General features: G+C 45.9%; 1 pseudogene; it reads right to left on the reverse strand.

The window, feature by feature from the left end:
• Positions 1 to 10,312: 10,312 nt before the first annotated feature.
• Positions 10,313 to 47,508, reverse strand: LOC119854796 (annotated as a pseudogene).
• Positions 47,509 to 72,089: the final 24,581 nt, after the last annotated feature.

A 72,089-nucleotide genomic window follows, 5' to 3' on the forward strand; every position in this document is an offset into this window, starting at 1 on the left:
AGCCCCCAAGCCTGGTGTTAAGGGGTGCTGTGCTCTGTACCATACACAGCCTCAGCCCCCCTACCCAGCATCAGGGGTGCTGTGCTCTGTACCCTACATGGCCCCATCTCCCTGCCCCCTGTCCAACTTAGGGGGTGCTGCGCTCCATACCTTGCACATCTCCAGCCCCCATGCCCAGCATTAGGGGTGCTGTGCTCTGTATCCTATGCATCTCCCGTCCTCCTGCCCATCGTTAGGGACGCTGTGCTCTGTACCCTACACATCTCCAGCCTGGTGTTAGGCAGTTTCTAGTGTCTGTGAACTTACTGGATGTTCCAGAGTCATCAGCGCATGCTGGGTGCAACACGCTGTGGGTATAGACAGGGCCCGACACTGGAACCTGACCTGAAGGTGGGATTGGCCATTGTCCTGGTTGTTAGGACACAGGCAGGTAGTAGAGAGGCTCTGCGTGGGGACCCGATTCTGCCTGTCTGGCCGCATCCCCCTCTAATGAGGCTGAACGCACCCATCTCCCCAGCCTTGGCATAGCACAGGACTTGGGGGGCACCTGCTGGAAAGTGGCCTCAATCCCCACCGTACATGCGGGGTCATTCAGTCAGCGATAGCCCTTCTCTCGAGCCCCAAGTGCCTGAGTGTCATGGCTGCCTGCAGGAGTTCAGGGCCAGCAACTGCCTGGGGGGAGGGAACAGGGCCTGGCTAGGCAGGGGCTCAAACTGGTGAGTGTCAGTTTGGATCCCCAGCTAGCCGTAGGGGTGCAACACAGTGAGGAATCGACTCCAGCCAGTTCCTCATAAACCTTGTCCCTGAGGCCTCAGTAGAAATGGGGATGTTCACCTGGCAGCATGCAGGTGCGAAGGACTTGAGAGGGAGGTGGCAGATGTGCCCTTTTCATGCCCGTGCCCGAGCACACAGGGAGAACAGGGGCATAGGCACCACTCCATGGTACTGTTGGCAAACATCTGTGACTCATGTGCCCTGGGTGCACACGCCCCTACAGTGGAACGTGTACAGGCACAGCACAGCCTGAAGAAGGCCACTTCCTGTGTAAGGGAAGTCACCTTTTTTTTACAAGAGCTGGAAACTGACACTGGATAAGCCAGGAACTCTGATTGGCACTTTTGTCCCGCCAGGAGACCGGCCCATCTTGCGCAGAGAACGGGGGGACACAAAGCCTGAGCTGAAGCTAGATTCCTGCTCTCCAGGTTGCTGGGCACCCTCATGCTCTAGCTGAAGACGGTGTGGGAGTTCCCAGCATTGGCCTCCTGCTGTTTCTCTCTGGGAGCCTCACCCTGCACCCTGGCCTGTCTGTTCTCAGGAGGCTGCGTGCTGCCAGGTGCACATCCCCAGCGCGGAGTTCCTGGTTGAATGCCAGGGGACGGCAACTGGGAAGAAAGACTGGGAACGGGCTGGTGTTAATGCCCTGGGGTGCCTGGCATTTCAGTACCCAGCTAGGCCAGGAGCCAAGCACCCCCTGGAGCCACAGGCCCTGAGTCTGTCCTGTGCTGGGCTCCAGCCAATCCACAAGCCAGAGACTTGGACCAGTGACTCCCAGAGCAGGTATATCAATTTCATAGCAGCAGCTCAGTCTGCTCAACATGACTCCAGGGCCAGGAACTCGCTCCTGTCTGACATTGGCAACGGTCTTAGCCTGCTCCAGCCCTGCTCCTAGTCCTACTCCAGCCCTGGTCTCTCTCCAGCCTTGCTCCACCCACGCCCTGGCCTCCTGAGTCCAGCTCCAACCACTGGGCCTGACTACCTCCATCACCTTTGCTGACACCATTCCTTCCATAGGGAATGGCACGGAGGTTGCTGGGGAAGAGGCATTCTCGGGTTGCCAGGAGCCATTGTTCTATTTACCAGGGCAGACTGATGCCAGGACAGTCCCCCTGAGCTCGGACGGGGACTAGAGCTGCATTAGGACACCTGAAGTGCAGCTGCTGGAGAGTCGGCAGAATCACCCAGTGACAGCCACGCTTGCCTCCCAGCCCGGGAAGCACAGAGCGTAGATGTCTCTCAGAGCATCTCTGCTAGCAGAAGACACTGGGTGAGAAATGGAGTCCCTCCTGCCCAGGAGACCCAGCGTGGGGGGAATCGGGCTGTGTCTGTACAATGTCTAGCACCGCAGGGCCCTGATCTGGGACTGAGGCCTCTGGGTACTACAGAAATACAAAGGAGAACAGCAGGGCTGGAGGATTTACAGGCTCATTTTAGGAGGGCTGATTGGTTTGAACCAGCAGTGAGTCCCATGTAACACAGAGCTGCAGTAGTGATGGAAGATCTGTTTTGTCTTCCCTACCTAGCACAGGTCACAGCTTAGCACTAACAGCCTGCAAGGATCCTGGCGGGCCCTGGTATGGTTGTAGCAGCAGACTCAATGTCTGGGAAAAGCGAGATCTGTGCATTAGGCAACGTAGTTCCATCTGGGTACCAGCCAGCTCCTGTGCCCCAGAGAGCTCTCTCAGCCCACACTGAACCAGGGACGAAGGGGGCAGGAGGTCGGAAGAGAAGGTGCCAGCCTGGGACCCACGAGACCCATGGTCATTTCCCAGCTCTGCCACAGATGCTCTGCGTGGCCTCGGGCAAGTCCCTCATTCCCTCTGTGCCGCGGTTCCCTGTCTGTACAGTGGGGGTAGCAGCCAGGGCCTGCCCTGCAGGGGGTGGTTAGAATAAATGCAATAGAGGTTGGGCAGTGCTTGGATGCAAGGGGGATGAGGACCAGGATGGTGCCTAAGACAGGCCGAAAGCAAGGGGGAGCTACAGAACCAGTGGTGACAGGGGTTTGGCCTTTGACAATCTGCTCTGGGTTCCTGGGCTGTCAGACCCCAGCCAGCCACTGGCATTGCCAGACCTCCCTGATCTATGGTGGTGCTGCTCTCCCTGCATCTAGAAGTTACTGCCTCCCCCGGGCTGAGACCCCCCCGCAGCAATCATCTCCTGGGGCTGCCAAGGCACTGAGCAGTTAGCAAGGCCTGAGACTCAGTTGTGCGGGGGGGCTGCTATTAAAGCAGCTCCTGTGTAGATGCAGCGGTGGGAGAGGAAGCAGAGACGGGACCGTTATACATCCCACGGCCAAGGCACCCAGCAGCTTGTGCAGGTGCAAAGAGCTGCCCGCATGGGCTGGGAGCTGGGGTGGGGAGAGTTTGTGAATCCCCGTTCTGTGCTGTCACGAGAAGGAGGAGCCTGGATGGACCTTCTTCTCCCATTTGGGGGTCTGGAGACCCCCTGGCTACCCCGAGTTCTAATCCTGGCTCATACCCAGGAAGCTGGGAGTGTGAGTCGTGGAGCTGCCAGCTCTGGGAATCTTCCTTCCCAGCATGAGACTGCCTTGGCGGGGAAAGCCCACCCCAGGAGCTGGTGTTTGTTGGCCTCTTCCACAGAGGGCTGGAGTCTCAGCTGCTCCAGATCTGGGAGAGGGACCAGCTGTGAATTTGGAGCCAGAGACGGGTTTGGTTCTGAATCCACTGGCACCGGCGAGCGTACGGATGTGGGGAGCTAGGTCCTGCCTGTACCAATCACACAGTGCTGCTCCTGCCACACCAATCTCCTCCCTGGCGCTGCACCTCGCCCCCTGCACCTGGCATGTCAGTACCCAGTGGGGCCAGGAGCCAAGCACCCCCTGGAGCCATCTGTAAGGCGCTGAGTCCCTTCTGTGCTTGGCTCCAACCTATTCACAAGCAAGGAACTGGCCCCGTGACTCCCAGAGCAGGTATATGAGTCTCACAACAGCAGTTCAGTCTGCTCAACATGACTCCAGGGCCAGGAACTTGCTCCTGTCTGACATTGGCAACAGCCTTAGCCTGCTCCTAGTCCTACTCCAGCCCTGGTCTCCCTCCAGCCTTGCTCCACCCACGCCCTGGCCTCCTGAGTCCAGCTCCAACCACTGGGCCTGACTACCTCCATCACCTTTGCTGACACCATTCCTTCCATAGGGAATGGCACGGAGGTTGCTGGGGAAGAGGCATTCTCGGGTTGCCAGGAGCCATTGTTCTATTTACCAGGGCAGACTGATGCCAGGACAGTCCCCCTGAGCTCGGACGGGGACTGAGAGACGTCTGAGAGACGTCTGCATGGAGGGCGGGGGGTGGATGGGCGCGGGATCTGCCGTGATCTCCACTGAGCCCCCATCCAACCATGGCATTCATGCCCTGTCCTTGGCTGTGCGCAGGGCCTTGCCTCCAGAGCCCATCAACAACACAGCTGAGCTGCCTGGGGGCAGGGTAGAGTTGCAAAGTGACGGCAAATCTCTTGAAGCCCTTCTCAGCAATCACACTGGGATCACTGGGCTGTGGGCCTGGAGCATCATTCATGGGCCCACCCACCTGGCCAGAGCCCAGAGCTAGATTTCCCCCAACGTTGTAGTTCTGGGGCCACAGGAAGTAGATTCTGTGGGTGGTTTGTGGCCCAAAAAGAGGGAAATGTCCTTGGCAGAGACTCGGTCTCCTTCATCCTGGAGCCTGGGAAGAGGGAATCCCAGAAGGCCAGGGCTGGAAGGGATCCCAAGAGGTCATCTACTCCACCCCCTGCACTGAGGCAGGGCCAAGCATTCCTAGACCGTCCATGAGGAGCGTTTGTCAGCCTGTTTTTTTTTAAAAACCTCCACGATGAGGAGTCCACCACTTCCCCCACTGATTTAGTTGAGGATTGGTCCTGCTTTGAATCGGGGGTTGGACTACATGATTTCCTGAGGTCCCTTCCAACCCTGAGATTCTATGATTCTATGATTCCCTTGCATCCGATGAAGTGAGCTGTAGCTCACGAAAGCTTATGCTCTAATAAATTTGTTAGTCTCTAAGGTGCCACAAGTACTCCTTTTCTTTTTGCGAATACAGACTAACACGGCTGCTACTCTGAAACCTATGATTCCCTAGGTCACCTGTTCCAGTGCTCAGCTACCCTTCGAGTTTTTCCTAATATCTAACCTAAATCTCCCTTGCTGTAGATTAAGCCCGTTACTTTTTGTCCTACCTTCAGTGGACATGGAGAACAATTGGTCACCATCCTCTGTATAACAGCCGTTAGCATATTTGAAGACTGTTACAGGTGCCCCCTCCATCTTCTCAAGAGGAAACATGCCCAATTCATTCAACCTTTCTTCATAGGTCAGGTTTTCTAAACCACTGATCATTTTTGCTACTCTCCTCTGAACTGGCTCCCATTTGTTCACATCTTTCTTAAAGCGTGGTGCCCAGAATTGGACACAGTGCTCCAAGCTAATACACCTCAGAATGACATTTCCCTTTTTCACAACAGCAACACACTGTTGATTCCTATTCAGTGTGAGACCCATGATACTTTTCTGTAGTACTGCCACCTAGCCGGTTATCCCCCACTCTGTTTCTATGCATTTGACTTTTTCCTTCCTACATGCGTTACGTCACATTTGTTTTGGCTGAAGTTCATCTTGTTGACTTCAGACCAACTCTCCAATTTAGCAAGCTCATTTTGAATTCTAATCTGTCCTCCAAAGTGCTTGCAACCTCTCCCAGCTTGGTGTCATCCGCAAACTTTAAAAACATACTCTCCTCTCTGTTAACCAAGTTGTTAATGAAAATATTGACTAGTACTGGATCTGGCACACCCCTGGGGGAGCCCACTTGAGACACCCTCCCAGGTTGCAAGCAAGTCAGTGATAACTCCTCTTTAAGTACGGTCTTCCAATACGTTGTGCGCCCACCATATAATAATCTCATCTGGATCATATTGGCTTAGTTTGCTTATGAGAATGTCTTGTGGAACTGTGTTAAAAGCCTTACTAAACTTCATATCCATCATCATATACTGCCTCCCTGCATCCATTAGGCAAGTAGCCCTGTCAAAGAAGGAAATTAGATTTGTTTGGCACGGTTTGTTCTGGACAAATCCTTCGTGGCTATTCCTTATCACCCTATTATCTCCTCTAGGTTCTTACAAACTGTTTAATAATTGGTTCAGTATCTTTCTGGGTACCAAAGTTAGGCTGACTGGTCTATAATTCCTTGGGGCCTCCTTTCTGAAGATATTCCCCTTTCTGAAGATAGGTTCTGGGTCTCCCTTTTCCTGTCCTCTGGGACCTCAGCCCTCTTAAAGGTTCAGAGATTACTTAGCCTAGCTACATCTAGGGTGAATATCATGAGCCTCTGCCAACTTAAATACATCTAACTGACCTAAATTGTCTTTTACCTGTTCTAGCCTTAGTCTGGCCTGTATTTCTTCCCCCTTCTTGTTAATATTGTGTTAAGCATCTTGTCGCCATTAACCGTTTTAGCGAAAACTGAAGCAAAAAAGGCATTAAACACCTTGGCTTTGTCTGTGTCATCCATTATTTGCTCTCCTTCCCTGCTGAGTAGTGGCCCCACACTTTCCTTTGTCTTTCTCTTGCTCCTAATGCATTTATAGAGCTGCTTCTGATTGCCTTTTATGTCCCTTGCCAGATAGAACTCATTTTTGCTTTAGCCTTTCTGATTTTCACCCTATGTGCTTGTGCTATTTTTTGGTACTTCTCCTTAGCAATTTGTCCCAATTTGTTTCTCTCAGTTCCTGCTCCCCTGGACCATGTCCAAAGAGGTGCATGGGCAGCTGAGGGGAGTGGTAAGGATCAGCTAGCTGATCAAACTCATCGCTCGTCATCACAAATTCAAGGTGAGCAGCCTTTGACCCTGGCCACCTCCTAACTGCATTGAGCAGCCTCATGGTGCAGCGCTCCCTGGCAGGGAAAACCCGGGTCTAGAATAGTGACTCAGCAAGATCCTCGGTAGGAGTCCAGTCTAATGAGCACTGATGTCGACAGGTCTGCCCTCTGACTCCAGTGGGCTTTTGGTTGAGCCCCATAATTCTATCTCCTAGTACTCTCTCCGCTGTTCCCCTAGGACCAAAGTCTGCTCCACAGGGTCAGTACATTGACACAGGATTGCCCTGAGAGCACCCTCTGAAACCAGGTGTCTGTTCACCCCCCTTGTCAGTTGTCCCCAGGATACTTTGGCATCAGCTCCTGCCAGGCTGCCAGATGAATGCCCCCTGCTCTGGGTGCTCAGGGCCATTTAGCTGCTCCAGCTGCTCCATCCCCTCTGTGGCAGGGCCTCCCCTCTAGCAGCTGGAAGGGGGCGCTTGGATGATGTGCCCCCAGAGGCTGGGGCAGCAGAACAGAAGGAGGGAGGTGGGAGGGGACACAGTGAAAGGGATGGGAGGGGCCAAAGGAGCCAGAGCAGTGGGGAGTGGGTGTGGGGAGGCTGTGCAGACAGCAAGAGAGGAGCGCAAGGGGCTTGGTGCGATGTGGGGAAGAGCACGGAGCCAGAGCAGGGGCTGCAGGAGGGCCAAGGGAAGGTCTGGCAGGAGGGGGAGATGAGAGGACAACGCTTCAGGAGAAAGCCAGCAGGAGAGAGCCTGCAGGCTGGGCATGGTGCAGAAAGTGTGTGTTTTGGGGAGCTTCAGGATGGAGTGAGAGAGGCGGGATGCAGAGCAGAGGAGTCCAAGGTAACCCCAAGCTCCTGGGCCTGAGGTCAGTGGAGGGAGGGGAATGGCAGAAGGGGCTGGGAGGAGGAGCTTGCCCTTGAGATGGAGACTGGATGTTAGTTCATTCGTTACCAGGGTTCTCACTTGGGGGCAACATTTGCTGACTTTGCTACCTAAATTTCCCATCCCTGCTGAACTTTCCTCAGCCCCTGGTGATGGGTCCCATGGCTCCTCCTGCTCTCATTGTCCCCAGTCTCTCTACGCTGGGCTCTGCCTCCCCTGCTTCTAACCTATTGCTAGTGCAATGCCAGGGGGACACACTGCACCGGGCTTACAGGAGCGAGTGACTCCCTTTGCTCCCTCTCTCCTTCAGGGAGTGGAGGAGTTCAGAGTCCTGGGCCAGCTGGTGGGGTGTCCCACTCCTGCAGGAGTAGGAGATCTTCCGATGAGGTGGTGAAGTCCATCCACAACCCTACTCCTTCATGCTGCAGCAAAAATGTAAGAGCACTGGAAACCCTTGTCCTTTCTAAATACACTGACATGGGCTTTCCAAAGAGAGAAAACATATTAATGGAACACTTCAGCCTTTACTGCATCCTTTTAAACAGTCTCCATCTAGTAATGAGCCTACACCATTGCTAGGATTTATTTTGTTCCTAATACACTTAAAAAAACCTCCTCCTTATTATCTTTAGTCCTGCAAGCCATGGAGTTTCCCCTGATGTCTTTAGCTTCCCTTATCCATATTCTACTCTTCATAACTTGCATAAGAATGGACATACTGAGTCAGACCAATGGTTCATCTAGCCCAGTATTGTGTCTTCTGATAGTGGCCAGTGTGCCTCATGCTTCAGAGGAAAAGAACTGAACAGGAAAATTTTGTATGATCCATCCCCTGTCATCCAGTCCTAGCTTCTGTTAGTTGGAGGTTTGGGGACATACAGAGTATGGGGTTGCAGGCCCTGATCATCTTGGCGATATAAAACTTGGTAGCTGTAAATTTTTAAAAAATCTATTGAAAAGGGCTTTTTGATTATCTATGTTTCTGTTAGAAGGTCTCAGTGGCCCTTAAGTGAGCTAAAAGTTTTAAAGGAGCATCTTGGTTTGTTTTCAAGGAGCTGTATGTCTGTTAATAAAAAAAGTCTGTGAGAACCTAGCTCTTGTGTCTTTGTTTAAAAGAGACCCATTTACAGCAAAAAACTGAAATGTATGTTGTAGAATCATGTAGGGGAAAAACGCCCTAAAAATGCGTTTACTATTAAAAAAAACAAAACAGGGATGGTTCAGACATGTGTTTGAGTACAATAAAGCTGACCCATCCTGTAGAACTGATTGGTTTTAACCACACCCCCACTGAATAGCCAGGGTGACTGACATTACCCACCCTTGTTGCCATAACGGTTAATCGTATTAGTAATCCGAAATTAAATTTGACAGGGGTACACCCACAGTAAGGGAGGTGGGTGGGTGAGGATGGCGAGATTTTGATTAATATGAAATGAAATAAAACCTCAGGAGTTGGCAGACACTAATAGACAGTTAAAAATATGACCCCAGGAATTGGTAGAATTCTGTTGGACAGTTTAAATATAACCCAGGAGTTGGTTGAATGCTATTGGACAGTTTAAATATGACCCCGGGAGTTGGTTGAACGCTATGGGTTACTCTTTCTAGCAACTTAAAGTCATTAAAATAATATATTTACAAAACTAAAAAATGGGTCTAACCCAAAACTGAAATGTTTCAAGGGTTCACAAACCTCCACCATACTTTAGAACAAGCGTTTGAGCTAAAGACAATCAAACATTTAAAAACTATGGGTATTTGTAGGGTGCTTACTATGGTTGAGATACACCCATTTTATTTCAAAAACAACCCCCAGACTTTAAGCATGAAAGAAACATTTAAAAAAAAAAACAAGCCCCAGGATATTCATTGATATCTGTAAGGGGTCCCACACTTGAGAATGGATACAGTAACCTTAAGGATTGTTGTGTATGGTGATTTACTGCTTAATACTGTAAGAAGTCCCCAAAGAAAAATGTATTTTAACTATAAAAAAAAAATTAGCCAAAAGCAGCCCACTTGTGCAGACAACTTAATTTCCTCACCCCAGATCACAAAAGGGAATGTTGGGGGGGGGCCCTAAAATGGTTTTTAAAAGTTGGTTTTTAAAAGCAGTTTGGTTTTTGTTCTGCAAAAAAAAAAAAAAGATTATTTTTTTTAAATGGAATTGTTTGTCTTCTTAAAAGAGTTGGCTTTAAAGATTAAATTGTTAGTGATTCAGGGGCCTAAGCAAGAGATAACTGTGGGTGTTTTAAAAAAGTATTTTGTTGCAAACTGTTGTTTTGATGTTTTAAACTGCTGAGGTGTGTGTGTGTGTGCAAAACATAGGTGTGTTTTTTTAAAAAAGTATATGGCTGCAAACTATTGGTTTGGTGCGTTTCAAACTAAAATGGATTTTAAAAGTTGTTTTTAAAGCAGTTTGGTTTTTATTATTTTCTATAAAATTCATTTATTGTCCTAGCAGAAATATTCATCCTCCACATGTATTGCTAATGGGGAATTCTTTTCACTCTTTGTTTAATTTCAGGTGTGAATAATGAGGGAGAATTTCTCATTTATCTCCTTGGATTCAATGAAGGCTACAAATCTGAATTAGGTTTAGGAACAACCTTGTTGCTCATCTCAGAATGTTCTCTTGCTGGTTTTCCGCTTTTACCACATGCCTGATAGAACATTCAGTGTAAACCCCCCCACCATCAAACAGCCGGCCACACCCAAAGGTGGCCCACCCTTGGTTTGTTGTATTGCAGCCTTTCCCCATGATGTACTCTGGAAACTGCACAATTCAACTGGCAAGAAAAACTTCCACTATGGGGAAGAGTTTCAGAAAGGATTTAATATGAAAAAGGCAAAATTCAAGATGAAGAAATTATAGGCATAAAAAAGCAGGAAACTTCCAGCCCCCTTCAAACGATGGAAAATTATACAAAGAAAGTTTATGAACCATTTCCAACTCCCACTAGTATTTCCTGCAGCTTCACACAAATCTTATTAAAAGACCTGCTTTGTCTGTCTACCAGACAGGGACTCTCTCTAGGCCATCATAGCAGAGAGAGCATTTCTGAGAGGAAAAAGGCAAAGCATTTATATCATCACAAGGTTATTTTTTTCCCAATAAAATCGTTCTGATATTGATCCCCCAGAGTCACCATGTTCCACATCATCATAACCTGTGTCTCCAGGAAGCGGGAATGGGGTTTCCCTGTCCATCCCAGAGACAACTTCACTCCTTAGCGAGTGCGGACTCCCACCTGAAAATACCAAGGGAGACACATAGTCAGTGGATCCATTCTATGGTGATGGACAGCAGCAGAGCAAGGCGGAGTTTACAGCAGTGGTTCTCTAACTTATTTGATCACCCCCTTTCTTTGTGTCCATTATAGTTGATGCCCCCAACCCCCGCCACACAAGTACATACACTGATTAAAAAAACATCAACATGCAACTCTCACTAAATATGAAAAGCAGAAGGGCATTGAGTCAAAAAAAGCCATTTAAGTATATAGCTCTCCATCCACCCAGCTCTGAAGGCAGCACTACCACCAGCAGCAGTGGAGAAGTAAGAGTGGCGACACCATACTCTGCCATCCTTACTTCTGCACCGCTGCTGGTGGCAGCGCTGCCTTCAAAGCTGGGTGCCCGCAAAGGAGCCACCTGCTCTCTGCTCTGGCTTCTCATGCCGTCCCAGAATATATTTCATGCACCACAGCTGAGAATCTCTGCTCTACTGTAATGGTTAGGAATTGTTCCCCCTTCAGTCTTCTGGCGGGTCTATGACAAGTTCTAATCCATCATCTCTGTAAATAGTCTGGAAATTAAAACCTTTGGTTTCCAGACCAGCTAACACTGCCAAGTGAGAACTCTATTTACCTGTTACTTCATGTAGAAAACCTAAGCACTTATCAGCCAGGAGCGCTTAGTTAAGAAGATCATAACTTTCACTCTGCTCTAACAATGAACATAAGCACATTCTTCTTATCAAGTCCTAAGCAATGCACATTTCATCACCACTGCCCCTCTTCTGGGGTGGCCGATGATCTCTCTGCTCATGGAAAAATCGGGAGGTGAGGGGAGATTTACACCAAGGACAATAGGCAAAGCCCAACTTTTACAGGAGGTGACACGGGCTCTTTAACATTTGCGCAGCAGTAACAGGACTTTGGATCATAGGATTCTGCCCAAAAGATACACATGCAGTGAACTGGTGGGAATCCAACACATCCAGGGCGTGGCAGCCACACAAGGATTGGAACCTAGAGGCAGAAGGATCCTAGGTATCTTGCTGGTTTGACCACAAAGTACCACCCAACAGGGACCCTGCTGTTCCACCCCCCATGGGAGGCACTGAAGCCTCTGCTTTCAGGGAATGGAGAGACGAGAGAGGAGAGATTTTCTCACAGGCATTGATTTCTCCAGAGCTGTTCCCTTGCTGTGTATCCCACATTTCCAGCCCTCCCACTCTGCAGAGACAGTGTGAAGTGTAAATAGTTTTCCACTCACCTGTCTGTGAATCCCTGTGTCTGTCACTCGCCCAAGTGCCTTGCTCATCATTCTGCCCTGAAGCAGGGTCACCTTCAGAGTCAGACGCTTCTCTGGCATCATCATAACCATCCCCTGGGACATCTCCAGGCAGGGCAGGGGCATCTGACGTGAAGATGTGAAGTAATTAAGAGAATAGTCACAGTGGAGATAGAGTTAAACTACAAGCTGCAGATGCACTAGCCTCACTGGTCCCTGGGGATCTCTCAGGGCAATAAGAGGAGCCCTCTCTGGAACCCTCCGACGGGGCATTTCACATATCACATTGATTTGATACATTTCAATAGCCAATTGAGAGGATCCTAGAGCTCCCAGATGAGGAGGGGGAGTTCTAGAGGTGACTGGGATCTAGCCTAGAGGGATTGCTCCACAAAGGCATTTTGTTACAATAATTACGTGTTCTCCTGATAAAGTTTACCCCATAAACTGCCATCAGTCTCCAACATACTGACACCGCTGGGAGCTGAGCCAGCTAATAAGGGTGGGACATGGGCCTTTGCATGTAAAATCTGCGTGTCCCACCCATCCCCCTGTCACAGTCAAGGCTGGCCTTACCATGAGGCCAACTGAGGATTCAGGTGCCAGACTGTGGGGGGACGCCACTAGGACCCAGAGTGTCTGCTGCTGGTGCCTACGTATTCTCTCTGCTCTAGATGCACAGAGATGGTGGAGTGCTGTGCTGGAGGAAGGAGAGCACAAGAGACATAACAGGCAGGCAGGAGAAAAGGTGAGAGGGAATAACAGAAAGCAGCAGGAGCTGCAGGGAGAGAAAAGAGGAGGAGCCTCTTATGTACCTCTCTAGCACCCCCAGGAGCCTGGACTGATTAACACCAGCTTCTCGGGGAGCTTCCTGTTTCCTGCTGCTCCCTGAACCCACTTGAGGAGAACAGGCAGTCAACTGAAGTAGTAGGAGCCAGTTAGGCCCTAACACGCTGATATCTTCCCTCACTCAGACCCTGCTACCAGCCTGCTTATTTGTCCCCTTCAACTGAGTGCTGAGAGCCACTATAGCTGGCACAGAACAGCAGTCATGTGTGAAAGAAGAAAACACCCCTCTGGGGCAGCATTCAGAAAAAGAAAGAAAGCAAAGGAAGCTTTTCTATCTAAGCCGGAAGGAGCTCTCCTGGGATACATAGACACAAATGTTCATGGTGAGTCTTCCGGCCCCAGTGAGGAAGTGAGTGGTGAGGAGATGCCTGATCTTCCAGTTAGTCAGAGTGCAGGTGACCTGGCAGCTACTGCAGCACCCATATCTCCATCTCAAATGGATGTAACCATGCACATTCCTGAGAAAAGTGTAGATGAGAGAAGAGGGTGGTGGAGGCACAAGAAACAGCTGCTGCTGTGTTTAGTTCCTTTAGTCTAGATGATCCAGGACTGTGGACCCATTTGAGCAGTAGCATGAGGGACTTCCTTGTACTGCATGGGCCACAGCAAGTGAAAAATTTCATGTTCTCCAAAGACGGTGAAAATAGAAGTTTCCATCCAACACATTACTAGCGTGAAATCCCCAATGGTGACAAAGTGGAGAGGCCATGGCTTATGTACTCAAAAACCCAGAATGCTGCATGCTGTTTTTGTTGCAAATGCTTCCAGTCTAATGTTACAGCCACATTGGGTTTTACAGGAACAAAGGACTGGAAAAATCTGGCTAGAAATCTGGCATGCCATGAAAAGGCAGCAAATCACCAGAGAGCATTCCACAGGTGGAAAGAGCTTGAGATGAGACTAAGATTAAAAGCCACCATAGATGATATAGCCATATAAATAAGAAGAAAACTAAGAAAGAAGAAGTGGGGCCACTTAACACTGAGGATGGAGTGGAGGTTAAAGATAATCTAGGCATGGCCCAATATCTAAACAAATACTTTGCCTCAGTCTTTAATAAGGCTAAAGAGGATCTTGGAGATAATGGTAGCATGACAAATGGGAAGGAGGATATAGAGGTAGATATTACCGTATTTTAGGTAGAAACAAAACTGAAACAGCTTAATGGGACTAAATCGGGGGGCCCAGATAATCTTCATCCAAGAATATTAAAGGAATTGGCACCTGAAATTGCAAGCCCATTAGCAAGAATTTTTAATGAATCTGTAAACTCAGGAGTAGTACCGAATGATTGGAGAATTGCTAATATAGTTCCTATTTTTAAGAAACGAAAAAAAAGTGATCCGGGTAACTAGAGGCCAGTTAGTTTGACATCTGTAGTATGCAAGGTCCTGGAAAAAATTTTGAAGGAGAAATTAGTTAAGGACATCGAAGTCAATGGTAAATGGGACAAAATACAACATGGTTTTACAAAAGGTAGATCGTGCCAAACCAACCTAATCTCCTTTTTTGAAAAAGTAACAGATTTTTTAGATAAAGGAAATGCAGTGGATCTAATTTACCTAGATTTCAGTAAGGCATTTGATACCGTGCCACATGGGGAATTATTAGTTAAATTGGAGAAGATGGGGATCAATATGAACATCAAAAGGTGGATAAGGAATTGGTTAAAGGGGAGACTGCAACGGGTCCTACTGAAAGGCGAACTGTCAAACTGGAGGGAGGTTACCAGTGGAGTTCCTCAGGGATCGGTTTTGGGACCAATCTTATTTAATCTTTTTATTACTGACCTTGGCACAAAAAGTGGGAGTGTGCTAATAAAGTTTGCAGACGATACAAAGCTGGGAGGTATTGCCAATTCGGAGAAGGATTGGGATATTATACAGGAGGATCTGGATGACCTTGTAAACTGGAGTAATAGTAATAGGATGAAATTTAATAGTGAGAAGTGTAAGGTTATGCATTTAGGGATTAATAACAAGAATTTTAGTTATAGCTGGGGACGCATCAATTAGAAGTAACGGAAGAGGAGAAGGACCTTGGAGTATTGGTTGATCATAGGATGACTATGAGCTGCCAATGTGATATGGCTGTGAAAAAAGCTAATGCGGTTTTGGGATGCATCAGGAGAGGCATTTCCAGTAGGGAGAAGGAGGTTTTAGTACCGTTATACAAGGCACTGGTGAGACCTCACCTAGAATACTGTGTGCAGTTCTGGTCTCCCATGTTTAAAAAGGATGAATTCAAGCTGGAGCAGGTACAGAGAAGGGCTACTAGGATGATCCGAGGAATGGAAAACTTGTCTTATGAAAGGAGACTCAAGGAGCTTGGCTTGTTTAGCCTAACTAAAAGAAGGTTGAGGGGAGATATGATTGCTCTCTATAAATATATCAGAGGGATAAATACAGGAGAGGGAGAGGAATTATTTCAGCTCAGCACCAATGTGGACACAAGAACAAATGGGTATAAACTGGCCACCAGGAAGTTTAGACTTGAAATCAGATGAAGGTTTTTAACCATCAGAGGAGTGAAGTTTTGGAATAGCCTTCCAAGGGAAGCAGTGGGGGCAAAAGATCTATCTGGTTTTAAGATTCTACTTGATAAGTTTATGGAGGAGATGGTATGATGGGATAATGGGATTTTGGTAAGTAATTGATCTTTAAATATTCAGGGTAAATAGGTCAAATCCCCTGAGATGGGATATTAGATGGATGGGATCTGAGTTACCCAGGAAAGAATTTTTTGCAGTATGTGGCTGGTGAATCTTGCCCATATGCTCAGGGTTTAGCTGATCACCATATTTGGGGTCGGGAAGGAATTTTCCTCCAGGGCAGATTGGAGTGGTCCTGGAGGTTTTTCGCCTTCCTCTGTAGCATGGGGTATGGTTGACTTGAGGGAGGCTTCTCTGCTCCTTGAAGTCTTTAAACCATGATTTAAGGACTTCAATAGCTCAGACATGGGTGAGGTTTTTCATAGGAGTGGGTGGGTGAGATTCTGTGGCCTGCACTGTGCAGGAGGTCGGACAAGATGATCAGAATGGTCCCTTCTGACCTTAGTATCTATGAATCTATGAATCTATGATCAGCATCAAGAGAAGATTTCATCAGAGACTCTTTACTGGCAAAATGTTCTGAAAAGGCTCATTGCCATTGTGAGAATGTTTGCTACCCAAATCCTAGCACTGTGTGGCACTTCAGATCAGCTGTATGTGCCAAACAATTGAAACTTCCTTCAAATTGTAGAGCTGATGGCTGAGTTTGATGCTGTACTCCAGAAGCATCGAAGAAGAGTCACCACCCAAGAAATGTACACACACTACTACCTTGGAAAAACTATTCAAAATGAGATCATACAGTTACTGGCAACAAAAGTCAAACAGAAGATCGTGGCAGATCTGAAGTCAGCAAGATATGACTCTGTTATTCTGGACTGCACAGCTGACATCAGCCATACGGAACAAATGATTTTAATGGTGCATTTTGTAACAACAATAGAACCTAGTGAAAATGTCCTTGCAATGGTGACTGTCAGAGAGCATTTTCTAGAATTTATTGACATTGATGATACTACAGGAGCTGGTATGACAAATGTACTTCTTAAAAAGCTGGAAGATACAGGAATTGAGATAGCCCTGACCTCTCATGTCAGTTACGATAATGGTTCCAACATGAGAGGAAGGAACAGAGGCGTGCAGACACGGATCCGAGAGTTAAACTCTCAAGCTTTTTTTGTCCCATGCAGTTCTCATTCATTGAACTTGGTGGTCAGTGATGCAGCATCAGCTTCTCATGAGGCTACTGAATTTTTTAATGTAATTCAAGCATCAGTGTATTTTTCTCTGCATCAACTCATCGATGGCAAATTTTGAAGCATTCAAAAGCATCTGGGAACATCCTCTCTGACACTGAAACCACTGAGTGCCACATGATGGGAAAGTCAAATGGAGGTGATAAAGCCTATCAAACACCAGATTGGGAATATAGATGATGCCAGAGTTGCCATTATGGAAGATAATGCTATGACAGGAACTGTTCATGGGAGAACAGTGGCAGAGGGAAATGGAATCACCAGAAACATATATAACTTCAAATTTCTGTGTGGCTTAGTGTTGTGGCATGACAAACTGCTTGAAATAAATGTTGTAAGTAAGAGACTCCAAGGTGTTGACCTTGATATAGCTGGAGCAATGGAACAACTGGACAAAGCAATGTCATTCTACAGTCTTACTGGTCAGATGAGGGATTTCAAAACATTCTGAAGAGTGCACAGAAGTTGGCAGAGGAACTTCACACTGAAGCTATTTTCCCAACCATTCAAGGATGCAAGAGTCACCAAAGAAGAAGACATTCTGATTACGAGGCACGGGATAATCCCCTAAGAGACCCCAAATAACAATTCAAAGCTGAATTCTTTAACCAGGTGCTAGATTGTGCAATACAGTAAGTTGAAGAATGTTTTATGCAGCTCAAGGAACACAGCAGTATATTTGGGATGTTGTATGGTATTCCAAAACTCCTCACTATACCTGAAGAAGACCTACACCAGCAATACAGGGTACTAGAGACACTGTTGACACATGATGACATGCATGATAGTGATTTAGGTGATGAACTGAAAGCCCTTTCAAGATACAGTTCAGCAGGATCAACTCCAAAGGCTGTTCTGGAATATATGTGCACAAATAAGATGACCACCCTCTTTCCAAATGCTTTTGTTGCTCTGCACATACTTCTAACACTTCCAGTGACAGTTGCCAGTGGAGAATGCAGCTTCTCCAAGCTGAAGTTAATAAAAAACACATCTACACTCCACAATGACACAGGAGAGGCTGGTCAGCCTTGCAACCATCTCAATAGAGCATGAGCTGGCCCAGACTGTGGACCTTTGGGAAGCAGTTCACATCTTTGCAACCAAGAAGACACAGAAAGCACCACTTTGATTATTTGAACAGAGAAAAATGCCAGTGTTTACTATGCAGAGAAGAAAAGTTACATTTGCTGTTCAGGCGTTTGAAAGTTAAATGTTACTTAAAATTTTTGAACAAGGCATTTTAAGTTGTTAGTTCTCCTTTATTGGGGTAGGTAGCAGAGCAGTACTGTGAGAGGAGTAGAACAGGAAGAAGGCAGAACTTAGACCTTTCAAAGTTTTGGCCCAAGCCAGGGGGCCATCATTTGAGCTCCCTGCCTCAGGTGCCAAAATGTTGTTGGCCGGCCCTGGTCACAGTGTATATAAGTTGCTGTAGCAGAATCCCAGGAAAGGTGGTCAGGGAACATTGCAGCATTGATGATGTCTCTGCTTCGACGTGCCCTCTTTACAGATGGTAAGTAACCCTAGTGATCATGTCAGTGAGGGTCACAGGGCAGTGACCTGAAGCAAGTACCGTGTGGGCAGCTCCTGAGCGAACTGCTCCTTCCATCCCTGCAATGAGCTTCTGTTATGACTTAGGGCATCACACATTTCCCTACCCATGTGCCTCCACACAGCTTTTGTAGTGCACCTGGTCAGTGCCCCCAGCATTACGCCAATAGAAAGTACTGGTGGGGAACTTTGTGGTTTTCTTAACAAACCACTATTGTCCCTATTGGAAAACACATGTAGATTTTGTCAGTGTGACGTTGCTTCCAGAAGGCAGATTCACTGCTCACCTCGGCCATCTGGAGTCTGGGGGACGTCGTTCAAGGCAGGCTCCTCCACATTATCGTAATCCAACTGAGACTCTCCTGGGGAAGCTCCCTCTGGAACAGCAAACAGCACATTCAGCCCAGGACACCAGCAACATCTCTTCAGTGCAAGTAGCCCTTATAACTAGAGCTGTATATCGTGGCATGTGTAAGGGGAAATCAGAGGGGCCCAGGGTGAGAAGGGCACAAGTCAGAGAACTACTGTGAAACAGGAGTCCCAGAAATAACAAGGGGCCAATCCTGTCCCTGCAGAATCCAACAGCAGCTCTTTTACATGTTTCCGTGGGAGCAGGATCTGGGTTGTGCTGAGATAACAGGTTGGAACACGGGTGCTGCCAGGCCAGAGCCGGCCGGTGTGAACCCAGCTGATCTCTGCAGACAGGTGTGAATTTTCCTGTTACACTGGGGAGGGGGAACCTCCCCTCTGCAGGAATTAAAACTCCCGCCAGGAGGTCGCTGGCCTGATCCTTTGTGAGCTCCTGCTCTCCACTAGCCTCTCAGGCAGCCCAGGGCTCAGCTTGGCAGCGCTCCTGCTTCCCAGCAGAACTGGCTCATCTGCTCAGTGCCTCCTCCCCAGCCACAGGCTAAACTCCCACAGGGCCCAAATCATGGACTCCCTTGAGAGCAGCTGGGGTAGAAATGCCGTGCCGTTTACAATTAGAGATGGGCCCAGGCCAAGAAGTTCATATCCAGTGGTTTGTTTCAGCTTTTTATAGCGACAGGTGCCAGCCCCAAAACAGAGATCTGGAGCTGGGGTCAGAATCTGCAAATCCCCCCTCCCACAAACTTCTGGTGGGTTCAGATCTGTGAGTTGGACTCAGCTTATCTGTAATTATAACACAGGACAATCTTCCCTCTCTCTCAGAAATGAGAGTTGAGCTCCACTGAGCTCTGACACCTTCATCCAAAGAGACTGACCCATCTCCTCCAGCTCCACACCTGGGGAGGTCACTGAGAGCCACTCCCAGAGATGTGTGCTCAGGAGATGGTCACATGTTCCCATCCTGAGTTTCTGACAGAAATCCTGTTCAATGGGATTAGACCCCACAGTGTAAAATGGGGATCGTGTGAGGGGAAATGGCTGTGATTGCAGCAAGTGTCATAGAAATTCTGTTCTCTGCCCAGATTTGGGTCTTTCGGCCTGAGTCTGCCCCTCCCCCGTTACCTTGTTCTGATCCAGGATCGTTTTCCCCCTCGCTGTCCCCGGTGTAATACTGCAGCTTCGTCACTGAGTCATCTGAATAGGAAGCTGGAGAAATGAGAGCCAGAAATTCATCACAGTGACAGCAGCTGAACTGTGGGACTGGGAACACATCTGGGGCCGGGGCAAAATTTCTGGTCTCAGTTTGGTCCTCCTTCCAGAAAAGATGCTGAATCACAGCAACTCTGAGCAGTGAAAAAGAAAAGGAGTGAAGTGAGCTGTAGCTCACGAAAACTTATGCTCAAATAAATTTGTTAGTCTCTAAGGTGCCACAAGTACTCCTTTTCTTTTTTGCGAATACAGACTAACACAGCTGCTACTCTGAAATCTGAGCAGTGAGAGGCTGATGCAGACTCCCGAAGAGAAATCTCCATTTCATTATGGAAAATGTGACTGAGAGTATGATACAATCTGACCTGAAGGATGCTGGTAATTCACATACTCTGTGGGGTGAGTGAAGGGCACATCTTTGGCTACGGGTCCAGGGAAGTTCTACAATGGTCCTGGCCACCTCAGTCACAGAGAAGACTCCTCCTTCGTAAGGACAAACACCCACCTCCCCCATTAATCATAGAATCATAGAAGATTAGGGTTGGAAGAGACCTCGGTAGGTCATCTAGTCCAACCCCCTGCTCAAAGCAGGACCAACAGCAACTAAATCATGCCAGTCAGGACTTTGTCAAGCCAGGTGTTAAAAACCTCTAAGGATGGATATTCCACCACCTCCCTAGTTAACCCATTCCAGTGCTTCACCACCCTCCCAGTGAAATAGTATTTACTAATATCCAACCTAGACCTCCCTCACTGCAACTTGAGACCACTTCTCCTTGTTATGTCATCTGCCACCACTGAGAACAGCTGACAATCTAGCCAGCTTTCTATCCACCTTATAGTCCATTCATCCAGTCTGTACTTTTTTAACTTGCTGGCAGAATATCATGGGAGACCATATCAAAAGCTTTGCTAAAGTCAAGGTATATCATGTCCACCACTTTCCCCATATCCACAGAGCCAGTTATCTCATCATAGAAGGCAATCAAGTTGGTCAGGCATGACTTGCACTTGGTGAATCCATGTTGACTGTTCCTGATCACCTTCCTCTCCTCCAAATGCTTCAAAATGGATTCTTCGAGGTCCTGCTCCATGATTTTTCCAGGGACTGAGGTGAAACTGACTGGTCTGTAGTTCCCCAGATTCTCCTTCTTCCCTTTTTTAAAGATGGGTACTGTATTTGCGTTTTTCCAATCGTCCGGGATCTTCCCCAATCGCCACGTTTTCAAAGATAATGGCCAATGGCTCTGCAATCACATCAGCCAATTCCCTCAGCACCCTCGGCTGCATTAGATCTAGACCTATGGATTTGTGCATGTCCAGTTTTTCTAAATAGTCCTTATCCTGTTCTTTCACCAGTGAAGGCTGCTCCTTCCTCCCCATACTGTGTTGCCCAGGACAGCAGTATGCGAGCTGACCTTGTCTGTGAAGACCGAGGCAAAAAAAGCATTGAGTATTTCAGCTTTTTCCACATCATCAATCAGTCAATCGGCTCTCCTTGTTGTTTCCAGATTAGGCTTATACGCTTGCAGACCAGGTGCCAGATCATGCCAAGGCTGGTAGGCCTCAATTGAACACTGACAAATACAGAGGTGGAACCAGTTTGGCTCACCTGTGTTACTGTTAAAATAGTTGTTAGGGTTATTAACATGTACTAAGTGTTTAGACTTTATGGAATGCTTGTAAATTGCTGCAGGCATTCATAGCACTTCTAATATCCGTATCCCATATTATAAGGTAATATTTACGTGTTTGCTCTGTAACTGTGAATCACCAGACCGGAGAGAATCATTAACAAGCGTAAAATACCAGTTTGCCACAGGAGCTGTTACCTCCTGCCCAAGCAAAGAAGGCCAATCATCACTAGACAAAACACCATTTCTTGATTGTTCCTCCCGCCCCAATGAAGAGGAGACATGCAACTGAATTCCTCCCAACCGCTGATTTTGCAACTTGAAGCAGAATGGGGGAAGGAATAAAATGTCCCAACAAGGAGGAACTGTATCTCTCTTGCTGCTTGGACTCCGAGGAGCAAGGATTACTAAGCATAAGCAAAACTTTCACAGTGCTTGACCTTGACCTAAAGAAGATATAGAACTTGGTTATTACAGAAGCTTCGATTACTTTTTGAAACTTATTTGTGTGTGTGTATTTACCTGCCTTAACTTTGTAAATAACTCATTTCTTCTCCTAGTTAATAAATCCGTAGATAGTTTATTACAGGATTGGCTACAAGCATCTTTGGTGTGAGTTCTAAGGTGCAATTGACCTGGGATAAGTGGCTGGTCCTTTGGGACTGGAAATAACCTGAATGCTGTTGTGATTTTTGATGTAAGGGACCATCTAGGGCAAAGGTCAGTTCACCTAGCTGACAAGATAGACCGGAGTACCCCAGGGGACTCTCTGTGACTCCATGATTAGGCTGTGTATAATGCCTGTGGAGTTTACACTTGTTACTTGGTTGGTGAAATCTAAGTGTAGAATTCACAGCCAATTTGGGGTTTGTGCCCTGCTTCCTAACAGTCTGCCCTGAACCTGGTACTCACACACTTGAGCCACAGCAGGACAGCTGGACACAGGCCAGCAGAGGCCAAGAGCAGAGTCTGTGATTCACTCTAGCCATCTTGGCTGTGGTGCTGGGGGATGCCCTGAGCACAGCACAGCCCTTGGGCAGGATGTTCCCATCTGACATTGAGACAAAATGGCACAAAGGATAAAAGGGCCAGGACTCAAAGTCATGAGAATCTCCTGGACTGATCTCTTTGTTCCAGGGGCAGGAAGGAGCGCACCTAACAGCAGTGGCTGTGGTGGGAGGGGGCCACAGAACATCCCCTGCCCCAGTGCTCCAAAGCAGTTTTCAAATGATAGTTTAGCCTGGCCCCAGACAGTCGCTTTCTTGACCCATAGCTGGTTACACTCCAAGGCTGAAGTAACATTAACCGTCCCTACAATTGGGACTTGAAGAGTAAGGTGAGAAGGAAGCCGATCTTCATCTGTCTACATGAGTAACTGCTGCTCTCCCCACAGCATTCACAGCTAGGGCTGGGAGAGAAACAGAATTTTAGTTTGCTGGCCATTGTAAAAGAAATTTAATAAATGATTTGGGGTTGAGCCAAAAAGGTGTTTTTTGGAAAATTTTGGCTAAGTTAAAAGTTAAAAAAAAGAGAGAGAAAAATTCATATTGAATGAAACAATTTTGGTTTTTTGACATTTTCAAAAAATTTTTATGAATACAATAAAGGAAATTTGTAACTGAAAAGTAATTGCAAATTGAAAAAAACAAAATATTCTGTGTAGAAAATATTGAAACAAAATTTATTATGTGTCTCTGTGTTTGGAACAGCTTGCTGAAATTGATGTGAATTTTAAAATGTTTCGGTATCTCCGAATCTGTATTTTTCACTGTTGTATTTGTGTGATGAGGAACATGTGTAATCTCTCACAGTCAGCAGCAACATTGAACTCTTTTATTTTGTTTGTCAGGAACTGCAAAACTAGAGACAAACTGCCAATTAGCAAGGAGGAAACTGAGCAAAATCTCTTCCTTCTAGACAACAACTGGTGGATACTAACAGCCGTGTTCCTGGTGAGTGCCTTCCCCTTCATAAAACTATAGTGCCCTCATACATACATAACACTCCTCCCCTCTTTGGCAACACAATCATCCAGCCATCGTGAGTGCTCTCACCTGCCCTGCGGTCTCTCTACAGCACTCAGCAGGGCCGGTGACTGCAATTTAGCATGAAGCCCGGCAAGACAGGAGCGTTGTCCCCTTTGAGTAGCAACTTCAATGAGCTCAGAGTGTCAGAGGCTGCAGGCTGTACCGATAATGAAGAATGGCTCTAGAGGAGACACATCTGAAGGCTCCTCCTAGAGTAATGTTGCTTGGAGATGAGCAGCTTTTCAGCTGGTCAATGAGGTGATGCCAAACTTGTCCACTGGCAATCTGGACCTTATATGAGATGGAACCAGTGACCTCAATGACTGCTGAAGGAACCTATCTCCATAACTTCTACAAATACACTTTCTTGTCAAGTGAAGGAACCGCAGGGTAGATGATAGGAAGGAATCCAGAACATGATCCTGCTTGTGTTCCAATTCCTCAGATAGGTTCTGGTTGAGATGGTGAAACCCATGTCTTAAGACATTGTTCCAAGAATAGCTCAGCTGGGCTAACTCTGGTACTTGGGCATGGAGTGACATGTTGTGTAATGAGGAATCTGGCAAGCCTTGTCAGCCAGTCTCCCTTGATGATCCTCATTATAGCATCTTTGGTTGTCTGCACCATCTGTTCAGATGGATCATTTGCTTGGTGATGGCATGGGGCAATGGTGACAGCTCGAATGAGGTTGCTTTTGGTGAAGTCCTTGGACTCATCAGAGGGAAAAGCAGTTCCGTTATCAGATACAATAGTATCTGGTGACAAATGAGTCATGAACAATTGACGCAGAGCATGATCATTGCAGTAGTACTTAGCATGACACTCCACCGTTGCATTTGTGGTGACATGACTGAAGGTGCTGGCTTGTTATCGGAGAGAATTCCTAGATGTGTCTTGCAGTCAGTACGCATCTCAAACAGACTGTAAATGTAATTGTGGAATTTCTTGTCTTCAGCAATGGCAGTGAGATCATCTTTATCAATTTGTGCATAGTTTCTCTTGGAGTATGTAGTTGATACGTGCCTCTTTTCTCTTTGGAAAGTGATGGCTGAGAACAGCTCCAATGCCATAATGTAATAAATCATAGTTAATGATCAATGGCCTCTGTTTGTCATAGTGAATGAGGATCATCAGACATCGGTAACTTCTAGACATTCCTGAAGGCTTCTGCATGCTGACAAGTCCATTTCCTTGGAGCTCCCTTGTCAAGAAGGCAATGAAGAGGTTCAGTAATTGTTGTCTTTTTTGGAAAAAAATAGTGGTGGAAGTGTTGCCTGGATGTGAGGGGTGTATGTATCCCAGAATGTGATCAAGCTAATTGCTACCATATCATGTGCATTCAGCCACTATGACTTAATAAAATAGAACACCACATAGTTAAGGGTTAATTTGAATAAGCAGGCTTCTGAAGGCAAGGTCAAATGCTAGCTGTACGCTGGCAGTTTCTGCTAATCAGAATGGGAGGAGGGGAGAGAAAGTCAAAAATTGAGACTGAAAGCAAATAAGTGGAAGAGAACCGTGAATCTGGGCGCCTTTGATATAGAATCTTATTATGATTAAGATTGTTAGGAATGTTTGTTGATAAATAGTTTATTGACGTTAGGAGAAAGCGATGACTCAGTAGGGGTCACTATGAGCTATGTGTTTTGTAAAAGTTAGTTATAAAAATGACTAGATATAGAATGTACTTTGGAGCAGTCCTCTGCAGGTGTCTGTAACAGGGTTGGCACCCACTTCTCATGAGTGCCCCCTTATGGTTGAGCGTGTCTGTGTTCTTTAGTTCTGGTGACTCCTTTCAGTAATTCTTAGGTGGGTTTGTCAGTGACACAGCGCTCCAGCTGAGTCACACTGTCTGCCTGTTAACCAGCATAAACCCCTCTTAGGAATAGGGTCCACCGAAGCCTATTTCAGTACTCCTCTGCTAGTGTCTCTCTCTATCCCTCCCTGGACTTTGGTCTTTAAGTACTCCAGCCCTGGTATGGGGCTGTATCCCCAGGGCTTCCTCCCTGGAGACACTATCTTCCTGCAGCCCTCCCCAGGCTCAGTTCCTACTTAGTCCTAGCAATCAGCCTGGAGCTCCCTCAATGCTCCCCAGTCCCTGCTAGCAAACCATTAATGGCACTGCTGGTCTTCCAGGCAGCTAGGACTGCAGTCCTTTCTTCTGCTCCAAGCAGCAACTAACTACTGCTCTGCTGTGTACCTCCTTTTATATGGCACTCGTAGGCCCTGATTGGCTGCTTCATCTGCAGCCACTCTAGCCTACTTGGAGGACCACTCCACTGCTCTTTCCCTAGGATGGGTGTGGCAGAACCCTGAGGCCTCCATCAGGAGGCCTTTGGGCCTAGTCCATCTGTGATGCAACAGGGATGGGGGAAGTGTTGACCTGGGAATGTGGCAGGGGAGTTTCACTGGGGATGGGAGACCTGAGTGCCTGAAACCTGAGCCAGGAGGGGGAGGTAACACCTCTACCCGGGAAACTGGGCAAAGGCTGCAGGCTCTGGGTTTTGATTTCAGTTTGGTGCTGGGTGGTGGAACACAGGGAACCCCAGAGCTGGAGTCTAAGCTTCCTGTCCCCCCGAAGGACTTGACTGAGGGGTCCTGGTTGTACCCACAAGCTCTGTTTTAGACTGTGTTCCTATTGTCCAATAAACCTTCCATTTTACTGGCTGGCTGAGAGTCACAGTGAATCCCAGGAAGAGGGGTGCAGGCCCTGGACTCCTCCACACTCCGTGACACCATCCCATCACAGAGTCCTAAGAGAGACATTTTTCCCGACACCTTTTCTCCCCAGCAGGAAAGGAACTGGCCACTGCGGACTGGCTGTCAATTACTCAATACCTGCCCAGAATTTAGGTAAATGTTTGGGATGTTCTATTCCTATTCCTTATGTCTCTGTGTGCTTCAATTGAATAAACTGTAGTTTTAAATAAGAGCATGCTTACTTGTAACAATTTTCATCAGCTGGAGCGCTATGTTCCCATTGAGTTATTCCTGACACTGCCTGGAGTGAAAAAGTTAAATTACCACTGCTGTGGGTTCTGAAAACCCTGGGTAACAGAAGTTGAGCAACCCAAGAAAAGTTTGAAGTTCCTGTTTGGCTTTTGGATCATGGATTGCCTATACCTTGTTTTCTGTTGGGTGGCTACCAGATGCATTGATAGCTCAAGAAGATGACAATTGTAGCTCCAAATTCACATTTTTCCTTCTTGATTCAAATACTTGACTTTGTGAATCAGCACAAGACTTCTCAAAGTTGTTTGGCAAGCTCATCCTTGGTTGATACCATAATCAGGATGTCGTCAAAATATACTTATAGCACCTGGAATTCTCAAAAGTAGAGTTCCCATGAACCATTGGAAAATTCCCAGTGCAATGGAAATCCCAAACTGGAGATACGTGACTCAAAATTTCCGATGAGTGATCATCGTCTGTGCATCTGCCGCATCTTTGTCAACTATCACTTCTTACATTTTTGGGCAAGAGTGAGTTTTGTGAAGACTTTTCCTCCAGCAAGAACAGGGAGCAGCTGGTTAACAGCAGGCTCTGGGTAAGAGTGCTGTTTAAGTGCCCTATTCAAAGTGCACTTATAATCTCCACAAATTCTCACTTTGCCATTCGGCTTCAGTATGAGTACTTGGTGTAGCCCATTTCATATCTGTAGCTGGCTCAAAGACTCCCTCTGAAATGAGACATTCTAGTTCTGTGTCAGTCTTTGGACATAGGGCAAATGGCACATTCCTGACCTTCATGTGTATCGCCACGACTGTTGGATCCAGGTGAAACAACTCTGGAGGTCCCTTGTAAGCTCGCAATTCTTCAGAAAACACTTGGGCGAATTCATCAGTGATCTTTCTTAGTTGCTCTTTGCTGATGTCATAGATGCCTTGGATGTTGATTCCCAACTATGTGAACCAATTCCGGCGTAAGATGCTTTTATGTTGACCTTTTGTGATGATGACAGGCAATCTTGCATTGAAAGATCCATAGCAAATATTCACATGACAGCTTCCGATGAAGTCAACATTTTGTCAATTATAGGCTTTAATGGATGATGGATTTGACAACTTGGGAGGCCATTACGAGAAAAACTGATAAAATGGGTCTTTATTGATGATCGACATTGCAGAACCAGAGTTGACTTCTATTCTGCACTCATGGTAATTGATAAGCACTGTTGCAAACATTTCAGAACCTCAAGATTCCTTGTTGTGGATGACTCTACATATAGTAAAGCTTCTTGACATCATTGTCGAAGGAAGCATCAAGTATGTTTGATGCGCAAGGATGAAAATACCAGTTATTGCCCTTTTGTTTCATGCTTTTAACCTTTGATTGGCAGACTCTCTCAACGTGACCTTTCTTTTTGCAGAAATGGTACTTGGTGTCTTTGAATTTCCAAGCAGAGTTCTAATGCTGCCCCCCTTAGCCTGAGCGGATGTTCAGGTGATTAATCTTGTCTGACGACATTAATGTGATTGAGTTCCCATTGTTCCGCTGAGTTTGTTGATGACGATGAGCTTTCTGATTGTGAAGTATAGCATTCATGTTGGTTGCCATGACACAAATTTCCTCAGTGTGCAATGATGCTGTTTCGGTAGCCAAGGCCTTTTCCTGAGGGATGGTGAATGTCTAATTTGGCTCCGCAAGGAGATGGCATTGAAGCGCTTTCTCCTGAACTCCACAGTCAAGGCAATCTCGCAGCATGTCGGTGAGAACAATACCAAAGTTATAATGTTCGGCGATGTGATGCAGCTTGGCAATATAGACGGCAATGCCCTCATCAGCTCAATGATTTCATTTATGAAATTGAAATCTCCAGTGACAGATGGCACAGGTGACAAAAATGCCTTCAGGGAAGCTACAATTTTGTCGTATGTCTTGGTCTTGGGCAAAGCAGGTGTAATGAGTGATCTTATAATGAATGTCAAATATCTTGGACCCACAGACTGTTAAGTGAACAGCCTGTTTTGGTTAGCGGTCACCTATCTTATTTGCTTCAAGATAAGAAAAAAATCTTTCTGAATAAGAATGCCACAATTCAGGGTGACTTATGTTAAAGTCTTCAATGTGTCCCAGCCTGGTCATTTCAAATCACAGTAGAACAACATTGGTTCAGATTCCAAGATGGTCTATTCAAACTGCAATGCTTGCAGTTCATTTCTGAGATCACTATTTTCTACTAGGGTGGTTCTAGAGTCCCGCTGCTTGTGTTTATTCTTCAATCGGATGTCATGCTCGTGGCCAGAAAAGTTAGGGGCTGTATTTGTGTGGTGAGGAACACGTGTAATCTCTCACAGTCAGCAGCAACAATAAACCCTTATATTTTGTGTGTCAGGAAAAGCAAACCTACAGATGAACTGGCCACTAGCAAGGAGGAAAATTCACTGAATACTGAACAAAATCCTTTTCTTCTAGACAACAGCTGGCAGGCACTAACAGCAGCACCCCTAGTGAGTGCATTCCCCTCCATAAAAATGTTCTCCTTTGCATACATAACATTCACCTAAATTGTTTTAACCAAAACTTGCATCCAGCTCCAATCCCAGGCTCACATGAGGGTGCAGCTGCAGTGATTTAGCTCTGGGTCAGGGCCTCAGAATGGAAAGTGACTTTCATATTTGCTCCCTGTTAAGATTGAGACACACAGACCTGAGCAACTGAACGTCTCCTGCTTCTCTCTCATAAGGTTATAGTCAATCTCCTCATACATGGCCTCAGAGAAGGGATCCACGGGTCTTCTGGAACCTGAAAACAAGGGGCAGTGTTGCACAGGGTCATAGAAACCAGAGATGGGAAACCCTATAGGATCATCCAGCCCCTCCCCATGGGCCCAGTGCACTGGTCCCTACAGCACATTCTTACTGCTCTGTCCAGGCTAGATTTCAGTGTGCCAGGTGATGGGGACAACATCCCTTTCCACAAATCTCTTCAATAGTGGCTCCAAAGGCTAGTTCACTGTCAGGAAGTTTCTTTACATTCAGCCAAAACATTTCCTCTTTAATCTCATCCCATTACTCCTGGTTATTGCCCTTTGGAGAATTTTAAATAATTCTTCCCCCACACTACTGTTTATACCCATCTACAAAATGGTGATAACACTTTATTTCTGTACAGTTTAAGACCAGAAGTGACCATTAGAACATCTAGTCTGACCTCCTGTATAACACAGGCCTCTATATTTCACTCAGATAAGTCTCAGTTAGACTAAAGCATTTCAGTCCTCAGGAGAACAAACTATTGTGTGCCACAGGCAGAGTACAGGAGGGACTGAGGTACCACCAATGCCCAGTGTCCATGCAGTGGAAGGGAATTGATTAGGTGAGAGATGCCAGATGATCCTGGAAGGAGATTCCTGCTCCATGCTTCAGAAGAAGATGAAAATCCCCCAAGGTTCCTTTTTTGCCAATCTGACCTGGGAAAAATTCTTTCCTGACCCAAATCTGGTGATCGGTTTGACCCTAAGCATGTGGAAAAGACACGTCAGCTAGGTGTCTAAGAAAGATTCTCCTCTGTATCATCTCAGAGTCTGTTCCAGCTCATCCAGCCTCCCTTCTCTAGCTGTGGCCAGTCTCAGATGCTACAGAGGAAAGCAACCTGTCCCACACAAATAGGCAAAACGGGAGAGAGGGCCCAACTCTTTCCTGACCCCTGAAGATGACTATCTGAAGCTCTGAAGCTTGAGGTCTGATGATATGTTGGGATATATTCGGGTTAAGTAAAGACCTGGGAAGCTGCTGGTGTGCTGACATGACATTAGGAGATAAGGGCAGAGGCAAGCAGTGTTTCTCCATTCGATAAATAAGTTGCCCTCCTTTTCCCTTCCCTGTTGCTTGTTTAGAATTGATAAGCCTTACAGCTTCATAAGGAATGTAGTTGTCTAAAGAATACCCTTTGTGTAAAAGAAGTGTTCTCTCCCCCTCCCTTTCTTTCCCAGCGACATAAATGAGCCCTGGGTCATGGCCCCTTCCTCCCTCCCCTGAGATCTGCTGATTAAGGGAACTTGTGTCAACAAATTACTGCAAAGAAATGTATTTTCAAGGTAAAAATGTGTGTATAATCTGTGTAATCCTGTAATCAGTCAATAGGGGTGGGTATAATCATAGTATGGGTGTTTCTATTACTTAATAAGGGGTTTTGGGGTGTTGTAATGGATGTAGGTGTTTACATACTAACTTAAATAAAAAGAGTGTGCTGTAACTAATCCAATGCGTACTCGACAATTGGGTCGAGGGGAACAAGTACTGCAATAAAGAAACCTGTCTACTCAATCCGCCTCTGGGTCAGCCTGTTCATTCTTCTCTAACATTATAGGCATTGCCCTAATGCTAAACTGTGACTGTTATGTGTATGTTAATAGCAATCCTGTTCTCTATCTGTCTCCCAGGGTGCTGGTAGCTAATATTTGTATAGTGTTTTATAGATGTAAAATCCTCTACAAGTGCCAGTTTTCAGTACAATACAGTATAATGGACCTTTCCAGCATTTCTCCTTCCTAAGATTCTGCTTTCCACTGGATTTCTCTCTACAGAACTATTCTCCCAGCTCTATTTTTGTAATCTTTTTTGTCTGGCAACATTTCCAATCTATGTAAGTCCCTTTCCATGATGTCTCTCCGCACGGATATTCAGAACACCTCCTGTGACAGGTTTCAGAGTAGCAGCCGTGTTAGTCTGTACTCGCAAAAAGAAAAGGAGTACTTGTGGCACCTCAGAGACTAACAAATTTATTTGAGCATAAGCTTTCATGAGCTACAGCTCACTTCGGATGCATTTAGTGAGCTGTAGCTCACGAAAGCTTATGCTCAAATAAATTTGTTAGTCTCTAAGGTGCCACAAGTACTCCTTTCCTCCTGTGACAGGTATTGCAACCCCATGCAGTATCTTTGGGAACCATTGTGTGAAATCTGTGAATGGTTTAGGTATGATTGTGTTTTACTCCATGGATGAGGGTTACCACAGGTCCTCCAGGAAGAAAAAACAATGGAGGATTATTGAGGTGAATCACTGAGATCGTAAACAATTCTGAGAGATACCAGGCCTTGGGGCAATTTGCATGGATTGGTACAAACTGGGTTACCAGAGACAAAGAAAGACTTTTGGTAGAAAATGCTGAGTTTAAACAAACTCAGGGTCTTCGTTTTGATTCAGGAAATGAACAAGATCTTCTGCACACGAGAAAGGCCAATGCTGAATAGTTTGAAGGGACATTGCTGTACCAGGCTGCCCATGAGGAAGATGGGTGATTTCTGCTATGTTCAGTAAGTGTGGAAGAATTTTGTATTTTTAATGTATTTTCTCTGTGAAGCTTTTATCCGACGAATAAGGTGCCGTCAGCTGAGAAAGAGCAGGGCCCCCAGGATAATACAGACGACCACGGGCACCATGACTCTCCCACTATTGGTTGGAGGGTGGCGCGGGGGAACTGGATGGAAATGAACATGCAACAGGGAGAGATTATCCTGCTCAGCACGGCCTGCAGCTCCCACCTGGGTGTCATTTGCCCCTAGATTTCAGAGGCCATGGAAAGGAGCTCCTTCCCTCAGGCTTGCAGCTCCTCCCTCTGTGACCCAGCACCAGGGAAATTTAACCCTTGATGGGAGAAGGGGAATGGTTTACCTTGGGTATTTGGTGAATCTGTCATCTGTGTCACACCTGCAAAGGAAAAGGGAGGAGAGTTGGAGTCTGGAGTGAGGGAGAGGTGACAAGTTTGTTACCAGGGGGAACCTCACCTCTGAGAGTCCCTGGTTGTCTCCAGTTGTCACCTCCACAAATTCCCTCACAGCAGCAAAGGTCCTGTATGTTAGTGATTTAGGGTCCAAGTCTCTTGTGCAATGATGAGGACACTACTAATAAGCAAGCACACTGGGGCCTGTGAGGGATGCAGGGATCATGGTGGCTAATGTCTTACCCAGTCTAGCCCAATAAAGGTTCCACCCCACAGTATCCATGATGCACCTGCACACAGGAGATGGGAGGGCCTGGTCTGTGAGCAAGTGGGAGGTGGGTGGGGTGATCCATCCTCCTCCCCAAAAATTACAGCATGTAAGAGAAACATCTCCTGTCACTCACCTGAGCAATTCACAGCAGCATCTTCCTTATGGTCACAGTTACTTTCACCCCAGGGCTTGGAACAACAATCCCAGAGAGATGACTCTGTCCCTCTGCAATTCAACATCTCCACCCAGATAGGACCAGTCCCCTTGCCAAATGCAGCTTCGCCCGGGGCAGATACAGCAGAGCCACAGCCCAGTTGTTTACACACAACGTTAGCATCCACCATGTCCCAGGAGTCATCATAAACTGTTCCCCAGGAGCCATGGTACCAAACCTCCACTCTCCCCGAGCATCTGTCCTCTCCTCCCATGACACGTAACTTCTCCTGGTCTGGAAATGCAGAAACCTCACATGTTACTGGGACAGGTGGGAAAGTCCTTAGGGACCAAGAGGGAGATACAGAGAAGGCAAGATACCTGTGCAGCTTGTGGAGTCCAGGAATTCGGCAAACAGGGTCTGAGGTGATTTCCATTTTCTTCCTATGGAGAGAAAGCTGAGGTGAGTGGATTGGGCTCTATGTGCGATGCAGGTTCGAGTAGGGTTTATCGGTATTTCACACCCCTAATACCAGCGCTTTGTAAATTGGCTGAAAGCCAAAATCTGGGTTATTGAATAATTAATTAGCTACTCAGCTGTTACCCTGGATTTTGCAGTCTTTAAGCAGCTCCCTGCTGGCGGGTGTGTGTCTTTATGTAACTGGCAGGACAGTACCTGATTCTTCTCTAGCTCTCCCCGCGGACAACCCCCCTGACCTCTCTGCCCAGAAATTGGAATGGAATCAGACACCTGAGCTGAAACTCACCCTCATTACCGCAGGAAACAACAGAAGAGGGAAAGTAATATTGAGAGGTGGCTGTATAGGAGCTGCAGGTCTGAACTTTCCCACACAGAAAGGCAGTGTTGTCCAGCGGTTATGGTGCTGCACTAGGACTTAAAAGACTGGGGTTCTATTTTTGTCTCCACAACAGATCTGCTGTGTGACTTGGGCAAGTTACTTCATCTCTCTCTTATCTGTTTCCCCTCCCACTTGTCTGGTTTATCTCGACTGTACACTCTGTACGGCAGGGCCTCTCTTGATTTCTGTTTTGACAGGGCCTGGGGCAATGAGGCCTTTGGGGATTTTAAGTGTTACCGTAATGTAAATAATACTTGAGACACAGATCTATAGATGAACTTCACAGCCCAAACCTCTGATTGTTATTCCTTGGAAGATGTTTAACCAGAAAGCACACTAATGATGTTCTTTAATGGGTAACGCTTACTGGCTCTTACTAGAGGCCTGAGCCAATGCTCATTAAAGCACCATGGGTGATCTTGGGTCACTTCATCTCTCTGTGTCTCCATTCCCTGTCTGTAAGATGAGGGTAATAATGCTCTTCTGAAAGGCTCTGTTGCTGTGTGAGTGAGACTTGAGAGATCAAGATTCTGATCCCAGTAACAAGGATTGTGAAGGGCTTAGAATTTGTTCACGCTAATTAGCCGTTGAAACAATTTACCAGAGACTACGGGGAGTCTCCTTGATATGAAGTCATTAAATCAAGACTGGATGTATTTCTAAAAGATATGCTCTGGCTCCACTAAAATTTACTGGCTTGACGCAGGAATTACTGGTTGATATTTTATGGCCTTTGATATGCAGGAGGTCAGATTAGAAGATCCTAACAGTCTCTTCAGCCCTTAAAATCTGTGATTCCATGACTTCACTGGATGTTGGATTAGGCCCTAATTGTGCTTGCGGTGAAACGTATGTCTTTGTAATCGCAATTTCCATGTTTGTTATTAACAGGCCACAATGCTATTTCTAGAACCAAAAATAAGTTTTTGCCATTGCTGAGAATGTTATATAGATATATCTATATCTAGATAGATAGATAGATATTATTATTATATTTTGTTACTTTTCAGTAGATCTTTTTATCAAATACATACACATTTATTTATAATGTATATACATGTGTATGTATTTGATAAAAAGATCTAGTGAAAAGAAACAAAATATAATTATATCAAAATCTTTCAGTGAGCTAGACCTGACTGTTAAGTGTGTGTGTGTGTGTGTGTATATATATATATGTATATGTTTCCTATTTACCTTCACAGTGAATATGGGTTTCTTCTACTCTGTTACACGATTGTTGTTTCCAAGGGTCTGATGGGCATTGCCAAAGGGAGCTGTGCTGCTTATCGCACTAAACACCTTCCACCCAGGTGTGGCCAGAGCCACTTCCAAGTGTAAATTCCTTCAAAAGTGTCCCTCTGTCTCCACAGTCCAAGTGTTTGCATATAAGTGCCATGGTGACGGCATCCATAGGACTGCTGCAAACACTGCCCCAAGTTCCACTGTAGAAAACCTCCAGTCGCCCAGCACAGTCATTGCCATTCACCAGTCTGAGATCTGTGAATTCTAGGAGGAAATGCACAAGTTGGGTGTGAAGTTTTCTGATTCTGAAACACACGGGGGTTTAGATTTTTGAATCATAGAATCATAGAATATCAGGGTTGGAAGGGACCCCAGAAGGTCATCTAGTCCAACCCCCTGCTCAAAGCAGGACTAAGTCCCAGTTAAATCATCCCAGCCAGGGCTTTGTCAAGCCTGACCTTAAAAACCTCTAAGGAAGGAGATTCTACCACCTCCCTAGGTAACGCATTCCAGTGTTTCACCACCCTCTTAGTGAAAAAGTTTTTCCTAATATCCAATCTAAACCTCCCCCATTGCAACTTGAGACCATTACTCCTCGTTCTGTCATCTGCTACCATTGAGAACAGTCTAGAGCCATCCTCTTTGAAACCCCCTTTCAGGTAGTTGAAAGCAGCTATCAAATCCCCCCTCATTCTTCTCTTCTGCAGACTAAACAATCCCAGCTCCCTCAGCCTCTCCTCATAAGTCATGTGCTCTAGACCCCTAATCATTTTTGTTGCCCTTCGTTGTACTCTTTCCAATTTATCCACATCCTTCCTGTAGTGTGGGGCCCAAAACTGGACACAGTACTCCAGATGAGGCCTCACCAGTGTCGAATAGAGGGGAACGATCACGTCCCTCGATCTGCTCGCTATGCCCCTACTTATACAACCCAAAATGCCATTGGCCTTCTTGGCAACAAGGGCACACTGCTGACTCATATCCAGCTTCTCGTCCACTGTCACCCCTAGGTCCTTTTCCGCAGAACTGCTGCCGAGCCATTCGGTCCCTAGTCTGTAGCGGTGCATTGGATTCTTCCATCCTAAGTGCAGGACCCTGCACTTATCCTTATTGAACCTCATTAGATTTCTTTTGGCCCAATCCTCCAATTTGTCTAGGTCCTTCTGTATCCTATCCCTCCCCTCCAGCGTATCTACCACTCCTCCCAGTTTAGTATCATCCGCAAATTTGCTGAGAGTGCAATCCACACCATCCTCCAGATCATTTATGAAGATATTGAACAAAACGGGCCCCAGGACCGACCCCTGGGGCACTCCACTTGACACCGGCTGCCAACTAGACATGGAGCCATTGATCACTACCCGTTGAGCCCGACAATCTAGCCAGCTTTCTACCCACCTTATAGTGCATTCATCCAGCCCATACTTCCTTAACTTGCTGACAAGAATGCTGTGGGAGACCGTGTCAAAAGCTTTGCTAAAGTCAAGAAACAATACATCCACTGCTTTCCCTTCATCCACAGAACCAGTAATCTCATCATAAAAGGCGATTAGATTAGTCAGGCATGACCTTCCCTTGGTGAATCCATGCTGACTGTTCCTGATCACTTTCCTCTCCTCTAAGTGCTTCAGGATTGATTCTTTGAGGACCTGCTCCATGATTTTTCCAGGGACTGAGGTGAGGCTGACCGGCCTGTAGTTCCCAGGATCCTCCTTCTTCCCTTTTTTAAAGATGGGCACTACATTAGCCTTTTTCCAGTCATCCGGGACTTCCCCCGTTCGCCACGAGTTTTCAAAGATAATGGCCAAGGGCTCTGCAATCACAGCCGCCAATTCCTTCAGCACTCTCGGATGCAATTCGTCCGGCCCCATGGACTTGTGCACGTCCAGCTTTTCTAAATAGTCCCTAACCACCTCTATCTCTACAGAGGGCTGGCCATCTCTTCCCCATTTTGTGTTGCCCAGCACAGCAGTCTGGGAGCTGACCTTGTTAGTGAAAACAGAGGCAAAGAAAGCATTGAGTACATTAGCTTTTTCCACATCCTCTGTCACTAGCTTGCCTCCCTCATTCAGTAAGGGGCCCACACTTTCCTTGGCTTTCTTCTTGTTGCCAACATACCTGAAGAAACCCTTCTTGTTTAAGAAACCCTTCTTGTTTCTTCTTCCTTCTTGTTTAAAGGCTGAAATCCCAGAGATCGCTAACAGCCCTGTCCATTCTTCTACAGACGAATCAGACATTCTTCTAGAGACCAGTGACCGGCCTATGAGCAATGAAATTATTATTTAAAAGACACCATTTACCAACAGTTGCAAACAGTGGTACCCAAGATTCAGAAATCAATGTGACATTTGCAGTAACGCTTGGTATTAACTGTTGGCAATACTGACTTTTTAATAGTGGCCACTGCAAGTCGGTAGGTAGCAGGGAGAGAGAGAGAGAAAGGAAAAAGGAGATAAACTTTCTGAAATCCTCAGCTCATTTCTCAGACACCCATGTACTTCATTAAGTCCCCTGATTATTAGACTCACAGGAGTATTAAGAGAACAGACCTGAGCAGAGAACTCCTGCATCCTCTTTGTGTCTGCAGTTGTGCTGGCCCCATCCCCCGGAAGGACAGTCCCAGAGATTGGATTCATTCCCAAAGAGTTCACATCATCCAGCCAGATCTGCCCAGATCCTTGCCCATAATGAGCAGAGACAGTTGCATTGATGGCTCATCCACATCCCAGTTGTTTGCAAACAATATTGGAGTCTGGCAAGTCCCAGAAATCATCACAGACTGTCCCCCAGCTGCCATTGTAATAAATCTCCACTCTCCCGGTACAGCGACCTGCCCCATTCACCAGTCTGATCTGCCGGCTCCTTGCAGGGATAGATCCCTGCTGTCAAAGTGCAATATAATGTTAACTAAAAAACTTCCACGCAAATCAAGGATGATGCTACAATGGCTGAGATATTGAAAAATATGTATTTTAACAAGAAACAAAGAGAAGAAGTCAGTAAAATTAGGAAATGCTGAAGACTTTATGAAGAGAACTTCTGATAAAAGCATTTAAGGAGACAGGACCTAACCCTGAACCCTTAGTCATCTGAGTTATCCTTATGAGACAGCTCTTGAAAGTAAGAACTACTAGTGAAGCTAAAGCTTTGCAGAATCAGCTCCTACTTGGAAAACTTGAACATTTTCAAACAGTTCTTCAATAAGCATTTTAAGGATGCTCAGGAAATTTCAGATTAACAAATTTACCCAAAATTCCAATTTTCTTTTACGTTGTTACAGAGTTGGGAGGTTCCAGAAGCTTGGAGAAAATCAGACTTTTGGGGACACATTTATTTTCCAAATAAAGGAAGAAAGGCAGGTGGATACATGTACCTACCATAAAGTCTCAGACACTTAGGCCTCTATTCTAATGCTGCTGAAGTCAACAGCAAAGCCCTCCCTGCCAGAATGGGAGCAGGAATGGGCCCTTAGTGTGCCATAGGTACCCTGCAACTGGAATGGGCATGAACAATGATTTCAGTGCAGCAACAGTACAGTGCATGATATAGGCGTTTATTAAAAAATCTGTTATTTGAAGAAAACCATTGTTTATTTACACCCTCCCCAGAAAGGAACCATAAGAAAACAAGAGCTGCCATCCTGGGTCACACCAGAATCCTGTCTCCAAAAGTGGCCTTTGCCAGAGCTTCAGGGGGAGTGTACAGAAGAGGGCAATTATGGAGTGACTCACTCCTGTCCTCTGCTCTTGGCTTCTGGCAGTCAGAGTTTAAAGTTGCCCTAAGCATGGGGTGGTGTCCCTGACCATCTTAGCTAATAGCCATTGATGGACCTATCCTCCAGGAATTTATCCAGGTCTGTTTGGACCTATTTATACTTTTGCCCATCACAACATCCCATGGCAGTGAGTTCCATGGGTAGGTTTTGCATTGTGTGAAAAAGTTCTTTCTCTTGTTTGTACTAAACCTGCTGCCTATTCATTTCATCAGGTGACACTTGGGTTTTGTATTGTGTGAATGGGTAAATAACACTTCTCAGCCGACAGGTGTGGAGGAGCGCGTGGTTCGGACATCCCTTAGGGGAGGCTCTAAGTGAGCTGTAGCTCACGAAAGCTTATGCTCTAATAAATTTGTTAGTCTCTAAAGTGCCACAAGTACTCTTTTTCTATTAATAGAGAATCTCTATGTCCTAGTGAGGACGAGAGGATGGAAAATGATAACATACAGGCAGGGTCTGATCAGTAACAGTCAAATAAAAAAAGAGTCCCATTTAATTACATCGTGTAATGGCAGACAGCTAAAAGGAGACAAGTTTTTCAAGTGCTTATATACCAATGCTAGAAGTCTAAATAATAAAATGGGTGAACTAAAGTGCCTCATATTAAATGAGGATATTGATATAAGAAGCATCACAGAAACTTGGTGGAATGAGGATAACCAATGGGATACGGTAATACCAGGGTACAGAATATATCGGAAGGACAGAACAGGTCGTGCTGGTGGGGAGTGGCATTATATGTGAAAGAAAGTGTAGAATCAAATGAAGTAAAAAATCTTAAATGAATCAAACTGTACCATAGAACCTCTAAGGATAGTAATTCCATGCTCTAATAATAAGAATATAGCAGTAGGGATATATTACTGACCACTTGACCAGGATGGTAATAGTGACTGTGAAATGCTCAGGGAGATTAGAGAGGCTATTAAAATAAAAAACTCAATAAACATAATGGGGGATTTAAATTATCCCCATGTTTACTGGGTATGTGTCACCTCAGGATGGGATGCAGAGATAAAGTTTCTTGACATCTTAAATGACTGCTTCTTGGAGCAGCTGGTCCTGGAACCCACCAGAGGAGAGGCAATTCTTGATTTACTCCTAAGAGGAGCACAGGATCTGGTCCAAGAGGTGAATATAGCTGGACCGCTTGGTAACAGTGACCATAATATAATTAAATTTAATATCCCTGTGGCAGTAAAAATACCACAGCGGCCCAACACTGTAGCATTTAATTTCAGAAAGGGGAACTACACAAAAATGAGGAGGTTAGTTACAGAAATTAAAGAGTACAGTGCCGAAAGTGAACTCTCTGCAAGCTACATGGAAACTTTTTTAAGACACCATAATAGACGCTCAACTTAAATGTATACCCCAAATTAAAAAACATAGTAAGAGAACCAAAAAAGAGCCACTGTGGCTAAACAACAAAGTAAAAGAAGCAGTGAGAGGCAAAAAGGCATCCTTTAAAAAGTGGAAGTTAAATCCTATTGAGGAAAATAGAAAGGAGCATAAACATTGGCAAATGAAGTGTAAAAATACAATGACGAAGGCCAAAAAAGAATTTGAGGAACAGTTAGCCAAAGTCTCAAAAAGTAATAGCAAAATTTTTTTTAAGTACATCAGAAGCAGGAAGCCTGCTAAACAACCAGTGATGCCACTGGACGATAGAGATGCTAAAGGAGCGCTCAAGGATGATAAGGCCATTGCAGCAAAACTAAATGAATTCTTTGCATCAGTCTTCATGACTGAGGATGTGAGGGAGATTCCCAAACCTGAGCCATTCTTTTTAGGTGACAGATCTGAGGAACTGTCCCAGATTGAGGTATCATTAGAGGAGGTTTTGGAACAAATTGATAAATTAAACAGCAATAAGTCACCAGGACCAGATGGTATTCACCCAAGAGTTCTGAAGAAATTCAAATGTGAAATTGCAGAACTACTAACTGTAGTGTGTAACCTATCATTTAAATCAGCTTCTGTACCATCATCCTCCAAATGACTGGAGGATAGCTAATGTGACGCCAATTTTTAAAAGTGGTTCCAGAGGTGATCCCGACAATTACAGGCCTGTAAGCCTGATTTTAATGCCAGGCAAACCGGTTGAAAGTATAATAAAGAATAATATTTTCAGACATATAGATGAACATAATTTGTTGAGGAAGAGTCAACATGGTTTTAGTATAGGGAAATCATGCCTCACTGATCTACTAGAATTCTTTGTGGGGTTCAACAAGCATGTGGACCGAGGGGATCCAGTGGATATAGTGTATTTAGATTTTCAGAAAGCCTTTGACAAGGTCCCTTATGAAAAACTCTTATGCAAAGTAAGCTGCCACTGGATAAGAGGGAAGTGCTCTTATGCATGGATTGGTAATGGTTTAAAAGATAGGAAACAAAGGGTAGGTATAAATAGTCAGTTTTCAGAATGGAGAGAGGTAAATAGTGGTGTCCCACAGCAGTCTGTACTGGGACGAGTCCTATTCAACATATTCATAAACGATCTGGAAAAAGGGGTAAACAGTGAGGTCACAAACTTTGCAGATTATACAAAATTACTAAAGATAGTTAAGACCCAGGCAGATGGCAAAGAGCTACAAAAGGATCGCTCAAAACTTGGTGACTGGGAAACAAAATGGCAGATGAAACTTTATGTTGATAAATGCAAAGTAATGCACATTGGAAAGCATAATCCCAACTATACATTAAAATGATGGGGTCTAAATTATCTGTTACCACTCAGGAAAGAGATCTTGGAGTCATTGTGGATAGTTCTCTGAAAACATCCACTCAATATGCAGTGGCCGTCAAAAAAGGGAACAGAATGCTGGGAATAATTAAGAAAAGGATAGATAGTAGGACAGATAATATCATGTTGAATCTATATAAATCCATGGTACGCCCACATCTTGAATACTGTGTGCAGATGTTGTCGCCCCATCTCAAAAAAGATATATTGGAATTGGAAAAGGTTCAGAAAAGGGCAACAAAAATCATTAGAGGTATGGAACAGCTTCCGTCTGAGGAGAGATTCATAAGACTGGGACTTTTCAGCTTGGAAAAGAGACGGATAAGGGGAGATATGATTGAGGTCTATAAAATCATGACTGGTGTAGAGAAAGTACATAAGGAAGTGTTGTGTACTACTTCTCATAACACGACAACTTGGGATCACCAAATGAAATTAATAGGCAGCAGGTTGAAAACAAATAAAAGGAAGTATTTCTACACACAATGCACGGTCAACCTGTGGAACTCCTTGCCAGAGGATGCTGTGAAGGCCAAGACTGTAACAGGGTTCAAAAAAGAACTAGATAAATTCATGAAGGATTCATCAATGGCTATTAGCCAGGATGGGTAGAAATGGTGTCCCTAGCCTCTGTTTGGCAGAAGCTAGGACTGGGTGACAGGGGATGGATCACTTGATGATTACCTGTTCTGTTCTTTCCCTCTGGGGCACCTGACACTGGCCACTGTTGGAAGCCAAGATACTGGGCTCGATGGATCTTTGGTCTGACCCAGTAGGGCCGTTCTTATCTTACTCACTTTTTCCACACCGTTCACTATTTTATAGACCTCTATCATATTACCTGATGCATCTCTTTTCTAAGCTAAACAGCTCTAATCTTTTTAATCTCTCCTTGGACAGAAGCCAATCTGTACCCTTCAGCATCCTTGTTGCCTTTCTCAGTACCTTTTCCAGTTCCACTATATCCTTTCTGAGATGGGGCAACAAGAACTTGACACAGTATTCAAGGTATGGGTGGACCACAGATTTACATAGAGGCATTGTGATATTTTCTGTCTCATTTTCTATCCCTTTCGTAATAGTTCCTAATATACTATTAGCCATTTTGATCATTGCTGAACACTGAGCAGCAGTTTTCAGAGAATTATCCACAGTGACTCCAAGATATCTTTCTTTGGTGAGCTATAGCTCACTTCATCGTAATGCATCCGATGAAGTGAGCTGTAGCTCATGAAAGCTTATGCTCAAATAAATTTGTTAGTCTCTAAGGTGCCACAAATACTCCTTTTCTTTTTGTGAATACAGACTAACACGGCTGCTACTCTGAAACCTTTCTTTGGTGTAACAGCTAATTTAGAACCCATCATCATATATGTAGGATTATTTTTTCCAATGTGCATTGGTTTGCACTTATCAACACTGAACTTCACCTGCCATTTTGTTGGCCAGTCACATAGTATTGTGAGATCCCTCTGTAACTCCTCGTAGCCTGCTTTGCATTTAACTATCTTGAATAATATTGTATCATCTACAAACTTTGCCACTTTACTGCTCACACCCTTTTCCAGATCATTTATGAATATGTTGAACAGCACAGGTACCAGTACAGATCCTGGGGGATCCATTGTTCATGTCTCTCCATTGCAAAAACTGACCATTTATTCCTACCCTTTGTTTCCAATATTTCAGCCAGTTACTGATCCATGAGCCCTTCCCTCTTACCATTGCTACTTAATTTCCCTAAGAGCCTCGATGAAGGACCATGGCAAAGGTTTTCTGAAAACCCAAGTATGCTGTATCAGCTGGATCACCCTTATCCACACGCTTATTGACTCCCTCAGAGAATTCTAATAGACTGGGGAGGCATGACTTCCCTTTACAAAAGCTGTTTTGACTCTTCCCCATCAAATCATGTTTATCGATGAGTCTGATAATTTGTTTTTTTCCTGTAGTTTATACCAGCTAGCCTGGTCCTAAAGGTAGGGTCATCAGCCTGTAACTGCCAGGATCTCCTCTAGAGCCCTTTTTTAAAAATCAGTGTTACATTAGCTACCTTCCTGTCATCTGATACAGAAGGTGATTTCAGTGATAGATTACATACTACAGTTAGTAGTTCTGCAATTTCATATTTGACTTCCTTTCGGACTCTTGGATTAATACCATCTGGTCCTGGTGACTTATTACTGTTTAGTTTATCAGTTTGTCTAAAATATTGTCTTATTACATGTCAATTTTCACAGTACTTTAGATTTGTCACCCAAAAAGGATAGCTCTGATGTGGGGATCTCCCCCACATATTCTGCAGTGAAGACTGATGCAAAGAATTCCTTGAGCTTCTGAAAATGGCCTTGTCTTCCTTGAGTGGTCCTTTAACAACTTTGTCATCTAGTGACCCCACGGTCTGTACAGCAGGCTTCCTGCTTCTCATGTACTTCAAACAATTTCTACAGGTAGTTTTTGTGTCTTTAGCAATCTGTTAAAATAGTGATGTACAATCAATAGCAATAAAAATATCATCATAGAACCCTCAATTCCTTTTTCTTTTCAGTGAATCAAAATTATGTACTCTTAAGATTAGGACATAACAATACCACATTATAACAATATGTTTTACTTAATTGCCAAGAGAAATAGGGTTATGTATGACTTCCTTTTCCTGTTAATAATAGAATCTAATTCTGATATAGCACAGTTCATCGGTAGATCTCAAAGCACTCTACAAAGGAGGTCAGTGTCATTAACCTCATGTTTCAGATGCGGAAACTGAGGCACAGAGAGGTGAATGATTTGCTGGAGGTCACCAGCAGGCCAGTGGCAGAGCTGGGAGGAGACCCCAAGTCTCCTGAGTCTTGTTTCAGTGCTCTGTGAAATAGGCCACATTGCCTCCCCCTCTTTTATTTTTTTGATTCTGGATGCTCCATTATTGAAGAGTTTAAGATAAAAAGCCACCATATTTACTGTATTTACTGACCTGCTCAGAAAATTCTCTCTTCTGCCCAACAAATGTTAGGATGGAAATCAATATTTTTATTATCACAATTTTCCATTATTCTTTCAAAAAACAAACAAAAAAACCCACCACCCAAAAACCCATCTGATTGTTTTTGCGGCGAATGTGGGGGATAGGGTAGAGGTTACTGCTGTGTACCCTGAACTGTGATTTATTAATTTGACTTTTAAGATGGTGTCACAGTGTCAGAGGGAACAGACAGCTGCATCCCACAGCTGGGTATGGTCACAAGAACAGAGGCTTCCCGCCATTAAAGCTGGATGGGGCTGACTGCGGGACAACGGAGAAATCATCATGGGAATGTTCTCCTAGATGGCCTGGCTGGCCAACCGGGAAAACTAATCGGATGCAGAAGGAAGACTTCACCTGGCCCTATAACACAGACCAATATGGTAATTGAGCCCAGACACACATAGGGAGGGTAGGGACTTCCAGCAAAAGCAACTTCACAGAGAAAGGGGAACAGAGTGAGACAGGCAAACTGAGACCCAGCTAGTTCGCCTGAGCACTTTGGTTTTTACAAGAACGCAGGCTCATTCTGCTCTTTTCCTGTTACTCCCAGGGAAGCCCAGCTCACTTAATTTGTAGTGAAGCATAGATTAGATGAGCGGCAACACAAGTGTGGGGTGTTTGTTTTTTTAAACCCCTTTTGACCTAATGCATTGTTCCAGCTGCTGAATAAAGCGCTTTGTTCTGAGTACTCTGTAGATCACTATCATGGGACACAAGTTCCCCAGGGGAAGAAATGCTGGTGCCTGAAACCCAGTTGGACCTGCAGGGAGATAAGTGGCTGGTTTGCACAGGGTAGTGTAACCAGGTCAGGCCTAACAGAGGAAGAATCTCGAGATTCCACCCCAAGACAGGCCAGGGGAAGTGGGCCAAGGCCTGAGGTGGATGCACATAAAGACACCAGAAAGGAGAGAAAGGTGCTGCTAACTCTGCAACTATGACAATGTTCAATGAAAATAAAAAAAAAATTGTCAAAATTTCCAGAACAAGGAAACAGTTTTACACCTGAAAAAGTTTTGATTAAAAATGCAAGACAGGCTGACAGAGAGGTTGCTGCAGTGCATTAACCTATCCTGTGGCTGTGCTTTTCTCTGTACATAATACTATATTTTTACAACAGAGTTTGAACCTCAGATCCACATATTTTCAAGATCTGATGAGATCACAGCACAAGTTGGGGTATATACAGGCCCTAGGACAGGTCATGTTCCCATTGAACAAGGACAGGATGTTTGCAAGATTTCACAGTAAGTCACCTGAGCAAACGACGCCGACATCCTCAGCAATTCCTGCCTGGGCTGCCTCAGATGTGGAGTTGTCACAGAGAGTCAGATGAGTCTCATTTCCTGCACACTGGACCCTTCTCAGTCCTACAGGGCCCGTTCCTCGCTCAGACTTAGGGGGGTTATAAGCTTTCTCAGCAACTCCACACTGGAGCTCCCTGCACACCACACTGGCATCGTTCATGTCCCACTGGTCATCCAGCACTCTGCCCCACGCACCCCGGAGGGAAATCTCTACTCTCCCGTCGCACCGGCTCTCTCCATTCAGCAGTCGGAGTGATTCAGAATGACCTGGGCTCAGGAGAGATGGGAAATTCACTGAATAACACTCCTGTTATACATTAGAAATAATGCATTCTATGCAAGAACACTATGCATGCTATGCAAGAAATACTTCATGTGATGCACAAAATTATGGAATGGTGCTGGGGCTCCTAAGTTACTTTTGAAAATAGAAGTTAAGTCCCTAAATCACTTGTCACTTATGAAAATGTTACCATGGGCACCATCCACCCAGTGCAGTGAATGATGCAAGAGCTGAGCGAAACAAATAGTTTGAGAGCCTGCAATTAGACTGTATCATAATGTGTAAGCAAAAGGGAGCAGGGAGAATTAGAAAGGCATAAAAAACTTTACTGATGGTATTTCCTAAATTTGGAGTATTTGACTTTGACCAAATAATATTATCCTCTTTTTTTATTATTATTTGACGTAAATATTAGAGCTAGTTGAAACTCCCAATTTTTTTCCTGTGAAGCATTTCAAATGTAATATTTCAGTTTTTCTCAGGAAAACCACTTCTGAACTTTTTTCACCTGCAAAGATGTGAACATTTTTTTTTTTAAAAAAGGGGATGGGGGAGAAAGTTCTGCTTTCTTTGTGGCATGCTACCAAAAATATCCTCAGGAACTCATGTGAGAGAAGGGAAATAGTTATGATCAGCTGTTTATCCTTCAGCCAAAATGGAAGGAATTTCACTGAAGTAAGGGGAGGCACTTTCCTGGCCCCAGTACTGACCCTTTGAAGAATTGCAAAGGCCTGCTGCCAGCAATAAAGGCTTGAGGGCTTCTCCAGAAGGTGGCAAGAATATTTTATAATAGAAAATGTGAAGCAACCTCCAGAGTGGGGACCACTCCCCCCGTTACTACCAGAGTAACGATTTGAAGAAGGATGGGGACAGTGGGTTGGTGACATTTATTAAACTCCAAGGACAAATTCTGTCCCTGCTTTACTGCCCTGCATGAGCACACCTTTGCTGAAACTCTTCCTGGAGAATCTAGGGCTTTCCCTGATCATAACTATTCTGATGATAATATATTTAATTTTATTTTATTTGTAATATATTAATTATTATTATACGTGGTTTAGAATCTAGTTCCCTCTCCCCTTGCTGTGCCCTGAGGTTCCCCTGCTCTGGGGTCAGAGTCACACATTGAGGGGCCAGTGTCATTAATCCAGCATTACACTTACCTGAGCAAACCACACTGGCATCATTGTCGTGTGAGCACGGAGAGGCCTCCAGGGCAGTAACAGGGCAATGGCCCAAATGGGTTTCATTCCCTTTACAGTGAAATGTGTCTGTCCAGACAGAGCCAGTTCCCTTCCCAAAACTCGCTTCTCCTGGAGCCAATACAGCGAACCCACAGTCGAGCTGACGACAGAGAACGTTGGCGTCTGGTGAATCCCAGCGTGAGTCATAGAGGGTTCCCCAGGCACCAAGAACCTGGATCTCCACCCTCCCTGAACACGCTGTGCTGCCATTCACCAGCCAGAGCCCTGTGAGCCCTGGGGAGAAGGGGTTTAAAGAGGGAGCATTTAAGATATTTTAGAGCAAATAGAAAAAGAAAGGAAAGTCAGGGGCACTTGATCCCTTTCTCATGATCTTGGCTTGTTTGGGGTTTTGATCCAACCCTATCAAACCCAGCTCCCTACACAGTGAGATCAGTACATTGCTTCACTATAATCTAGAATACACAGAATTGGGATTTTAAATACATTGTGCTGAATTCTTACGTGAGCATATGACACCAGCATCATTCGTGTGTGAGCATGTCTAATTCACTTGTGATATCCTGGGACAGGAGAACAGGAGAGACTGATTCCCCACACACTGGAATTCTTCAGTTAAGATCAACACTTGTCCTTCTCCAAAGTGACCTCCTCTTGGGGTAGATACAGCTATTCCACACTGTAATTCATTACAGATAACGTTGGCAACTTTGAGATCAAAGTGTGCATCACAGACTGTGGTCCATGTGTTTCTATGTTTTATCTCCATACGTCCTGAGCAGGCACCATCTCCTCCAACCAGTCAGGCTTAATGTGTCCTAGAAAGTCAATGAAGGCTGAAAATTATAAAGGGGGCTTTGGGAGTTGGGGTGCTCCACTGGTATAAAACTTTACCTAAAAGCTCATTCTGGGTCAGTGGCAAAGTGAAGGCAGCAATACAAATAAAAAGGCAATATATTTTAAAAAATGGAAATAGTGGGAATTAGAGCAAATCAATATACATTAGAAGTTATTATATGAAGAAAACAGATAAGGGAAGCTAAAGATATCAGGATAAAATCCATGACTGGGAGAACTATGAAAAATAAGGAGTTTTTTAAGTATATTAGGAACAAACAAACAACCAAATCCTAACAATGCTATAGGCCCATTAGAAATGGAGATGGTAAAATTGTTAATAATCAGGCAGAAAAGGCAGAGGAGCTCAATTCACATTTCTGGTTTTGGACTGCAGCGGGATGTCTATTCATATCTGTGAAGAGGATGAATCTCTCTCCAATCTATTGGTACCTAAGGAGCATGTTAAATTGCATTTTTTCACATCAGCAGGCCTGAATACTGATAAAACCTCAGAATAATAGAAATGTAGAGTTGGAAGGAACCTCAAGAGGTGATCTAGTCCATCTCCTCACACCAAGGGAGGTTTAAGTATACCTAGGCCACACTGACAGATGTTTGTCTAACTTGTTGTGCAAAGTCACCAATGATGGGGATTACACAACCTCCCTACATACTCTGTTCTAGTAATTAATTAGCCCTATTGTTAGACAGGGTTTTTTTTAATATTTAATTTGAATCTCATTTGCTGAAATCTAAGATGATTGTCTAGTCCTACCCTAGGTGGATATGGACAACAATTGAGAAACAATCTTTCAGTTATTTCAAGGCTGTTATCAGTTCACCTCTCAGTCTTCTCTTCTGTAAACTTAAAATGTCCAATTCTTTCAACATTTCCTCATAGATCATGTTTTCTAAACCTCTTACTCTGTTTGTTGCTCTCCTCTGGACATTCTCCAATTTGTCCTTATCTTTCTTAAACAGTGATGAGCATAACTGGACACAGTACTCCAGCTGAGGCCACATCAGTGCTAAGCAGAGTGGGAAAATTACCTCCTGCGACTTACATATGACATTCTTGTTAAGACAATTCAGAATGACATTTGCCTTTTTCACAACAGCATCACCCATTTCAGTCTGTGATCCACTATAACCCTGCGATCATTTTCTGCACAACCGCTGCCTACTCAGTTGTTCCCTATTTTGGGGAGTTTTGCATTTGATTTTTCCTTCCTAAGTCTAATACTTTGCACTTGTCTTTCGTGAAATTCAATTTACTGATTTCAGACCAATTCTCCATTTTATCTAGATCATTTTAATTTTAGATTTAGTTGGGGATTGCTCCTGCTTTGGGAGGGGTTGGACTAGATGTCCTCCTTAGGTCCCTTCCAACCCTGATATTCTATGAATCTATGATTCTATGATTTTGAATTTTAACTCTGCCTTCCAAAGAGCTTGTGACCCCCTTCTCAGCTTCATGTCATCCACAAATTGTGTCAGTGTATTCTCTACTCCATCATCCAAGTCATTTATGAAAATATTGAATAGTACCAGATGCAGGAGAGTGTTATTTTTTATTTATCCATAGGAACACAGCAACCACAGGGAAAAGAATAAGGCAACTGAAGGCCTACAGGCTTATACCTTACCTAAAGCTCATCTTTTCCCTCAAAACCTGGACTGACTCAGCTTATCCCAGGAACCCCTGCCTCTGGGGATTGTGTTTCAGTCTCCTTCCCTGCAGACCCTGCCTCACCCCCTCTGTTCCTCAGGGCTCCCCTGTTAACAATTCCCAAGCTCCCTCTTTAAGATTTCCCACCTCAGGGGCCCATCGCAAGGAAGGGGCCTTGTGCTCAGCTTGGCCAGATGCAAAAGCTCAAAAGCCCTGACACCTGTATTGTCAGTTAAGTACCAGTAACTGGGTTCTGTGAAACCATTGTCTGCTGTCCTGGGACATGTGGGAAGCTCAGACGGGGATTGCGCTTTGAACCCCAGAAGAAAATGTGAAAATAGCAGTAAAAGGAACTGAGGTACATGTAATATTCACAGAAATACAGATATAGCCCATGTTCTTTGCAGGGGTCATAGCAGATAAAGAACTGAATGTGAGCTCCCAGTGTGATGCTGCTCCAAAAACGGCGAAGGTGATCCTTGGATGTATAAAGAGGGGAGCAATGAGTACAGCTGGCTGAAATGAAGGATTTCCAGTGTACAGGAAATGTCACTATTTTAAAATTTCCTGTGAATAGGAAATCCAGCTAAAATTTTGTTTTGGAAACTCCAGCCCATGGTGTATCCAACTTGAAATTTGCTCCCAGGAACCCCAACAGATGCAGTTTCACCACTCTTAACATCAGGACAAGTACGTCAATTTCTCAGAGCCACTGATGGGGCTCTGGGGCAGCCGCATCATGTGGCCTGTCCTGGACTGGGGACCCCTGGGCTTCCAGACTCCTTGGCCAGCTGGCAGCCTCAATAGGCAAATAGCCCAGTCCGGGTCATTCTGCAAAGCAGGGCTGCCCCAGAGCCATAGACCCTGGGACACTGGATCCCTGATGCAGACCCTGGAGCCGAGCCTTGGTTAGAGCTGGGGCTATCAGGGCTTGCTGGTTCCTATCCCATGGCAGACAGCCTGAAAGCATTGGCAGGGCTGCCCTGGAGCCCACAACCTAGAAAGACTAGGGTCTCCAATTTTGGGGCAATCTGTTTGGTGGGGCTGCCCCAGAGCTGCAGATCCTAGAAGAGTGGGGTACCCAGCCCCAGGACAATCTGCATGGCAGGACTAACAGGAGTCACCAGGGAACCTGGCAGGGAACCATGGACATTGCTTGTGGTTTTGAGAAAGTTCATTGAACCCCAATTCACTTTCATGATAAATGATGAGTTCAACAAACTGGCATTTTCCAATGAAACGCTGGTTTGCCAGATAATTTCCAACCAGCACTAGTAGGGAGGTGATTTTTCCTCTGTGTACAGCACCGGGGAGACAGATACTGCATCTGCTTTTAGTGTCTACATTGTAAGAAGGATGTTAAAAAATTGGAATGGGTGCAGAGAAGATCCACAATAATGATTCCAGGGCTTGAAAATGTGCCCGGCAGTGAGAGATTTCAGGAGCTCAATCTGTGTAGCTTATCAGAAAGATGACCTAGACGTGTCTTGATTTCAGCATATAGATACTTTCACATGGACAAAACACTGCATACTAAAGGTCTTCTCAATCTAGTGGGGAAAGGCATAACAAGAACCAATGGATGGAAGTTAAAGCCAAATAAATTCCTATTAGAGGCAAGGCATACATTTTTCACAGTAATACTGATGAAACATTGGAACAAACTACCAAGGGAAGCAGAAAATTCTCTCCCTCCTGAAGTATTCAGAACAAAATTGGATGCTTTTCTGGAAGATGTGCTTCAGCCAAACGCAAGTTCAGATGAAGTACAGGAGTAATTGGTTTAAATTCTATAGTTTTTGTTACCCAGGAGGTCAGATTAGATCTAATGCTCCCTTCTGACCTTAAAATCTATACAGCTAGGAATCAGAAAGAAAGTTAACGTTAAGAAAGTGAAGCACTCCAACATTCAGAATGCCAGACTTGTACTTGCCTGTGAAACTTTCTTTAGTCCCTTTTGTGACTGTGCTTGCAGGTTCATTGTCCAGAACATGAGCCTGGCAAAAGCATGGTTGGTGTTGCAAAAACACAAACACTCATGAGAAGTGCTAGGCGCTGGCACTTGCATAAACACATTCCAGAAGGGTGGTACCAGAACACTCTGATACAGGGTTATGGTGTAAACACACTCCCCAAAGATGATGAAAGAAAAACATTTACTCCCTCTGAAAGATAAGGTCAGGATGACAGGGTGATGGATAGAAATGTTTTGGTCAAACCAACATGGACAAGGTAAAGGGTGGTTACTAGCTACGTCAGAGGGACAATGCGTAACTTGATTTTATCACAGTACAAAAGAGAGGTCATGGGGGGGGCTTTTTCTGGCCTGGGTGCAGGGGGTGAGTGGGGAGTCTCACCACTCACTGAGCCAAGCCCATGATAGGGGGCCTACATGTGCCAGTGTAACTGAAGACATTGATCGGGGAGCTAGTACCGTCCTTTGTCAGCAATAAATCTAAATGAGCGCCTTCGCCACTGAACTGAGTCTGTGGTCTTCTTGGGCAGTTTGGTCGAGGCCCGCTGAGTCAGCTATCTGCGCAGAGCTGAAAACACACACAGAGAGAAAACATGCACAGCCAACAACTGACAACACCTGGGAGGTAGGGAATTGTTATTATCCCCGTTTTACACCTGGGGAACCAAAGCCCAGAGACACTCTATGGCCAAAAGTATCAAAAGCATCCACTGATTTTGGGTGCTCAACTTCAGATACCCACGTCCTGGCTTTTGAGAGGACTTAGGCTTGTTTAGCACAGCTCCCACTGCCTTCAGTTTACAGTAGTGCGTGCTCAGCACTTCTTCAAATTGGACGCTCATGGTCGTAAGGGGGCCACCCATAAAATGAGGAACACACAATTAATGACCAGCTGTGAAACATTTGGTTTCAGGGACTTGCCAAGCATCACATAGAAACTCTGTGGCAGAGGCAAGGATAGAATCCAATTCCCCAGGGCAGCATTCAACTGCCTTAACAGGAGACCCTCCTTTCTCTTCCTGCAATCCCCTGCCTCACACACAGCACACTTCACAGTTTCTGCAACAAATGAGGCAGAGATCCTACAGACAACCTCATCCTTCATGCCACAGCCCTGATTCAGATCACTGTCTATTCTGTGGAGAAAATAGCATGTTATCATGTAATGAAAGACTGTATCTTAATGCATACGCACAAGTGTGCCAAACTAGAATTGCAAAGACAACTTTAATTCTGCCATTTCCTTATTTTTTACAGCTCAACTCTGCAAAATTAATGTTCCTTAAAAGTAATGTTTTCTGAATAATTTCCTAGGTTTTTAAAAAAACAAACTGAAAAATCAGAAGTTCCAAGATGCGGAATCATGTTGATACCCACATGGATCGTCAGCAGGGTTGGAACCTTTAGATCTGCCACATAAACCTCTGCCACTTGAGCTAATGGAGTAACTGACAGCAGTAGTAGGTTGGCATCCTCATTGTGGACCAGCACTAGAGGGGAATCAGAAGATTTTTTTGGAGGGTTTGAGAAATATTTGCTGACAGAAGGGGAATGGCAAAACTCAGGGATACTGGGTTCCATTCCAGGTCTGGAGAAGTGTGTTCTCTATTGGTCACAGGCCCCTCTTCCCCTGTTTCCCTAAGACTAACCCCTTCAGCCCCCTCCCCTCCAACCTGTCCCAGTCCTGTCTCTTCCCCATCCCTTGCTCTCTGCCCCAGTCCCATTCTTCTTGTCTACCCAGTTCCAGTCTCCACTCCTCAAGCTTCTCATCCCAGTCCCAGTCTCCTTGCCCAGCCAGTCCCCATTTCCCGCTTTCTCTTCCAGTCCCACTTTCTCTCCATCCACCTGCCTCTGGACTCAGAATATCCCCCCTGCATCCTTATCCTCACCTACTTTCCCCGCTTATCCCGGTCTGCTTCCTCCCCACACTGCCTGGGCCCAATAGGTGGATACAGTCTCCCTCATCTCCGTTCTAGTGCCTGGTGCCACTCTGGCCCACAGCAGACAGGAGCATAATTTCAGCATAATTGTATTGGTTACACTACAACAGTGCTGCAACCTCTCTTCGTAGACCATCACCTTCTTGCAGTGAAGGGGCTTGTGTATTCCATTGATTCTCAGAGTTATGTTGTCAGGAGCTTCATTTTTCTTCAAATTTGGTATAATGAGAAGATTCCAGAAGAACTGAGAAATACCAACATGTTACCATCTTTAAAAAAGGAATAAATAGGAGTGTGGAAATTATCGTGGCATTGCCTTGCTGTCTACAGCAGGGAAAATTCTCGCCCATATCCTCTTAAACTGATTAATTCAGCTTGCTGAGGAAATATTGCCGGCATCTCAGTGCGGTTTCAGACCATCCCACAGGACAACTGACATGATCTTCATTGCCCATTAAATTCAGGAAAAGTCTCACGAGCAAAATCAGGACCTGTACATGGCCTGCATTGATTTGAAAAAGGCCTTCGACTCAGTCAATCACGAAGCCTTGTGGAAGGTACTGGCCAGATTTGGCTGCCCTCCAGAATTTATTAAGGGCCTAAGGCTTCTTCATGATGAGATGACTGCCACCATTCTCTGTAATGGCCTGGAGATGGTTCTTTTCATCTTCAAAACTGGGATTCAGCAAGGATGTGTTATTGCTGCAACCCTGTTCTCCATGTATTTACAAGTCAATTTGGTCTTTTTAAAGACCACCTCCCCACTGGAGTTGACATTCAATACAGAATGGATGGGTGGCTTATTAATCTTTGACGTTTTCGCTCAAAGTCTAAAGTCCTCAGAGCGTCCATTATTGACCTTCGGTACGCTGATGACTGTGTCATCGTCACACACACTGAGAATGCCCTTCAGTACACACTGGATTTTTTGGCACAAGCTTACCAAAGCCTACGACTCGCACTCAATATCAAGAAAACTAAAGTGCTCCATCAACCTGCTTCAGGCCTTGCACATGAGCCACCACAAATCACCATTGAGGGACAGACTTTAGAGCGAGTTGAGGACTTCTGTTCCCTCGGTAGCCAACTTTCTCAAAATGCAAAAACTGACAGTGAGATCCAGCACAGGATCCAGTGGGCAAGTGCTTCCTTTGGAAAAGTGCTCTGATGCATTTTCACAGACTGTGACCTACGGTAGGACAACAAGATTCAGGTCTATGAGAGAATTGTTATTCCTACACTCCTTTATGGATGGGAAACCTGGGTGACCTATCGAAAGCACCTCAAGAGTCTGGAGAGGTACCACCAAAGATGCCTCTGGAAGATCCTTTGGATCAAGTGGGAAGAAAGGGGGTTTCAAAGAGGATGGCTCTAGACTGTTCTCAATGGTAGCAGATGACAGAACGAGGAGTAATGGTCTCAAGTTGCAATGGGGGAGGTTTAGATTGGATATTAGGAAAAACTTTTTCACTAAGAGGGTGGTGAAACACTGGAATGCGTTACCTAGGGAGGTGGTAGAATCTCCTTCCTTAGAGGTTTTTAAGGTCAGGCTTGACAAAGCCCTGGCTGGGATGATTTAACTGGGACTTGGTCCTGCTTTGAGCAGGGGGTTGGACTAGATGACCTTCTGGGGTCCCTTCCAACCCTGATATTCTATGATTCTATGATTCTATGATTGCTGCACTGACACTAGCATCCTCATTGAAGCTAATGTCACCAGCATTGAAGCAATGATCCTCACTCACCAACTCCGCTGGGCTGGACGTTGCGGGCAGATGCCAGACTGTCGCCTCCCAAAACAAGCCCTCTACTCTCAGCTCGCCCATGGTCAGAGATCCCGTGGTAGTCAGAGGAAACCCTACAAAGACGCACTGAAAGTGTATCTCAAGAAAACTCATATGGACATCACAAGCTGGGAGGAGCAAGCACCCAACTGATCTCAATGACATTTCATCCTCCATCAGGCAGTGGCCCGCTTCAAGGAGAAGTACTTTGCCCTTGAAGTTGAAAAGAGAGAGAGAAGGAAGGAAAGAAAAATAACTTTCTCCCAGCAGGCAGCTGACCTGTCAGGAAACATCTGTACCTGCTGTGGGCAAATCTATGGTTCCAGGATGGGACTCCTGAGTCATCTCAGGACCCATATGTAAACCTGTGGTAGAGATCATCCTTGAATGGAGGGATCACCGATGATGGCAATGCTGCTGCTGCAACCAATGAGGCTGTGGATCTACAGACAACAGCCTCTTTCACTGTGCATCCCTGATTCATTCCCTGGGCTCCATCCATCCTGTGCACTGACTGGGGCAGGGGACTTTGGTGGAGGAGAATGTTTTGGCGAAGTTTGGTATTAATCAAACCAGAAATGAAAAGTGAAAGCTGGACGAGAGGGGTTGAGAGAGACAAAGTGGCTGTGGTAACACCTCTTATTGGACCAACTCCTGTTTGTGAGAGAGACAAGCTTCTGAGATTACATCCAGCTCTGTAAGATCAAAAGTTTGTCTCTCTCCAACAGAAATGGGTCCAATGAAAGATATTACCTCACCCACCTTGTCTCTCTAATATCCTGGGACTAGCATGGCTACAGCAACACTGCATATAAGAAGATGACTGTCACTTTTTGGAAAGTTTTCTAGTATTCTGTCAGGACAGCAGCTCTCAAAAATTGCTTGGTGCAGAAACATCACAGCTTCCATATGTGTTTGTTCTCAGTCATATCTAGTACACAGGGAAGTTTGTAGACGGCTGACTGGTTATTTCTGGAATCATTCTGAATGGGCCCAATCCTGAGTCCTTTACTCTGTTTCTACTCAGTCTGTACAAAGCAAACTCACATTACAGTCAATAGCTGATGGCCTGAGTAAGGAACCCTGGGTTTGGCCCTTATGAGCTGGCCCTGCACTTCTATCCAGGGAAGATGGGGATTAGTGACAAGAATGGACATAACTATAAGGGCCATGGAAAGACTCATCCTCCTCTCCAGCCTTCAGCACAGCCATGTGGAACTACCCTGCCAGCACGGCAGGGGTTAAAGGGAGTCTTGGGGCCCAGCTAGCCACATCCCGCTGTACCTGCAGCCAATGCCAGGCCTGCGGGCGGGGGGAGAAAAGGAGAGAGCCTGGCTCAGTTGAGGGCTGACTGGCGAAGAGGCAGAAGCTATCCACCTCCCTACCTGAGAGGAAGGGTCACTAGCCTGCCAGCCAAGGCAGCCCCCAGGGAGTAATCACTGTCTCCCCAGCCAAGGGGGACTGTGGAGGAGACCTAGGAGCCTCTGGCAACTGGGGTAACTGCATCCCTGAAGCTCAGGGACATTGTGGGGTTCAGTCTAAACAAACTTACAGCTTCCCCATCTGAAGGAGTCTAGGACCGCAGCACAGTGCCACCCAAGATCCATGAGAGGGCGCTATGGGATGCAAGCCACCCAGCGAACGGGAACAGAGGAGCCATGCCCCAAACAAAAGGGACAGTGGTAGGAAGTAGCCCAGGACAAGGGATTTAGACTCCCTGCTCGGAGGCCTCCCGTATTCAGGGGTAGATGCATGTCGGACCTTGAGCTGGGACCCGGTGGAGAGGGAAGGCCTGGGTTTCCCTACCCCACTGCATAAAAGACTGAGGCAACTCAACCTGGAAAAGAAGGGGCCGGAGGTCAGGCACACTAACCACTAGGCAGCCCAGCCCTTCAAGCGCCCTGTTATAAACCTGAACTTTATTCCCACTGCAAACCTGCAGCTCCAGCTTAGATGCAGGTGCAGTTTTACAGAAAGGTGCACAGATGGGACTTTTGCTTTGATACCCCTTAGTTCTTGTGCAGCTCCCTCCTCCTGGTGAGGTTCAGAGGAGAGGGACTCCCTGCTCTGCATTTGCTAGGTGTGCAGCACAAGGCACTGCAGTTGTTATTACTGGGTTAGGGAATTTACATTGGTGAAGGTCAATCTGTTTTCTGCAGATTTTCAAAGTCCTGGCAATGCATTTCTGTAAAGTTCCCACTGACCCCAGCTTTTTTATTTTTAAAAAATACTAAGAAATTGCATACAACCCGTCTCCCATGTGAAGAGTGTATCGATGTTTGTCATTGAAACACTCAAATCCAAGAAAGGGTTGAGATTAAACATTGCCCTTAACTGCGGAAAATATTCTACTCTTCCTTGTGCTATTTCAGGGGAAGATATTATTCCTACTAAATGTTAAGAAGAGAGAAGTTAAGAATAAAACTTATCATGGGTCTGTAGCTGTAACGTTAACTATTGAGTCACAACAAATGCTTCCATAATATGATATTCCTGTACTGTGTAGGGTTAAGGTATATTTTTGGCTGAGCTCCCTATGCTACACTAGATCTACAGGGTATCAGAGATTGTGAAATTTTCTGTTACTGGTTGGTCCAAAATGTGAGAAGTAACAGAGCAGACGGGGGAGTGCTTTTGTTGAAATCTAATTCTGGCCAAGCTGGGAGAATCTGTCCATTCCTTGCTCACTCTATGAGGGTGGCAAAGGGGCTACATACATGCCCCAGCCTCTGTACCTCTGTGGTTGGGTGTCTGGGTCTGGATTTTGGCATGAGTGTAACATTTTCAAAAGTGCCTCAGTGACTTAGGAGCCTACATGACATTTTCCTTTTTCATTTTCTCTCCTATCTGCATTTTTAGGCCCATTTAGAGGGAAAGGGAAAGGGAAAGGAAAGACATGGCACTGAAACAACTGGAGATGAGATAATGAAAGTGCTTCACAGGCACACAGGGGGCTTCTCAGTGGCCAGTGACATGAGCAGTAATAATTACAGCTCAATAATAACAATAATTACAGGACTTGCTCTGGTTTTTGTTCATTTCTCATTAGGGTCACAGGCACACAACACCTTGTGGGTTCAAGCCCTTTTGTTTCAGGGGATTTGCCTTTCAGGACTGAGTTGACTGATTCTTACCTGAACAGGTAGGTCACTCCAGCATCCCAGTCATGATTACAATCATGCACACCCCGTCCCTCGTTCCTGCAGTGCCAAAGAGCAGACTCGGTACCATGACAGGCAATGTCATCCAGCCAAATTGGTCCAGATCCTGCTCCAAAACAAGCACCATCAGGGGCACTGACAGCATCTCCACATCCCAGCTGCTTACAAACAACCCCAGCATCTTCCATGTCCCAGTCATCGTTACACACTGTCCCCCACCGATCCTGGTGTTTAACCTCCACTTTCCCAGCACAGCGGCTGCCTCCGTCCACCAGCCTCAACTCCTCAGCACCTTCAAAGAGAGACACAGAGCAGAATCAGAAGAAGCAGGGAGCCTCCACCCCAGTGTTATCACAGCAGAGTCCGTGCCTGGCAGCAGAGGATCTGTGCCCAGAGCCAGGAGAATGGGACATGCCCAAAGTTGCATCATGGTTCCACCTGATCCCATCTCAGGGCCTCACACTCGGGGCTGTCAATGCTGCAGCTCTCACAATTTTATCCCCACTCTGGCAATTTGGGGTGTTTTTACCTGTCCCATAATAACATGATGAAAGGTCCCAACTCACTGAGTTTCCCTTATTCCAAATGGTGCCACCTCCTGTCACTGTCACTGTGGCTGAAGCCAGCAAGATGCCACTGTGATGGGTTGGATCACAGAAACCGCCTATGAGCTGCCACCCGATGTGCCCAGACTATTTCTGCCCCTGCTTTCCCTGCCAGTTTGGGACTCCAGCACCCTGTCTTGCTGAGCCAGACACGCTAGTCTGCTCCAACTCAGACCCAGGATCTGAACCACGTGCCCCAAACTGCAAGCTGAACTGAGAGCAGCTTACAGAAGTGCGCCTGTCTTTGACACTCATATGCCCAACTCCCAATGGGGTCCAAACCCCAAATAAATCTGTTTTACCCTGTATAAAGCTTATACAAGGTAAACTCATAAATTGTTCACCCTCTATAACACTGATAGAGAGATATGCACAGCTGTTTGCCCCCCCCTCCCCCAAGTATTAATACATACTCTGGGTTAATTAATAATTAAAAAGTGATTTTATTAAATACAGAAAGTAGGATTTAAGTGGTTCCAAGTAGTAACAGACAGAACAAAGTGAATTACCAAGGAAAATAAAATAAAATAAAACACACAAATCTAAGCCTAATACTGTAATAAAACTGTATACAGATAAAAACCTCACCAGTTCCAGTAAACTCTCTTTTACAGACTGGTCTCCTTCTAGTCTGGGTCCATCAACCACTCACACCCCCTGTAGTTACTATCCTTTGTTCCAGTTTCTGTCAGGTATCTTTGGGGGTGGAGAGGCTCTCTCTTTAGCCAGCTGAAGACAAAATGGAGTTTTGGAGTCACCTGGGCAAGTCACATGTCCCTGCATGACTGAGTTCCTTACCAGCCAAAACACATTCTGGGAAAGCCCAGATGTGGATTGGTGTTTCCAAGTTCATTGGGCTTCTTGATTGGGCACTTACTGAGAATAGCCCTTTCTCAGGAAGCTGACCCACTGCTTCACTAAAACCTACTCAGAATCAAACAAGTACACAGCCAATATTCATAACTTCAAATACAAAAATGATTCATGCATACAAATGGGATTAATAGATTCAGTAGATCATAACCTTTATGTTACATGGCATATGGAGCATAAAACACATTCTAGTGATGTCATATATACATTCATTAGTATATTTCCATAAAGCCTTATGGGGGGCACTGTCACAGCCACCATCTTCCTACAGTCTGTCGGCATGTGTGAGTGAGGCCGCCCTGAGTAAAGCTGGCTGCCACTTACCACTAAAGCCCACGGGGAACACGGCTGTCTCTGCATGGCTAAGGGGGCTGGAGAGGACCCGGGGATCATGGTGGGCAGCAGAGATCCTGTAAAAGGAGGATGGGAAGAGTGAGGGGAGCAGGGCACTGGGGGGACAGGAGACAGATTCAAAGATTGCAAGGGAATGGGATAAAGACGATGAGTCAGCCGGAGAGAGGGGTGGAGCAAGGGGAGGAAAGAGGGTGGGGAAGGGAGAGTGTATGGAGCAGGGGGCAGGAGGGACAGAGGGGAGGAGGGTCTGGAAAGGGGGGTAGGAAGGGGCAGGAGCGAGGAGGTGGGTCTGGAGTGGGGGGCAGGAAGGAGGTTGGAAAGTGGGGGCAGGAGGAAGAAGTGGGGAGGGGAGGGGTGTATGCATTGGGAGTTAACAGGGAGGTAGGAAAGAGAGTCAGAAGAGAGGGGAGGGGACAGGGATCTGAAATTGGGGCAGGATGGAGGAGTGGAGATAGAGCACAGGGTGGTCTGGAGTGTGGAGCAGGGAGCATGGGGCTGGAGGGGGTTATTGAGCAGGGGGCAGGACAGGGGGATGAGAAGGGGTTTAGAGAAGGGGGTCTGCATGGAGAGAGGAGGAGATCTGGAGTGGGGGACTGGAGTGAGAAGTGAGGAGGGGGTGAGGGGCAGGAGGGAGAGAGGGGAATGGGGAGAGAGCAGAGAGGGGGCAAAAGGAGGCATTGGGGAGAAGAGAAGGTCTTATAAGGGATGAAGGAGGAGGGAGGGGAGGGGAAGGGTGAACTTGTGGAGGGAGGGGGTCTGAAGCAGGGCAGCAAGAGGGTGAGAAGGGGAGGGGGGTGGAGCAGAGGATGGGATTGAGGGGAGGTAGCCTGGAGCAGGGGCACATGAGGGAGTATTGGGGAGGATGGAGGAGTCGGGATGGAGTCGGGGGGAGGTCTGATGCCAGTGGACAGGAGGTAGGGGAGGGGTTCTAGAGCGGGGGACAGGAGGCAGTATTGGAGAGGGGAATGGAGTCTGGAATAGGCAGGGGACAGGGTGAGAAGTGGGAGGGGGCAGCAGTGAAGGAGAGATGGGAGGAGAGGGTAGGGGGCTCTAGAATGGGGGCAGTGATTCCCAGTCTCAAGTGTAGAAGTTGCAGGGGGTGGGGTGGAGGAAGTCAGGGAAGTGTTGCTGTTTCCAAAAGGCTAAACCAAACCCGTTGTGTTACGGTGACATAATTTCTGTGAATGGTTAATGTCAGATCAGAGTGAAGGTCTCCAGTATCTTTATCTGTAACCCATCCCTGAACAGTAAGAGAAGTTCTGTGTGCTAGTGTGAACCATGTGAACCACTCATGGGAGTGGCAACAGCACTCACACTCAGGGAAGACCTTCTGTAATAGTAAAAGTTTTATTTATTACAATGATTATTCCAATAAATAAAACAATCCAGACAAGTGAAGTGATGTAATACAATGCTGTAAGGACAGCCTGCACCGTAACAGGTATATACTCGCTCTATCCTTGGAGAGTTCTAGAAATTGAGACAGGTCCTAGTCTGGCTCTGGCATGCTACTGATGAAGAATTGCAATGGTTGTACCTTTACTTTATCTTAACTTCCTCACCCTCATAAGATTGGGGTGCCTTTATTCTATAGGCTTGTATATTAATCAAACTAAACTCACTAACAAATACATCCATTGAATTACTATGCTTACCTGCAGTTGAGGATCTGCTAATGTTCCCCTCCAAAAATACTCTAAACTGGTACAAACTGCCTTCCCACTACACTTGTGAATATTACAAAACAATACATAAAGTTTTGTGCTACCTTGTGACTTAAGGTCACTGTTACATTATTTACTTATGCTAATGCATTGAGCAGTACTCCTACTCAGACTGCAATGCCTTGTACTTGTGCTAACTGCTTAAGCTTTTCTTATGGGTCAGGGCCTATAGGTTGCTGGCATTTCTGCAATCAATTCCTTATAGTAGTAATCATAAGATAAAGGGGTAATTACTACATGGCTACAGTCAGAGTGAACATTTTGGGCAAAAAGCATCTGGGGTTGCAGAATGGTGGAGGGGGCTTTCTATGACATTTTGCCCCTTTCTCTCCAGTGCTGGGTTTCCTAGCCACCACTGCAAAATGCCTCCACCAACCACCAGGTTTCTTACTGCTGGGCACTGTTTGATGAAGGTATTATACACAAGGCCTCTTAAATAACCTCTCTCCCCAAGCACTCTGGCCTAGTGCCATCACAGCTGTGCTTCTGCCAGCGGTCACTGCAGGGAGCTCCCATTCCACACTCCATTCACACTGCTCCTGATTGACAAGGAGGTGTCTTTTTTAGCCACAAGTGCCCCTCATGTACATCATATGGTGAACTAGGAGCTCTGCCCACCCATTATTTCCATCCTCTGCTGCCTCATGGAAGCCACAGACTAAGAGCAAGACACCAGACTCCCTCTTGACAGCATTTATACCACCTTCTGAGGCCACTAAACTGAGCATTGAGATGGGTTTCCCATCAGAGCCATCAGCCCTTAAGAGTGCATAGTGGATGGTGAAATCATTTATAACGTCTGGAAATTAGTCCCTATGCAAAATATCTAGGGAGGTGCTAGTCTAAAATAGTGGGTTTAGCATACCACTAGAAACTCCTGGATCCCACTATTGATTCTGCCACTGATTTGCTGTGTTGAGGAAAGTCACTTCCTTTCCCTATCCTTCAGTTTCTTCATCTTTCAGAAGGGGATAACAGCTTCCCAGTCTGGTCAGAGAGATGTGAGGGTTACTTAGTGTTGATATGCTGCTTGGAAGATGTAAAGTACTACAAACGTGGTCAGGTTTATTTAATACTGCTTTCTCTGATTTCTTTTCCATTGTGTTCATCACCAGGGGAAACTTCTCTTTTGTCTGATCAGAAAACAAGTAACTCATGCTGAGAAGAGTCTCAGATGCATGTTAATATTTGTAGGAGAGGCTTTTGCTTTTCACTGTAACATACGAAAGAATTTTGACCTTCAGGGCTCACCAGATGTTTTTAAGGGATGGGAGAAGAGACTCTCAAGTTTCAGTATTTCCTGAATGTCTTAGATGTCTGGTGTTTTTTCCCCTTTGGCTTAGCTCAAGCTAGTACAGGAGGACGATTCTCCCATTGCCAATGAGACTGTCCAGCTGAAGCTCAATGGAAAGAATGTGGGCAACTACACCACGGCTGAGAATGGCACTGTTCAGCTTTCTATCAACATGTCTGAGCTCTTCAATCTGGACTTCAACCTGAGAGTGAGTCACCAAAGAGAAGAGGAGCCTGTGCCCTGGGAAGTCCCTCTGCAGAGGAGGTTGAGGGATGGTCTTGGGCATCATCAAAGCTAGAGATGGGGCTCAAACCAAACCCTCAAATCTGAACACAGGTTCACCTTGGGGAACTCTGGATCTGGATGTGAAAAGCACAGCTGGCCCTAACTCTATATTGGAGAGAAACAAAACCCTGAATTACCTCAACAATCCCAAATTTGGTCGCCACTTTTGACCCAGATCCCATAATGATTCAGACAGTAACTCTTCAGTGGCAGCCCTATGTATACAGTGGTGACTTGAGCAAAAGTATCCACAGACAGTCTGTTTTGGATATGGAAACTCACATCCTTTTGCTCCCAAATCACAGTCTCCATCCATTGAATCTAATCAGAATCTGTTAGCAGTACAGGGCATTTGCTACACCGCTGAACAAGTCTGATGCAGTCCTTCAGAAGAAAGTAGACACACACATGCATACAATAGCCAGTTCATTGTAGTAATCACTGCAAGACTTATGGAAACTGCAATTCTCACAGCTCTGGCATTAATGTTCAAGTGCATCGACACAGTAAATGTAGGAAATTCAGTGTAAGCACACATCTTAAAAATGGCTTGTGACTATTGCTATCTACAGGTTTGTGTGATTTGATGTTTCTGCTTCTTCTCCAGTGAAGTATGATGACTTTTTTCTCCCCACCTCCCCCCATTCCTGTCAGGCAATATATAAAACCAATGACAACTGCTACAGTGCCGGCTGACTGGTACCTTTCTATCCTGACACCTAGTACTCTGTCCAGCGCTTCTGCTCCTGGACTAACAGCTTTGTGAATTTGAGCCTATGTGAGAAGAGCTGAGCTGCCAGGACAAGGTGATCACTGTGCTCTAGCTCCTGAACAAAGAAGGGCACGGGGAGGCCACCAGTGCAAATTTCTGCTATGTGGTAAGTGCTGGGTGTTTGCTCTGCTTCCCTAAAAGCCTTCGCTGAGTACTGGTCAAATCTGTAAACTGGGCAGAGATCAGAGATTTGCCAAAGGGCTCTTTCTGGGATCTGCCCAGCAAAACTCCAGACTGAATAATCGCCAAATGATAAACTCATCTCCCAGAGGGTGGGAAGCAGATACTCACCACTGGGTGGACTGTCCTTCAGTCCACGAAGCTGCACAACTGGCAGGCAGGAGAGTCCTAAATCAGAATAGCAAGAGGTGCCTCAGTCCTTCCCAGCAGTCCATCACCAGAGCTCTGAGAAGGTGTCCAGAACTATGGCACTTGGGAATGAAATAGCAGAGTGAATGACATTGGCATTATTACAAAGCTGTGTGTAAGGGGAGCTTGTGCAATACCTGCTCACACCAAGGTTTTGTCTACACTACAAGCTAGGGTTGTGATTCCCAGCTGAGGATACTCCACTGGGTTCAGGCAGGTTTGTAATCTGCACAGCTAGCTCATGCTGCTGCTCACAACTACCCATGCTGCTGTGGCTACACCACTATTTTCAGCACACTAGCTCAAAGAGAGCTAGCCCCCAGTATGTCTACACAAACTGGGAATCACACTCCCAACTCCAAGTGTAGACACACCCTGAGTGGCTCCAAATTCACCCCTCAGTTACAAACTGATATGCCACAGTGAGGATTTTAGGATTATAGAAACTTTCCTATTTCTCTGAACTAGGCTGCTGTCCCTTAGCTCCCATCTTGAAAAATCTTTCTATGCACAGGTGATGGCGAAAGCTGTGATTGTTAGGAATGGCCAACAGCAAGTCAGCATCAGTGGAGGTATGTGCTGTTCTTGGTGAGAATTAGCTGGGCAGGATTCTTAAGAGTCACTTTTCCCTTAGATCTTTTCACCTGGAGTCAGGATTTTCTGACAAAAAGGGCCCAATCCTGCTCTCAGTTAGATGGGAGTATCACCCACCCATTGGCTTGACTATAAATGGGGACATAACTGAGACCTAAGATGGCTGCTTCTAGATCAGTTCAGGTTCCCTTGGCTCCTCTAATCACTACTTCCTTTCCTCCCCTGGTTCCCAATGGCAGGTTCGTGCTCTTGGTCACAGTCTGCAAGGAGCTGGCTCCTGTTGCCAGAATGCTGCTCTACACGGTGCACTCTGCTGGGGAGCTGGTGGCGGATAGCATCAGATTCAAGATTGAGAAGTGCTTCAGGAACAAAGTGAGTGCTCTGCTCTCTCTCCCCTGAGAAGGGGAGTGAGTGCAACTATGTCTACTTGCACCCTGCACTCAGACTGGTCTTCAGGGACTCAGAAGGCAGATACCATGGGGAGGCAGTCCTAGCGAAGACTGAGGAAGTGAGAGCAGGGAGACAAGTTGGCTATATGAGAGCCAGAGGATGTGTGGAAGGCATGGTGAAGGGATGGAGAAATGAACATGAAGCCTTTGCAGGACCTTTGTGGTCATGTCTGGCCCTGCAGCAGAAACTATGGGAGATTCAGTTTGATGGAGGGCCCCATGTTCTGCAGGGAATAGAATGAGGCCATGGTAAAGTGTAGGACCCTTTCGACCTTGACACAGGACCAATGTGCTCACAGAATGCTCGGAGTAACCCCTGTGACATCTCTGCTCAATTCCAGCTCCATCTACAGTTCTCCGGGAAGCAGGGGCTCGCAGTCTCCAACATCAGCATCCACCTGAATGCCACTGCCAACTCCCACTGTGCCCTGCAGGCTATGGATCAGAGCGTCCTACTCCTGAGGCCTGAGCGAGAGCTGTCTGCTGAGACAGTAAGCCCCCTTCACCCAGTCTTTAGCCACTTTACCAAGAGATCTCAACTGTTGTACCTCCTCCATGTGGGAAGGGCAGAAACAGGGCAAAGTTTATCACAAGATAATTCTCTAGGGGTTAGAGTCACCTCAGCAATGTGACCCTGATGGGCCCAAGGAAGAAGACTTGGATCCAAATCCAGTTAAAAACATCTCACAAGGGGCGACATGAGAATGGTCTATAAATTAGAGATAGGACTGAACCACAAAGCACAGATCAAGGCCTGAACTGCCATAGGGATCAGGGGTGTTTGGATGAGGGTTTTCTCTACTAGAGAGTTGCCTCTACTAAAACTATTGAAAGAGATGATCCAGTGGAGGACCAGGATAACTTATTCTTACACAATGAGGCCAGAAGGCATTGTACTGGGATTAACCTTCATTAGAGAAGGTTTAGAGTAAATTTTTGGATACACTTTGTAGAGAGCTGAGGCTGGGACACCCATCTCTCAGGGATGGCCTAGGGATAACTGTATCCAGTCCTGCCCCATCCCAGCAGAATGAACCCGCTACAGACCCCTCTCCACCTGCAGGATTCTCTTTGTTTCCCCTCCCACAGGTGTACAAACTGTTCCCCTTGAAAGAGTCTTATGGCTACCAATTCAATGGGCTCAACCTGGAGGACGACAACAAAGAGCCATGTGTGCTGGCTGATAAGATTTTTTCACAACAGCTTGTATTATGTGCCTGTAAACTCTGACTCAGGCCCATATGCCTATGAAATTGTCGGGGTAAGTGCCAGCAGACCTCTCCTAAATCTGTCCACCATGGAAACATCTCAGGTGGGGGGTTCCCAGGGTTGGGAAAGGGATCCCAAGTCCCACCTGTGCACCTCTGCACAAACACCAGTCCTCTTGCTAATGGGGTCAGAGTTAATCCCTGGAACCATACTTATCAATAGAACAACACTTCTCTAACCTAGGCAAAGCCAGGAGCAGACTCACGTCAAGATCTGGAGCAGGGGTTATACAGACTTCCTTGCCCCTGGCAGAGCATACAGCAATACAGCCAGGACCATATGCCTGGCTAGGCATGGACTTTCTGCTCCACACCAGTTCACTCCCCTCCCACCTTTGGGTCAGTCCAACTGTCCATGCACTCTGCTGCTGGCATGCAGTGTGAGTTCAGAATGGTGAGTCCTGATTCATGATCTCATGTGTTCTGTCAGCTACAGCCTGGGCATTTATGACAGTCCCCTTTTGCAAGCAGCTGGCTCTCCCCCAAACATCTCCCTCTCTGCTTAGCTCAGGGATCCTGCTTTTTTTTTTGTCTTCTCTGACTTTTCCCAGGCTAGTCCCTATTCCCATCTCCATCTGCTCACTTGCTCAAACCCTCCCAGAGTTAATTCTGTCCTTGTTTTGGAGTGGCACACCCCACCCCCTAACCAATTACGTATGTGCAGAATAGCAGGCAGGGAGTAAAAGGGGGAAGGAGAAGGAGCTCTCTCACCAGTTCCACACCCACCACCATGTAAACACACCTGTTCCCAAGTAGCAGACATGCCCCATGACTTGGCCATCCTCAGCATTACTGTAACACTTGGGTAGGGGGATCCCCCTATTTGCCCTTTGAGAACTTTGGGATGCTCCTGCCTTGGTGCTCTTTTCCCTCTCCCATCCCTGCCCCAGGGTCAGACTTGAGTGCCTCTTGCCCAGACCTTGGTGCTTCTTCCCTGGGTCCCCTGCCCTCCTCACTCTGCTCTTCCCCTGTCTGGACCAGGGTTGGGTGCTTCTAATGGGAATTCCCCCAATGGGATCCACCCCACTCGTGGGAGCCCAGGTACTCCCTCTGGCCCCAGCTACATGGGCTAAGATTTCCTCCCCTCCCCCAACCTGTCTGGTGGCTTGGGCTCAAAGCAGCAAGTCCTCACCATGCTCCGGTGGACCTTCTCCAGTCTATCCACAGACTCTACTTGGATCTTGTATACCAGCCATTTGGGGTGTGGGATCCCACAGACAGTGTACAGTTTGGGGCCCCAGGCTGAATCCAGTTTGGAACACCTCTGCTGCTTGAGTAGGACCCAATTCCCCTGCACTAATGGCCCAGCACCAGCATGTCTTTCATAGTTCTCTCTGTGCACCTTGGTTGTGGTCCATATCAGTGACTATGAAATGGCCTGCCTTCCCAGAGGCACTGGAGATGCTCATGGATGCATTCTGGGACTTCGGACTCTAGTTTTCTGGGGTCCCTGGTCGGATGCCCAGGATCATGTCTGGCATCAGGTCAACGCCTGCCAAACATCAAGTAATAGGGGATGTACTTCATGGAGTTGTGCACCATGGTGTTATACATGTAGATCAGGTCTGGCAGATAAGACAGCCAATCTCAAAAGGTCCTCAGTCCCACTGGCAGCATCTGGTTGGCTTGCTCACAGAGACCATTGCTTTGTGGGTGGTAGGCTGTCACTCTTAGCTTGTGGCTGCTATATGGAAAGCATAGTTTTTGAACATCTGTCACTCGAAGGGCATGTATTGGTCCATGAGCATCTTGGTGTGGTAGCTGTAGGACTGGACAAAGTAGTGCAGAAGACTTCTGTGGTTGTTCTGGCTGTAATCTCCCCAAGAGGCATGGTGACCAGGAATTTGGTGCAATGAACCACCATGGTCAGGATGCACCGCTCAAGCGTGGCTTCAACTTCAGGGTGTCCAATGCTACCAACTCCAAGGGTGCACTGGTCTCTATTGGATGGAGGAGGGCTCTGTCGCCCAACCCTAGGTTTCATCTGCTGGGCAGAGAAAGCAGTTGTCACACCACTCCTGCGTGGCTTGGGCCATCCCCACCCAGCAGAACCTCCTGTGTCTGTTCATCTTGGTCTCTTGGGGGCCAAACTGGCCTGAAGCCTCATGGGAGGCTTGGAGCACCATCTCGACTGCTATCTGGGACAGCACCATCTGGGGGATTTTTTCATAAGACACACCTGGGGCCTGGAGGGGAAGAAATAGGCAGACAAACCTGGACATGTTGCTCTTGCTGACTCAAATGAGAGGAAGTGACATACCTGATTTTTCTTTTGGAAGAACGTGGGGCTAATGGTTCTTACTAACTCTTGGCTACAGAAGCCAGATGTGTGCCAGAGTCATAATTTCCAAGCACCCCTCTCGATTATGATGTTGCTTTAGGACCAGAGCCCCGAGGTAATGGAGGGGGAGGGGGGATGGGAGGAGATATAATTATTAATAAATCTGGCTCTGATTTTGTGTGGGTATGGGGATGTGAAGGGAAGTGATTATTCCCCTCTATTCGGCACTGGTGAGGCCACATTTGGAGCATTGTATCCAGTTTTGGGCCCCCCACTACAGAAGGGATGTGGACAAATTGGAGAGAGTCCAGCAGAGGGCAATGAAAATGATCAGGAGTCTGGGGCACATGACTTATGAGGAGAGGCTGAGGGAACTTGGCTTGTTTAGTCTGCAGAAGAGAAGAGTGAGGGGGGATTTGATAGCAGCCTTCAATGACCTGAAGGGGGGCTCCAAAGAGGATGGAGTTAGGCTGTTCTCAGTGGTGGCAGATGACAGAACAAGGAGTAATGATCTCAAGTTGCAGTGGGGGAGGTCTAGGTTGGATATTAGGAAAAACTATTTTATTAGGAAGGTGGTGAAGCACTGGAATGCGTTACCTAGGGAGGTGGTGGAATCTCCATCCTTAGAGGTTTTTAAGGCCCGGCTTAACAAAGCCCTGGCTGGAAGGATTTAGTTAGTGTTGGTCCTGCTTTGAGCAGGGGGTTGGATCAGATGATCTCCTTAGGTCTCTTCCAACCCTAATCTTCTGTGATTCTATGATTCTATGTGGTTTGGGCTAGCAACTCGGTGGGGCAGTGTATGTAGATATCATGGCTGAGTTTCCATGTATTTTCAGTTTAAGCCACAATACAGAAAATGTTATCGGGCAGTTAACACTAAATGCAGAACAGAATCCCCAGTGTTAACCTGATGGCTTCCTTGCCTCTAACCTGACCCTTATTCTAATATTGAAAGTTTGGGATACAACTCCTGGTGTTTCCATTAGGAACCCCTCCATCCCTTAGAGTCACCTCACTGAGCAACTTGAACAACTTTTAATAGGGAACAGTCCTGGAGTAGATCCTCATCCCAGGAGTTATTCTAACTGTCCCCTGGGTTTGGCTAGTTCCATACACACACAGAGATGCTCTATCTGGTGTAATGATTCTCCTCCCTTCTCCTGAAGCAGAGGCAATGACTGGTGGGGATGCTGCCTCTAGAGTGAAAGGAAAAGCTGTGATCAAGGCTGTTCAGAAATTCTTCCCCAAGACCTGGATTTGGGGTCTAATCACCATTGTGTGAGTGCTTCCACCATTCCTCAGCTCTCCTCATCCCATCTCGACTGCCTGAGCCAGAGCCTGCTGCAACAAGGAAAGCTGTGGAGTGCCTGGCTGTTCTACAGTCCTCTCTCTAGACTTACCCCTTTCCAGCTGGGCCAGCATTGTGACATAGCTCAGATGCTTTGCTATTTCTGTGGCCTGTGTTCTGCAAGTGATGCCCCATTACTTGGGGGGGCGGGGGGGGAATGCCATCCATATTTCCACAGCACATATCATGTATGGCAAGAACTCATTATATACCTGGTAGCAGTGTAGAATCACTAACAGGTAAGTACAGCTTAATAAATCCTAGAAGTCAGAGATTGGAAATGTTTCTCAGGGCATCTAGTTCTCTGGCGGTTCCATGCAGCATACTCCAGTTGATGCAGGAATGCACCTTATTATGTATATACTCCAGTAGAGGTGAGTGACATTTCTTGGGGAATAGGTTGTTTTTGCCAAAAAATGCATTTTGGGTGGCTCTGAAACATTCACGAATTCAGGTCAAATTCAGCAAAGATTTGTATAAATATTCTGACAACTCCCCCCCCCTTTTTTTTGTATTGACATGTTCGAACTGAACAATTTTGACATTTCATTTTGAAAATACTGATTTGTATTGACATTTCATTTAGAAAATGTCACCATTCGTTGCAACATATTTTTTGATTCATTGAAGAAAAAAACCCAAAAAATATTCTGTTTTGTTTTGAAATATTTCCCGGATTTTTTTTTTAATTTTGGCCACTGGATCAAAATATGTGATTCACTCAGCTCTATACTTGATTTCTGTCCAGTCTGAGGTTTAAATGTCTCATACAGTTGGAGCTGTCTTCAGGTTACACAAGTGCATTTAATAGAGGCAAAAATAACAGTCATGTATCTCTCATGGATATAACTGCCCAGCCACTCCCATTCCTGTCAAATCCCCAGTCACTACCCAGCACTTGCTCCTACAAATATTTTGTTACTTCATGCCATTTAGCCCTGACATAGCCACAGCATTTGTCCCTGTAGGTACCTAGCCACTCTATGCAATTTTTATCCTGTAAATATCCAGATACTCTACAGCTCCAGAAGCTGTAAATATACAGCCATTTCACAAAATGTCCCTGGATAGCGATATAGATTTATCTTGCTCCATGTCATATTCAGCGATCAGCTAGGTGCTCCATGACATCTTACCCTGTCTGTGCCCAGCCACTCCCAGGGGCTTCTCTCCAAAAGCAGGTCTGTCATTTGGGAATTCTCATTCTTGAGAGGTCAGTGCTGCTGGGTCTCTCTGCCTTTGATGCTCAAGCCTGGTGCTGTTTTATTCAATCTAAGACAGGGGAAGAATTTTTAAACAGTGCCTTTCTGTCCAAACCAGCAGTTACTCCTAAAATCCAGTCCTATGGGAAAGTTGTATAAGCCAATCTACAATAACTCCCCTGACTAGGTCACACACTGTAATCATTTCATGAAGACATCTTGGTATTCATAACACTACTACACTTCAGCTCCAAGGCTGTCAGTGCCAAAAAGCAAGTACAGGAAAGGCAATGAGTCCAACTGGCTGATCCTTTTATTA

Source organism: Dermochelys coriacea, chromosome 1, assembly GCF_009764565.3.
Source record: "Dermochelys coriacea isolate rDerCor1 chromosome 1, rDerCor1.pri.v4, whole genome shotgun sequence".
In the NCBI taxonomy this organism is placed as follows: domain Eukaryota; kingdom Metazoa; phylum Chordata; order Testudines; family Dermochelyidae; genus Dermochelys; species Dermochelys coriacea.